This window comes from Athene noctua, unplaced genomic scaffold, assembly GCF_965140245.1.
Source record: "Athene noctua unplaced genomic scaffold, bAthNoc1.hap1.1 HAP1_HAP1_scaffold_44, whole genome shotgun sequence".
NCBI classification, from domain to species: Eukaryota; Metazoa; Chordata; class Aves; order Strigiformes; family Strigidae; genus Athene; species Athene noctua.
The window spans coordinates 314,376-385,763 of record NW_027437540.1 but is presented as its reverse complement, the minus strand read 5'-3'; the positions used below and the strand labels follow the sequence as shown (position 1 = coordinate 385,763).

The following is a 71,388-nucleotide window of genomic DNA, read 5'->3' as shown; positions in this document are numbered from 1 at the left end:
GATTTTAATCTACCCATTTGAACTCTTTTCTTGGTTACTGGATTGTTTTTCAAACATACTTCACATTTTGCAGTTATTAATTTAGCCATGTCTATCATCTTGACAGATATAACTTGTTTTTGTAATGAAGTTACTAAAGCTTCTGCTCTCCAATGACATCCTTGATGTTTGGTTTGCATTATTTCTCTCATTAATAAAGGTGGAACTACTACTCATCCATGAGGAGTTATCCACCATCCCGCTAAATTTTTCTTAGCATTCAAAAATTGACCTAATTTTTCATCTTCTACTGAATATTTTGGCCTTTCCCTCGGAAGAGTTACTGTTTTGGAGGGAATTAATGCCATTTGGAATGCTTGTTCCTTTGCTATTTTCCTTGCTGTTTGGTCAGCTAAATTGTTTCCAATAATTTCTTTTGTATTTCCAATTTGGTGTGATTTACAGTGCATGGTTGCTACCTGATCTGGTTTTTGAACTGCCTGTAATAATTGTAAAATTTCTTTTTGATGTTTAATATTTGATCCCTGAGAGGATAATAATCCCCTTTCTTTCCACAAAGCTCCATGGACATGTACCACCCCAAAAGCATACTTTGAGTCCAAATATTTACTTTTTTCTTTTCACTTAATTCTAAGGCTCGAATCAAGGCAATGAGTTCTGCTTTTTGAGCTGATGTGGTACTCGTCAGTGCCTTTGCTTCTATAACTGTGGTGTCTGTTGTTACCGCATATCCAGCGTATCGAACTCCTTGCTCCATAAAGCTGCTGCCATCTGTATATAATTCCCAGTCAGGTCGCTCCAGTGGTACATCCTTCAAATCTTCTCGACTGGAGTAAACATACTCGATAGTAGCCAAGCAGTCATGTTCCAGTTGTCCTTCTTCCTGTGTAGAGCTTAGAAAGACTGCAGGGTTTACCAGGTTAGTTGTTTTTAAAATCACATCATCCTGTTCTGTTAGTATTACTTGGTACTTCATCATTCGGCTTGGAGATAACCAATGTCCCCCCTTTTGTTCTAAAACAGTTATCACCATGTGTGGGACACAGACTGTTATTGTTCTTCCCAAAGTTAATTTCCAAGCTTCCTGTGTGAGCATCACTGTTGCAGCCACAGCTCGGAGGCAGTTTGGGCACCCTTTACTCACCGTGTCCAGTTGTTTAGAGAAGTATCCGGCAGGTCGTTTCCAGCTTCCCATCTCCTGGGTCAGCACACCCAGTGCCAGGCGTTGTCTTTCGTGAACAAACAGCTGAAAATCTTTGGTTAAATCAGGAAGTCCTAAAGCAGGTGCAGACATTAAGGCGCGCTTTAATTCTATAAAAGCCTTCTGTTGTTGGGGGCCCCATACAAAAGGAGAATTCTTTTGGCCTCATACAATGGTTTAGCTATTAGACCATAATTCATAATCCAAAGACGACACCACCCGGTCATTCCCAAGAATGCTCTGAGCTCATGGATGTTTTTCAGCTCAGGTATATTGCAAATGGTTTCTTTACGATCTTTTCCTAATTGTCGCTGTACTTTTGAAATCTCAAAGCCCAGATAAATCACAGTCTGACATGCTATTTGGGCTTTCTTCCGAGATACTTTGTACCCATTCAGTCCTAAAAAATTCAAAAGATTTATTGTTACCTGTATGCAGGTAAATCTTTCTTCTGTAGCAATTAGTATGTCTTCTACATACTGTAAAAGTAAATGTCCAGGCCTTGGTTGGTTCTGCTTCCAAATTTCAAGTTCTTTTGCTAATTGGTTTCCGAAAATTGTCGGGCTATTTTTAAATCCTTGGGGTAGTCTTGCCCATGTCAGCTGCATCTTTCGTCCTGTCTGTGGATTTTCCCACTCAAAAGCAAACAATTTTCTGCTTTCCTTCTCCAAAGGTATACAAAAGAAAGCATCTTTTAAATCAAGCACGGTAAACCACTGGTAATTTTCCTTTAATGCTGTCAACAATGTATAAGGATTTGCCACCACAGGATATATGTCCTTGACTATTTGATTCACTGCTCTCAAGTCTTGCACTAACCTGTATTCACCTGAGGGTTTTCTGACTGGTAAAATAGGATTATTATATTCAGATTCACATTCCTCTAAAATCTTGTACTTCAGAAATTTATCAATTAGTTTCTTCAATTCCTGTCTAACTTCTGGTTTTATTGGATATTGTTTAATTTTTACTGTCCCTGCACCTTCCTTCAAATCTATTTTCACAGGCTCTGCCAATTTTGATTTACCAGGAATGTCTGTTTCCCATACTGTAGGAATCACTGCAGAATCTACTTCTGGTGGAATTTCTTGCTCCTTTACTTTTTCTTGTATCATCAGGATTTCTCCTGTTTTCGACTCAGGTATTTTCAAGAAGAGTTCCCCTTCCTCAAAAACAATTTGTGCGTTTAGTTTAGATAACAAATCTCTTCCTAACAAGGGTATCTGACATTCTGGTACATACAAAAATTCATGTGTAATTATTTTGTTTCCAAATTTTAAATCCAGAGGTTGCAGGAATGGCCTGTTCTCCTCCTTCCCTGTTTCTCCTATTATGTTTGCTGGTTTTGTTCCAATTTTTCCTTTACAAGTGTTTAACACCGAAAATGTCGCTCCTGTATCTACTAAAAATTTAACTTCTGTTTCTCCCAGCTTAATTACAACCAGAGGCTCAGCTGGGTTCCCCTCCGGTCCCCTTCAGTCATCTAAAACCATCAATTTGGCTATTTCTTGCTGAGCGTTTCTGTTTTTAGGACAATCCTTCTTCCAATGTCCTTCTTGTTTACAATAGGCACACTGATTTGCTCCTAAGGGGGTATTAAAATTCTGACTTCCATAGTTCATAAATCCTCCCCTTCTAGTGATTCCTCGTCCTCTTCCTCTGCCTCTTTCTCTGCCTGCTGTCCCTGTCATTACAGCCAACAATCTATTTTCTCTGGTCTTCCTTTCCTCTTTTTCCCTATTATTATATACTTTCCATGCTGCTTCTAGCATTTTATTCAGACTCCTTGAGTCCTCTCCTTCAAGTTTCTGGAGTTTCTTTCTTATATCTGGTGCTGATTGTCCCATAAAAATCAAAGCCAATTGTATCTGAGCTGCCTCCGTTTCTACTCTCAAATCAGTGTATTTTCTGGCAGCTTCTTTCAACCTCTCCAAAAATGCTGAGGGAGATTCATTCTTATCTTGTCTCACCTCATATAACTTAGACCAATTCAGGGATTTAGGCATGGCATGTCTAACTCCATATAAAATCCATTTTTGATACCTATTCAATCTTTCTCTGTGTTCCACATTATTTGGATCCCACTGCGGATCCCCAGATGGAAAATTCTGCTCTATTGTTCCACCTGTCGTCCCATTCAATACAGCCACCTCTGCCTGTGCTTTGCTAGTCTTTAATACCATTTGCTTTTCTGTATCATCCAACAAATTATCTAGAATTACTTGTAAATCACTCCAATCTGGATTCTGTGTTCTGATTATAGTATCTACTACTCTGCTTACTCTCTCAGGATCCTCTCTATACACTCCTGCTGCCTGCTTCCAAGCCATCAAATCCGTCACTGAAAAAGGCACTTTCACATACACCGGCCCATCATTGCCAACTCCTTGCCTCAGGGGAGCTATTGTTTGTACCTGCTGCCGAGTTCTTCGAGAAACAGGGGTATGAATTACGACCTCAGATGGCCCTTCCTCCACATCCTCTATTCCACTACTCTCAGGTTCCTCTACCTGCTCTCTATGTTCCCGCCTCCGGTGCCGTTCTCTCTGTGGAGGGGATATATCTAATTCAGGCCCTTCATCCTTTTCAGCAGAAGAAATTCTTTTTTTTAAACAATCTTTTCCAAGCTCACATGTTGAACAACACTTTTTCACCGTTCTACCGTCCGTAGTCATAGCCATCACTAAATTATCTCTACTGATTAACTTACATTCCTTCTGCCAATCCTTCCTCTGCCTTAAATAAAAGAATAAATCAACATATGGCACCTCACTCCATTTTCTTCCCTTCTGCAAAACAGCATTAACTGAAAAATGGTATTATAATTTAATGTCCCATTCATGGGCCATTTTCCTGATCATCCAGAGTATACAGAGGTCACCAGTGGTTACAATATTCAATCATCTGACTCTTTCGCAAATCATCATGCAAATCTCCCCAATGTGCTAACAAACATCCTAACGGAGAGGTTTTCGGAACTTTGTCATTTGCAGCAAGATTACCCATACTTTTACTTTTAAACAAATGAGTCAGCTTAGATGCCATGGTTCAGTTACTTTGTAACACAATATACAATCAGTCACTCGCTCAAGTCTATCGCTTCGTCCTTCTCCGGCTGCACCCCTCGCGGGGTAACAGAACTGCGGATCCGAACTCCACACTCGCTGCGTGCTCAATTGCACGTCTCACACTTATAAACACACTCACTTTTTATGATTACTATTACAAACAAAGGTATATAACACAATACAACACAGTTCTTAATTACTATACATATTCAATTGACAAAACAACCAATCCCACAATAGAGTGCATAAAAACTTCTAACTCTCCGTTAGAGGCACTACCTTTGAGAACTCTATAGCATATAGGTTCTCTTGTTTCCAAATCCAAATGTCCAACCCTGCAATAGCTTTCGCTTATGTCTTACGGGCAGACGCCTAGGCTTCCAACAAACGAGGATCCTCTAGCCCAACCCTGCGCAGCTTTCGCCGCGTCTGACAGGCAGGCTTATATAGTGGGACTCTAACCCACTTTTCCAAAACGAATGCAAAACCAATACAAAACCAATGCAAATGCAAAACTAATACAAACCCAATGCAAAGGAGAAGTGTCTTACCAAAATCCAGAGGACGTCGCGAAGAGCCTTACGGATCGGGGATCGATGGGTATCCCCGAGTAATCCTCGGTGCCGACTGGAACCGATCAGGTCCCCGACTCCTCCGGTCTCTCTCAGCGAGGTCCCATCTGGGTCACCAGAAACTGTCACTGAAATCCGGGATAAAATAACTTATCGACACCAATTTGATGTAGATAAGCAGACGCTCCTTTATTGTCGGCTGGACGTGTAGGGGAGTGCTCTCACCAACAACACGTGCCAGGCACCAAGATCATACATCTTATATAGAACTTACTTATGCATATTCATTAAGTACACATACATAATTATACAATTTCTAAGTAACCATTAACATATTCTCCTCCCACTTCCGATTCTGCGTAGTAAAGGTTAGAAATGTCCAGAAATGGGTCTGGGGTGTAATGGGAGGCGGTGGCCCATAAGTCGGTGGTCGCGATCTCCCCCTGCCGGAATTACCTTCTGCTTAAGGACACGGTTTTCTTGGCAGGTACTTGCAAACTGTTACGGTCACTTCCCTCAGTTCCCATTAATCCTGGACCTTGACAACTACTTTCATTCTTCTAGTCCTATGTATGTATTATAAATCAGCTTACAAATCATCTTGTGTTTTGGTTACCTATGTTTTAACTGTTTCTACTAGATAATTGGGGCCAATCCCTTCGGCCTTGGCATGGGGCTGTACAGGGAACATTTAGAGTAGCAGCTGGTTGTTAGGTTCAAAATACAATAAATGTAAAATGATTTTTACTAAAATATCTTTTAGTTCTACACTTATACTAAAATCAAAACACAATCAAACACAATTTGATCAATTAATAGAATCAGTAACAGAATGTCTCACTCCCTTTTCGTGCTGGAGGTCGCTGTGATTCTGGTCACGGGAACTGGCCCAGCAGTCTGCTGCGGGACACAGGGAGTGACTCCCTGGGTAGCTGTGACGGATCTCTGGGGCGGTATGTAGTTGTCTGGAGGCATTGTGAAATGTCAGGAGCAATACACAGAAACCAGGGGTTCAGCCAGGATTTTTACCTGAGTCTTTGAAATCGCAGAGCTTTGAAATCTGACCGCTTGGTTAGAGGCACAGAAGGCAGCAGGGGTGCTTAGTTTTGGGGGTGGCTGCACTGGTACACATCAGTCCTCCAGTAACATAAACGTTTGCACTGTTATTCTCTTTGATTTGTGAAAACTTGTTGGAAATACTGATTAAAAAAAAAAAAAAAAAAAAAAAAAAACCACTTTAAAAATTGAAAACGTTTTCGAGTTCCTTATGCCCCCTCAGGAAGGGAGGCCAGTTCATCCCGGCAGAAGAGTGAAGCTGCTTTAGCACGAGTGTGGCATGGCTCTGGCAAGAACAGAGCGCAGGTGTGGGGATGTGTAGTGCTGGTGGAACAGAGCTCTGAGGGGGTTCCTACATCAGAAACATCTTTTACTGTTGCCGCTGTGGGATTAGTGTTGGAAAAACAGAAAGTAGAACTTGTGTGAACTGTTGGGACAGGGGATGGTGTGCTCTTTGTTTATGGCAAAGCTTTTCCGGGAAAGCAGAGTAAGCCCAGTGTCTGGGCTGCAGTTGTGCAGGAGACTCCTGTCAGCAGGGCGGTTGGGATTTGGTGAGGATGGTGACTGAGCTTTCCATGAAATGTGCTCATCATCCCTTGGGAGCGATGTTGATGGCTCAGGGGCTGGAGGATTCTCTTCTAACCCGCTCAGAGGTTAAAATCACTGCGTGGTTGCCGCACTGGGACACAACCTGGCATGTGAACGTGAAAACTGTAATGCTGTCCGAGCTCACCTGCAGGAAGAAAGCCTGCCGGCCTTGGGGCGGCTCAGGGGACATCTGAGTTCAGCGGGAAGGAATTGCCACTTGGGGAAAGTGAACGGGCTTCCAGAAGATGGGTACAGCGAGTAAAAACTCTGCCTGACGTTGGTTAGATCCGAATCTGTTCCTGTAAAACATGCGATTTACAGCAGGGGAGGCAAGAACAAGGGTTGGAAAGATCTTGCCTAGCTTGTGCCTCAGGTGAAATCAAAATAAGATGAAAACCCTTTCCTTTTCCTCCTAAAGTATCTGCTATTGTGCTTTTCTTTAAAAGTTATTAAGAAAAAAATCAAGTGAAATTGTGGCTTGAAAATTGGTGTGAAGTTACTTGTGTGTTATTTCCACAGAAATAGCCTCCAAAAGGAAGCCGTACGGCTTTCCGCCAGGGAATTGTATTTCCTTGTATTTGGTAATTGTAAAGTTGTTAATTGAAGTGTTTTATTTTAATAACCTTGCTTAAAATACTTTGTGTGTGTGTAACAATTCCAAATTTTATGCAAGGGGCTATATTACATTTTGTCACGTTTTGGCAAAATGGTGAGCATGGATTTCTTTTTTTCACATTTTAGTGTATTTTTAAAGTTTTTCCTATTGGTGAAGGTCAGGTGGTCAGCTTAATGCTAACTCAGCTTAATATGGCCAAGTGGATGAATCTTCTGGGTTTAATCCCCTGACAGGCTTCAGGAAGCTTCTGGAATATTTCCTGCTGCCCTCAAGATATGGTGGGCCACATTCCTCAGATTTCTAAAGTAATCTCTGTGTGGCATTGCAGATGCAGAATAATTTGGGAGTAGCTGAACACTCTCCTGGAAATGATGTCTTCTCCATACCCCTTCCTTACCTCCCGTGTGGTTAAATGCAGGCTGCGGGGTCCCACCTCTCTGGGGCTCGAACGCTTTACGGTGACTGCAGGGTTGGAATAATTTTCTTGCTTTTCAGCCCGGAGAGCAATGGCAGTGAGTTTGCTGTGGGTGTTTCAGCTTTATTGAACTAAAGTGTGACTTAAGAGAGGAATTCAGTGGGAAAGGGGGCTGCTTGTCATCTCTGCTGCACGTGTGAGGCGGTGTGGAGTGAGGGTGGGTGAGAATGGCATTTCTGCTGATCTCTGCTGGCATCTGCTCTCAGTCCCTGCTGAACAGAGCACCTTGGCTCGGGGACTTTTCTCATGCATATTAGGTGATGACTGCTGGGAGATCTGTTCTTTGTTCTTTCATATCAAACTCCTTGTCAACAAAATACCTTTGAGTATTGGAGTATTTTTAAGAAAGAAAGGAATGTGGTAGAATTTTTGTAGCCTTTTTTTTTTTTTTTCTTCAAGCAATTGCAGTAGAAACCCTAAAAACATAGATCTAGAATATAAAAAATAATAAATTGTGTAAAACATGGCAAAAATTGAAAGGCAGTGCATCGAAGAAGTGGTCATAGGGCTTGGAACTGGCCTTGTTTTGGTTCTGTTGTTCTAACTTACCAAAAATACTCTGAAAAAAAGTACTCAAAACAGTAAGTGGAAACATGCATCTACTGATTAAAGATTCTGTAAAAGTGTAGGGAAATTTTATTACAGCTGTGCTCATAGACCAGGAAGAGGAAGATGTATCCTCAGGATATTTTCCTGCAGTTTTGGAGCGTTTTTGCCAGACTTCCAACAGTAATGTGATGAAAGCTGCCAGACATCTCTGTTTGAGAGAGCTCTGTCTTCTGTAATTCTTTCTCCTGCCATCCTCAGCGTGGGCCAAGGGCAGCTGGGGGGGCCCGAAGCTTTGGCAAGAGCATGTTTTGGGTTTTGTTTTTTTTCCCCTGCAACTTTCTCTGTCATATGGCCCTCAAGAAAAATGGCCTTCACTTGTGCTTTAGACCCGGAGCCAGCACGGGATTCATCAAATGCATCTGTTCTCTAAGTGCAGTGAAAGGTGGGGGAGGAGGGAAGAAAACAGGGGAAAAACATGGAGTTTATTTTTTGTGGGTTTTGTGGGGTTTTTGTTTGTTTTGATGGTGGTGTGGATGTGTTTGTTTTGTGGTTTTGGGGTGTTTTTAATAACTATTTCAGTTCTGTGATGTGATTTATTCTATGCCCAGGTAGCACCCATGCCCCCAGGAAAGGGTGAGGGGGGTGAGGCCCCTGGGTGGGAGAGGATATATAGATAACTTATCGCCAGTTTTCTTCTCTGAATGTTTGTGACAGCTCTACTCTGATGTCAGCCCTGGGAATGGCAGTTACGGGTTTATGAAATAGCTGTCTTCAGCTGGCACAAGGCCAGGCAGAATGGGAGATGGGGTTGTGAGGGGGGGGTGTGTATCTTCAGGTTTATTTATTGCAAATTTATCTGCCTGTTGCCTCTTATTTCCTGAAAGCGCCTGAGCTCTTGAAAATAAGGACAGGCCTGGGCTGCAGGACACAGGGAACTGAAAGAAATCTCCTGTCTTGCCTTGGGATATACCTCAGTGCTCAGATTCTGTGTTCTTTTTTCCCATGTATATAAAAGCTCTTTTGCTGAATTGGTTTTCAGTGCAGAAGGAGAAAGTGTGTGGAGTTGTGTGTGTGTGTGTGCATGTGTAGACACACACATCATTTTTTAAGTCTAGCTTCCTGTGTTGGCTATTCTTTTGTTTATAAAAACTGTTGAGGAAAGTTAAACTCCAAGCAAGTGCAGACATGGTATTAGCTTGTAAAAACTCACAGAGAGAACACAACTGCGGCCGCTGTTCCACAAAAGAAATTCTTGAGCTCTGTACCACGCTGCAAGGGTGACATGCACAAGGAAAGAAAAGGGAAGAGTGTTATTCATAACAGCAAATGGACCCGTTATGTATTAGAGGAAATTTCACTCGTTTTGTTTGCAAAACCAAATTGTTTCAGTATCAACAATCCCACCTTAGCTAGTGCCTTCTGTTGTACAGGCGTTTGGGTTTTGATTTTCAGTAAGGCCCTGTTAATCCAGTTACATTATCCTTGATAACAACTAAAGCCCTAAGAATTTATATGCAGGTTTGTGTTTGTTTGCTTTTGTTTTAAATGTGAAACAATCTTGTAATGGCCTTTTTGGCTCTTACGTCCTCTTTCTGTGCAGGATTGCTGACATGTAGTGACCTCTGGGAGCTGGGCAGTTAAAAATAAGTCACAGATGTACTAGAGAGACAAATAATATTGGAGTAAAATTGGAACAGTGTTGAAGGCGATAATGCTGAAATGCTGAGGACAAGTAGTGCTGGGATCTGAATGGTGGAAGTTTAATGGTTTGGGTGGGAGCCACAGGCCACGATGCGATCTGTTGGCTGAAGGGCTGCTCCTTAGAAGTGTATCAGCTGCATGAGGACTTTGTTGGCTCACCAACAATTAAAAATACGTATTTTTCATGTGGTTTTGTGGGTATTTGTCGTATCCTGGGGTAAATTTAATTTCCGTCTAAGTCTAGAACCAACTGGTGTATAGAGACTGTGTCTGTCCTGTGGTCCTTGCCTCCTGCAGTAGGGTCGGGCTCACTCGAGGGGTGGAGTGTGTTCACAGTAAAGATTCACACGTTAGTCCTGTGTGTTTTGATTTATTACATGGTTCCTGATTCAAAGCATTAAAGAAAATGTGTTGTTTTCCTTCAACTGTGAGTGCAGGCTGACAGTCATACTGCTGTGGAGGAGAGAGGCAGGGAGCAGATGAGCACTGATGTTCTGCTCCGATGTAAAGTTGAGGCTTCTCAGCTGCAGGTCCTGTCAGCTCCCAGTTTCAACTTAGATAATTCAGTTTTGTTCTTTGTGTGGAAGATACTGTTTGATATTCTAGGACGTACATCTTTAAGGAGAGCATCTTTTAGGAAAGCTTTGTTTAGAAAGTGTTGAGAGGTGGTCGCAGGCTGGTTGTTTATCAAGGGAGGGTTTGTGCTGGCCTGTGCGTCACAGTTCTCTGAATAAGGATGTATTAGCTTGCGGTATGCACGTGTGATTCTGATAATGGTAATATTCACAAATAATTTCAAGTCCTAAATGTTGCCTCACAGGCGATGAGAAATGCGAAAGGCACCGGCTGTTGCTTTTTCACACTCAGTCGATGGGAAAGCAGCTCCGTGGCTCCATCCACCGGAGTTCCGAACCGACAGCGAGTGCTGCTCCGGCACAGGGGGTGAGGAACCGCTTGGCAGAAGCTGCAAGAAAAACACTGGGCTTTGTTTTCCAGCTGGTGCACTGGTGGAGTAGATTTCTCTGGAGACACTGCTGTAATATTTTGACCATTTAACCTGTTTTAACACTTGCGGGGTTCTTTCTGCCCACACAGTCACTGTCTGGAAGTTGAGCATGTTGTTTCTTTGGACACGATACGGCCATATACAAAATGTAGAGCTTGTTGTGTAATTCCTGCCCTGTACCCTCCTGTATTTTATAGTCATACAACTGCTGTAGGCAAGATAAAGGCCTAACACTGTATAATTGGATGGTTCCTCCAAAGATCTCCTGTGTGGAAAGAGTAAGGCCCAAGTAAAAATAACTTGGCCTCTTTGTTCTCTGGCAATTGAATACATGACTTTAAGTCATTTCTGAGATTAATGTGCATTCTGTAACATCTTGATCCAGACGAGAGTGAAAGGAAACTATTTCCATATGATCAACTTTTGAAATTGCTAACAAGAGGGAAGATGTTTTGTTTGCACTTTGCCTGTTTCTCCTTTGCATTGACGTCAGCACAGGAGCTCAAACTGAGCAGTGGCCAAGCTCCTGAGGAAGAGCAGGTCCTGAAATATTCCACCATTACTCTGGCTGCAGTTAAATGCTTTCAAAATAGTTTACTTACTTTCCTTCAGTATATCAAACTCTGTCTTGTGTGATGCCAGATGAAAAAATGTGCATCCAAAATCCATTCCATAAAACGCAAAATCTGAATGTCTGTCTAATGCAGCATGGAGTAAAGACTTTGGTTTCAGCAATAACTGGACTTTACAATTGGAAAGTGTTACAAAGTGGTGGTTTGTGTATTTGACCAAGATTCAGATATCTGTACAGAATACGGTGTAGACTATTTTTTGACTGTTCCCATGATATGGTAATGATGCAAATTGTATTTTGTCCTAAACAAGGAGCCTGGTGTAATTGAAAGCCTTCTCAGGCTCTCACTTTTCCTTGATCCTTCTTCTTTACTTGACTTCTCGTTAGTATTCTAAAAACCTCACCATTCTAAGATACAAGGGGCTTCTTCTAAGGTCCCAGATTGGCTGTAGGATCAGAGTTATTGTCCAGTTTAAATTGGAAAGGGTTATCTGGACTGGCATAATACCATTGCAGAGGTGTCTGCTGTTCCCTTTTTCCCCTGTTGCGGCTTTTGGGATGATGGCACTAGGGATGAGGATGTTGGATACAGAAAATGAGTGGTGTCATAGAAGAAATGTAGCTGACTTTCACTCTGTAAGGGTCCCTGCTATAAAGTGGTGAGCAGAAATAATTATGTTAAATGTGAAGACTGAAAGGGAACACCTTCTATTTTGCTCATAATAGGACATGTATGGCAGTTTATAACCCCTCCACAATGTGTGAAAAAAATTAGTGAAAGATCTTATTTCATTAATTTCTGAGGGTATTTATATCTTGAAATATGTATTATTTTTTCCTGTGTTGCCAGCAGAATTGTCACTTGAAGTGCTAAACTTTGGCACTTTTACACTGCAAAATGTGCGCATATATATATATATATATATAAAACAAAGAGTTTATGCAAATAATAATCAAAATGTTAATAAAATATGAACAGAATTCAACTTATTCAAACTGTATATGCACATGAACATTCACATATGCGTGTATCCATGGATGTGTCCACGTATGTGTGTGTTTAGGAAACGCCCTCTGAGCTATTGCAGACCTAGAAAGAGCAGTATATTGTAACTGGCTCCTGTTGTATGGCTGGGGATTTCTGCTGCTTGGACAGGAGGAGAAATGTTGACAGTTTATTTGTGCCCTTCCTCCAAGAGGCAAGGAAGGAAGAATGGCTGAATAAATGCCATTTTGTTATCTGAGTTAGAGGCAATGTGTTCTGTTAAAGCTTGTCACCACCTGGAAAGCCAAGGCTGCGTATGTTCACGGTTCAGTTATTAGGAATAATCTCTGTTATTACTTAGACACAGCCTTTGTCTTTCCAGTGGAAGTTACAATATGTGCTTTTTGCTCAGTTTTGTTTTACCTGTGTGATGAAGAATGTATTTAACATTAGAAACTGCCAAGCATAGAAAAGGACCCTTGAAAAAACCCTGCCATGTGCAATGAAACAAATACAGGAAAAGCTTACATGGGCTCAGTAAGGTATGGTTATACGTAGTTTTTCCTGTTGCAAACAGACTGGCTTGACCATTTGGTTTTGCTAAAATAGTATTTAAAAACAGATGTGGATCCATTTTCCGTGCATTTTTAAAAATAGATCTTTTTTGTCGCAGGATTCATCGCTGATATCATTATGGATAGCATTGTGAATATGACATTAATGTATGAGCAGGTTTGATGTCCCATGTATTTCTTAGTATGCCTTTATGTATTTTTATGTGATATGGATTTTTTTGAAAAGCCTTATAGAAAATGTCTGTTCTCTCGCAAAAAGCAGCAGAAGATAAGATTTTCTGTGTTACACTTACTACGCTATTATGTTTTTTTCTTTCCCCATCTCTAAATTTACTCTAATGCCTCAAAATGCAATTTTTCCTCCTCTTTCCTGGTGTGTTCTTGTTTAACAGCAGGAACTGGGACTGGGGTTCGGCCTGCTGGCTGCAGGCTGGGTTTGGAGGGTGCGGGTGCGGAGCTGAGCCAGGGAGGCCAAACAGAAACCCAACCCAATGTGCATCCCTGTCCTGTGCAGTGATAACAAACTGTGACCTGGCCCTACAAAACCTGGACTTGCCTCTGGACACAGGGTAAGGCAGGGCAGGCTGTGGCAGAGGGGACCAAGCGGTAGTTCCTCTAGTGGGTTTTACTGGACAGCAGTTTGGAAACGTCCTAGAATGAGGGAAGAAGGGAAAGGATGGAGCAAGGGTCCCTCTGGATTCTGTGAGGAGCCGTGGGCTTGGCAGTAGCGTGCCGAGTGTGCTGTCCCTGCGCTGAGCAGTGCCGTGGTGGCCCAGGGGACAGTTTTATCTGGGTGAGCAGGGTCTGCTTTCTGCAGAACATGCTCTGTGCCATCGCCTTTCAGCGTAAGCATTTCAAGCAAAGCAGAGTTCCCATTAAGAAAATGTTTGTAGAGGATAGTTCTTTGTAGTGATTGCTGCTTCCTTCTCTGTTTGTGGTTGATCTTGCCGACAGCTTCAGTCCACACCGAGAAGGCAGATTTGTTGAGAAACGACTGAGATCCTCTTCAGAAGGTGCTGCTGGAGGCTGTCGGCTGGTCATAGAACCAAAGGATGGAAATACAGAAGAGCTTAACAGCCTACGGGAGCAGAGAGCAAGCTCATCCTCTTCAAAAAATGAGCAGCGTGGTGAGTTTTATTTCCATATGCCTAAGTGTTTGTTTTTCTGTGATCGGTGTAACTGTAATGAGAAGCAGCCCCTTTACAAGTAATGGATGATAATAAAGGGGGGAAAAAACCCAATGAGCTGTCTCAGGCTCCCAAAATATGATCCAGGCTCAGCTACAGATACGTAAAAGCATTTTTTTCAGGACACGATGTTGTGAAAAGGTTTGCCTATTTTCTGTGAAGAGATTCTTGCCATGTTTTGCTGATTAGCCTGGGAGAGAAATACTGGGAGAGGGAGACTGCAGCAAAATGCGGTGTGACTGTTTCTGAGGTTGAATACAGTGAACTAGTGTGTGGCAACACTTGGTTGTTACTGTGTTAGTTGCTTCATGAACTCGTGTCTGGTCGGAGTGAGATGAGATTTAGATCAGAAATTGGATAGAGAGGAAGTTATGTGGAAGGAGGCTCGTGTGAAAGGTCTGAGTGATCCCTTTTGAAGCTGGTGACGAGTTTGAATGCTTTCACTCTGAGCAGCACAAGCTACGGAGGAGAGGAAAGGATCTCTTGGACCCTTGAGGGTCCCGAGGGCTGGAACAGGTCAGACAGATCAGATAACTGCAGGAGAGTGCTTCTGAAACCTCTTCTAGGGAAGCAATAGTCGAAGGAACTGACTGACCGACAAGTTTGTGTGTTCCTGTAGCCAGTGAGGATAAACATCTCAAGGTGAGTGTAACTTTTACTTACGCATGTGCTCTCCAGTGAGTGAAGTAAAGGAAATACTAAGATTGAACATCTGCAGCAATGGCACCTGCTCCTTAGCTTATGGGAATCACTAAAACAACTTTTATGGACATTATTAGATCAAAATATTTTATTCGTCATGCTGGCTGAAAAAAGGAGGATTCACTTTGTTCTCATACCTGAAAAGAGCTTTTCACATAAAGCAAGAAGCTCCAAGTCTCTTAACCCCTGCCTGGAGTTTCTAAACAGATGTGTAGATAAAGGGGCTTTTCTGTTTCAGTTTACGTAACAGCTGTTACGTTACGATGAGGCAAGACCAAACACATCCCCGAGAGACTCAGATGTGAACACAAGTGCTTTTTTCAAAAGAGAGAAGTTTGTCAGTTTTTCGGATATGTGAAACTGATGGGTTCAAACTGATGTTAGATTTCCAGTTATGTGGGTTTTTGGTGGAGTTTTACAGGCTAATACCAAAACTCAACCACTCACACCATTGCTTAGACAACTTTTATGACTGTGTGCTGCTTGGCTGCCCCTGAGTGTAAAATCTTCTTTCTCAGCCAAGAAGTCAAGGAAGGCTAAAATTGTCTTCCTTTGTGAGATTTGCCCATGCTAGCTCCTGGTTGGTCATTTAAAAACAGCTTCCCAGAGAAGGATCGAATTCAGTGTGAAATGCCCTATGGAACCTGTGGTGGGAAACCGGGGTTTGGAAGTTTCTCAAGAGGATGTGAAGTCTGTGTTTGTCTCGATAGATCTCACCCCTGAGTCTGAATGTGTCATGCCAATGTTCCTTTGTGGCTGGGCTCACAAATGCTGCTGTGGCTGGCGGGAGAGAACGACACCAGCACTGAGCACGTTCTCACTATGTGCGGCGGATGCACGGCAGGTTTTCCAGTGTACCAGTGTCCTGGAGCAGTGCTCGCTAAAAACGCTCACCCAAATGGAGTTCCTTGGTGTCTTTTACAGAAACGCTTGCCCGTACGCTCACTTTGCGTAACCTGGGCAGACTGGATTACCTACACTGCAATGACAGGACTATTCTCCTTTTAGCAGTATCAGATTGTGCAGATTTGTCAGTATTCACTGATGAATTTTATACTCCCTGAGAGGGCAGGAGCCAAATTAATTTTAGGAAGGAAGCCTTTCTGGTTTCTAGATTGTTGCTAACTTGTCAGATAAAGTAGTACACTAATGCAAAATTACTTCAAAAAAAGCCCCTTGATTTTTTAATTTTTTTTTTTTTTTTTAAATCCACTGGATTAATACATCCAGAGATACAGCTTAGAAATAAAGAGGTAGAATTGCTAAATAGTAGAAGAAACCTTTGCACTGTTAAAGCATATAGGTATAGCATGTTTCTCTGTTTCTGCAGGAAGTTCACATCTAAGTATCAGTGAATAATGTTTTTCAAAGCCAGAGAGATAACATCTAAAGATGCTGTTTCATGTGGGCATGCACAGTGATATGCAGATGCAGTTCCCGCCCTAAAAAGCCGGTTAACTGTGGCTCAAGCCTGTAAACCTGATTTGGGTTGTTAGACCCAAGCTGCTAGGCAGATCTCTGTGTTAATTTTAATACTAGGCTAGGCTGATGCCATAGGCCTTCCTTGTGTTCAGCCCTGTATTAAGGATGGGACTAGGAAGGGGACAACACAGCGACAACAGGGAGTCAGCAAGATGTGCATGGGGGTAGGTGGTGATTTGAGTCTCCATGTTTTGTGTATGAAATCCACAGGGTTTTTTCCCGTTCCATTAGCAAGACTGTCCACAAATTGACAAGTGCGTGCTCATGCTTCTTGGTATTACAGTCACAGACCGAGAGCTTTTGCGTCAAGGTAACTGTGCATCCTTATGTGTGAAGGCAAAATAGATCCGAGTACATATGGATATCACCTTCTTAAGTTAAGAAAAAATGCTCGACAAAAGCTTTTTTAGTGAAAAGTGAGATATAACAAGTAGTAAAATAACCAAAACCAACACGACGCTTCCTTCCACACACGCCTTCCACCCCCCCACCCCGCCTCCCCCAACCAGAAAGCAAAAGAATAAGCAGCATTCCCTGGAAGGGAAAGGAATTAAAAATGGAAGAAATGGAATGCTCAGAATAATACATACCTGAACAGTAAAAAGGCCCCTTCAAGATACTTCTCAGGATCAATGTTTAGCACCACAGTAACGGCTTGTTACCAGTGAATGTTCCTAATGAAGAATAAACACTAGGTAAAGAATTGGAGTTACTAAATGGAGTATTATTAAAAACCTTAACCTAGCTTTCTTGTGTACCTATAAAAACGTTAGTCACTGCTCTGGGGCTGCGCGTATTGGTTGTGTTCACTTTGGAAAGGAAAAGAGCCCCGGCATGGAAGGGCTGGCGAGTTGCTGGGAGGGGGCCGCGGCTCCCTGACCAGGGCGGCGCTGCTCTTCAGTTCTGCTCCCGGCACCCGGGGAGGGGCAGGAGCTGTGGGTGCTGCTTTCTGGCATCGCCCAGGCACCGTGTTAGGAGCTTTGTGGTGCAGGAGATACCCTTTCCTCACAAAGTGAAGAAGGTCCTCCAAGACCCTGTTTGCTTTCTTTTTCTTGTTGGCCAGCGGTGTGGGCGGCTTCTGCTGAGGGGCTGGCGGGAGTAAGGAGCCAGAGAACGGAGGGGGGGCGAGCTTTTCACAGGAGGTGGGAAGAAAGAAAAAAAGATAAGCATCTGAGAAACTTCTTCCTCGTAAACAACTTGCTCAGCAGAATATTCTTGCATGATTGGCAGCGATAGATGAAAAGCTTGGGTAGGTGGATCTCCTGAATACTGAGAGTGTCTGTCGAACCTGCAGGGATGGTCGCCACCTGCCCCAAGAGTGGCATAACTCCCTTGAGAGGGGTGGGAAGTCGTGATAGTGTGGACAAGAGCAATGCTACTCATAAATGAGATTTAGGGAAATAAAAAAGTCTTTCAGAGTAACTCTGCAAACATGCCGATTTCGTAGCACTGTAAATAATGAACTGGCACAGACCCTTGAGATGAACTGCTTAGGTGACTAATGATGTGTGGGTTCCATCGGGATGGTTTCCAAGCCATCATTCTTGCAGCGACCGATTTCTGCCACGAGGTGCCACCATTTCCCTAAAAATGGTGTCAGACTGTAGCACTACAGTTAGCACAGCAGGTGAAAACTGGAGTTGTGAGGACAGGTTTTTGGAACAGTTTGATGTTGATTAGCCTATGCAGTATAATAGACACTTTTCAAATGAACATGGTTGATGCAGATGCAGTTTAAAGAGATTTATATTGCTGTAGAAACTCTGGTCATTCAGACGTTCCAACTATGAAGTCATGAGTTACAACTTTAAAAGTTTAGACATAACATACAGTTATCTACGTCTCAGAAGGTTGATAGTGGCTATGGCTGAGCTCTCTGCTCTCCAGCTAGGTGGCTGTTTTTTTCCGATGAATAAGAGAGGCAAAAAGAAAGAAGGAAAACGCAAAGCGGCATGGTAAAAGACCTGAATGACCTGAAATATGCAGCCCTACAAGACCAATGAAAAGAATGTAAATGTGGGTAGATGAAATGTAGGAGAGAATTCGAATAACCACATTGAAAAGATTAGGATCTCACCCAGATCACTGTAAGTTCTGTAAGAGGATTAGGAGATAGAACAGCAGGGAAAAAGGGTTGGTGTGTGAGAGGAGAAATGGAGGTGTGTGTGAGCGACAAATTTATCCATCACTTCTCCCAGTAGTGGCTAATATGGGAAGATGACTATCCGAAATACCACCTTTACCAGTAGTAGAGAGGAAATGTTTAAAAAAAAATAAAAGAAAAAAATGCTATTTTTTTAAAAAAAAGCTGCTGATAGAGATTTTGAGATACTAACAAATTACAGTCATTAAAACCAGGTAGTGGTGAAGGATGATACAGATGGAAGCAGCTGTATGTTACTACAAGTTAATAAAAGGTTCCGAGGATTGTTGGAGCTCCTGGCCCACCCTGCCCAACCTCAGGGCGTGAGCTGCACTGTGCTGGGTGCACACGTGTGTTCTGACTCTGTCCAGAGCTAGGGCTGCACACATGCAGTAGAACGAGATGCCCACGTACATTTGGGTCTCTCAAATGTGTCTTTCTGTCCCTCTGCAGTTGTTTACCCGGAAAATAATTGCCTGTATTTGTGGCTGCTCCCTTGCGCACACCTGGCTGTCAGCACATGTGCCATATAACTAAAAGAAACCTTGTTCTTCTGTTTTTTCCTGTCTCGGTGAACATTACTGCTGTCCTTTGTTCTGCAGGACTGCATTTCTCTGGGCACTCTCTCCAGCACAGGTCTTTCTTCAGTTTCTCATACTTGAATCTTCTCTAAATGTTGCCTGTTTTTAATCTCTTAAATTCGGCTACCAGTTTCCATCTTTGCAGGTAAGAATATTTATGTTTGCCCTCAGTGCTGCATCATCCTCTTCTTTTCCCTGGAGCAGGGCAGCCTTGCCTGCTTGTGTCAGTCCAATTAGAGCTGCACAAATGATTTTTCTGGGTTGTTGCTCTGGCTGTGCCGTTTCTTTCCTTGCTGCAGTTACCACAAAAGTTTCTTCATTTGCTTTCTCAATATTTTTTTTTCTGGCTTGCCTACAAGTAACAACCCAATACTCAACTAAGATAATTTTTCAAGATGCGTCCCGGTACTGTATTAGTGAGGGTTTTTGCTTATCCATCCCATGCTGACACTTGGGCAAAATCTCCTTTTACTCCTGCGTGTGCTATGCTTATTATGTGGGGATGCTCTGAGTATCTAACATCTCAGTAAGTATATGTCCCATATAAATTAATAAAAGTGTATGCAAAACACTGTTGGAATGGAGGGTAGTATTTTGTGGGCTACTGCGGGGTTCAGTATCATGATGGGAGGGGTTGAATATGTCAGTTAAGCATTAAATTTGTAAAATTAGTAATTGACTAGTGTTGAGAGGGTTGTCTGAAACTGGGAAGACATAACAAAGGTAAATGTGTCTCTGGAGGGTGCAGAAAGGCAAAACACAGGTCGCTTTAATGGGAATGTGTTATGGCCCCTGCTTGGAATGTCTGTTTATGATAATCATCTGATAAGCAGCTGGTGTCTAAATTTTACTGAGGTGTCCTGGATATTCTGTGTGAGCAACTCTGCCTGGGTGGTTTGGGGTGACTTTGCAGTTAATAGTGAGGTTTCTAGTGTATTTCAGAAATTGTCCTTGCAATGACGGAACAGTTACCCAAACCCCTGTATTCAAATCTACCCTCGTGTCTGGTATTGTACGTTATGAAGCAGTATCCAAATCTGCAGCTTGTGAAAGTGTGATCAGTGCTTCTCAAAGACAACTTTATTTTTGATGTTTCCTGAGTAATTTTATTGTCAAGCACCAGTTCTAGCCTCGTTGCTACATGATGAAAGAAACAACAGGATCCTGTGCCCCCGTGGGCTTCACTGAATGTAGATGAATAAGGGCTAAAATGGTTTTTTATGTTCCTCTTCTCTGTGCTGAGTAGTATGGTATTTTGCTGGTGTCTGATGAAGCACAGGTCATGGGTAAAACTGGTTTTACCTTCAGCTTCCCTTGATGGGGGGGTAGGAATTCACAAATAAATGCCATGGGGGTGAGTAAGCCCTGACGGTTGTTGCAGCCTGGTTTCAGCTTTGGAAGGGGGGTCGGTAAGTCGTGAGTGCTTCGGAGGTCGGTCAGGGGTACGTGGGCTTCCTGAGAATGTTTTGGCTTCTCAGAGACCCCCTGAAGAATTCTGTGCTTCGGGGTGTACAGCTTAGGTAGTTTTCTGTAGTGTGTTGTAAGAAGGAAATCATACACCTCTCTTTGCCAAAGGAACAATTTGAGATGAACTCTGAAAGATGACCTCTAAGAAATGATCTGGTTTTGCCTTCTGTTTAAGGCTTATTTTAGGATTGTTCAATCTGACCTGAAGTGAGCAGTGCCTGGCCACCTCCTCCTCACACGCCTGATTTCAAAATTCTTCCATGCAACCCTTACTCTAGGGAGCAGCTCTAAAATGGAAGTTTGTCACAGCACCTGCTTGCACCACTCCAGCAGCTTCTGCAAAAGACAACGCATCCATTACACCTGCTGAGGATAACATCGGTATTGCTGGGGCTTGGTGTTGGGTTTTGGGGGTTTTTTTGCCATTTCCATAATGTAACATTTTTAGGGAAGAGACTCTACTTGCAGTTAAGATTTAAAGGGAAGGGTGGTTGCAGTCGAGAATAGTCAGAATGGACTTCAGAGAACAAGCAACAAGTGGTCTGTTGCAGGATGGATGACATACCTGCTGATGGATCTCCAGGTGGAGAGTTATGCACAAACTGATATTACACGGAATCTATGGATATCCATACCATTTCCTTTTTGTCTGCCAGTTTGCTATTTAAAGGGCTGCGGAACCATGCGTTAGCCTGTGAGAAGTTGATTGCCAGTGAAGGTTTCTCGGCTTCCAAGAGCACAGAGGTGAATGGGTAATTTGAGAGCTCCTTGAATCTTGCTCTATGAAAACTTTCTCTTTCACCACAAACAATGGTGAAATTTAAATTCTTTCAGATTTGCACAAAAAAAGAAAAACTGATGTATTCCATTGCCAAGAAGGCCAATGGCATCCTGGCTTGTGTCAGCATGGCGTGGCCAGCAGGGACAGGGAAGGGATCTGAGCCCTGGGCTCGGCACTGGGGAGGCCGCCCCTCGATTCCTGGGTTCAGTTTTGGGCCCCCCCACCCCAAAAAGGCCATTGAATGACTCGAGCGTGGCCAGAGAAGGGCAGCGGAGCTGGGGCAGGGTCTGGAGCACAGGTCTGCTGGGGAGCGGCTGGGGGAACTGGGGGGGTTCAGTCTGGAGAAGAGGAGGCTGAGGGGAGACCTCCTGGCCCTCTGCAACTCCCTGCCAGGAGGGGGCAGAGAGGGGGGATGAGTCTCTGGAGCCAAGGCCCCAGCGCCAGGCCTCGAGGGAATGGCCTCAAGCTGCCCAGGGCAGGGTCAGGCTGGCTCTGAGGAAGGATTTCTGTGCAGAAGGGGCTGTTGGGCGTTGGCATGGGCTGCCCAGGGCAGGGGGGAGTCCCCGGGATCCCTGGGGGGGTTGAAGAGTCGGGTCGACTTAGTGCTGAGGGATCTGGGGGAGTTGGGAAGGGTCAGTGTTGGGTTGATGGTTGGACTGGATGATCTTTAAGGTCTTTTCCAACCCAGATGATTCTGTGATTCCTGCAGGCAGTGTATTGCATACTGGGAAAAAGAGGTTGCAGTTAGTTACGATGAGTGGTATGTTGCTGAGGTCACTTAAGCTGCATTTCTTTTCCAGTGCTTTTCCATGCCCTCTGTTTTCAAGCCTTGCAGCTGGGCTGTCCCTGAGGACACTTGTCTGTCTGCGATGCAGCTGGGAGGCTGGGGCAGAGGGAGCGCTGTGCAGGTGGCAGGGAGCCAGCCTGGCACAGGCACACTGAGCTCTAGATGTCCCTAACTCGGCAGGAGGCTGTTGGGCTGCAGGTGGCTTTGAGACATCTGCCTGAAGGAGCACGTAGGGGAATAAATGGGCAGGTCCAAGCTGCAGGCAGACACGTTACCCAGAGCCTGCGCTGTGGCTGTGTCGTCACCGTGTTACTGTGGCTGCTCTGTCAGCTGGCACCTCTGCCACGCCAAACGCGCCGCGCCTTTGCTCAGAGGTTTGCACATCAGTGCTGTGGCCCTGGCAGGTCTGATTGTCAGTGCTGTGACGTGAAGGGTCAGTGCTGTTATCTGGAGGCTTGTTAGTAGGGAAGAATTTAATACCTGGCATGGAAGGGAGGGAGCACTGCAGGGGAACTAGGACAGGCAGGCTGAGTCCTTCCACCAGCACCCTGCTACCTCTGAGCACTTCGTTGGAGAGGCGAGGCTTGGGGACAGCTTTGAGCCAGCAGATGTTTCTGCGCTCGGCCAGAGGTGCAAGATGTCTTTGGGCGCACCTGCTTTTTCATCTTTCACTTGCTGCTTAGATATAATTTAACACTTTGTCCTATCCTCAAACAGCATGGATATAGACAACTCCAGAGGAAGTGCCCTGTGGTCTCTCGCTCCCCATGCTTGTGAAATAATCTGTTCCTTTGGAGGGACGGAGAAATTATTTAACATCATTAATATTTAGGGTTAACATGATGTTGTCCTAGGGCAGTTCTCCAAACTACCCAAGTGACGCAAGAGCTTAATTTCATTGAGATAGGCTTTGCGAAGTACACCGGTGCCTTCAAAATGTGATTTATTCATATTAATTAGTGTTCTTTTTGGGGGTGGCAGAGGTAAATTGGTGCCCGTGAAGGGCAAAGTGCTGCTCTTCAGGTTTAGAGAGGCAGCAGAGCAACACATGAACATCACCACACATACAAGCAGGGTGAGAGGACCCTCAAGAACACCGATGTCCAATTCTTTGTCCCTTGTCTTGCCCTTGAACTGGCGAGTGTATGGAGCAGGGAGCTGTGCCAGCGAGAGGTCCTCTGCACAGCTGCAGTGACACTCCGGTGGTTTCTGCTGCACTGGGGGTTGTGCAGGGCATGGGGAGAGGGATGCCTGCTGCTCAGCGGGGAGCACATGGGCATTTATACAGCAGAATCAGGATTTTGTACGAATCGAACGTTTTGTCTCGTACTTGATGGAGTGTGGGCCAGCGAAGCCCCAGAGTGGTGCAGCTCAGCGAGAAATGTGTCAGCAGCGCAGTCAGGAGGTGCACGGCGCCTTGAAAACCCCTCAGCAAAGAGGCTTTGGGAAATGGTTCTGTAGAGCTGGCAGTGGCTTGCACGCAGAACACCTGCGTGTTGGTTGTGGAAGGCTTACGAGTGCTGCCTTTGAGCAGCCTCTGCCCCTCTGCTGCTCCCTCACCTGCAGGGAGGGTGGATAACCCCGTGAGCTGGGACGCAGGTACAGACCCCTCTGCCAGGGCTGGGCACTCCTCCTGCTGTGGAGCTGGTTTGAATCTGTTCTTCCCCGGGGTAAGTCTGACTTCAGCAAAGTCACTCCTGATTCAAGGGAGTAAAATTGTGGCTAAGCCCTAAATAAAAGGGCCATGTGAGTTGTTAGTGGCTGAAATGCCATGTGCCATGTAGCGCTTGCTTGGAAAATGAGCAGTTTCCTATTGTCTTGCAGTCATTTGGGAATGGGCCACAGGATTGGACGGTCAGAAAGTAAATAAATAGCTGACATGTCTCTGTTTATTGGCACTTGCCTTAGAAATAAGAAATGCTAATTCTTCTGTTGGGCAACGTTTCCAGTTAGTTACTCCTGCTGCTTCTGACGTACACATTTCTGCGTTAGGGCTTCAGCTGCACGGTGTGGGTGTCCTCCTGCCACCCTGCGTTCAGGTGTCCTTGCGTTATGGTCTGACAGTCTCTGCCTGATTGGAAACCACCGACTGGCAAATAAAGAGACAGGAATACCTACATTTGTGTGTCCTTTGGTCTTATTCATGGATTATCTTAAAGGAAGAAGGAAGCAAGGAACATACAAAAACATAGCACAGCTTATCCTGTTTTGTCCTCTCGCTCTTTTCGCTGTGGCAATACAGTATATTCAAGCAATACAAGTTCAGCCTGTAAGGTTTGCCAAATTCATTCCTGATGCTCAGTGGAGACTGAACTAATGCTCATTGATTAATGTGAAAAATGACAGACCGATGAGTTACTACATTACTGAAATTAAAATTCAGTCGGGCGCTGTTAGATGTTTGGTAGCACGCAGAAGCTATTCCAGGTATAGTTTTAAGATGACTTTTGCAGGGAGGAAAGGGGCAGAGAATCAAGGCAAATGGCCCTGTGTAAAATGAACCTGGAGCCAAGTGACTGATTTCAAAGCCTCCTGTGAATTGGTGGCTGAGGAAGGCAGGAGAAGGGCCACCCCTTCTCATGGGAAGCTGTCTACATCCTCCAGTATCTCCTCTCCTAATGGCCCTTCTTTTCCAGCCTTTATGATATCCTGGTTTCAGCAGGGAGCTTTCCCTGCGGGACTTGCTACGTTACCTCGTGCTACAAGGATCTCTTCTTTGCAGTTGTCTGCTGCAGGGAGTTCAGTGAAGTATTTAGGATTGGTTCCGCAGCAAACCCGACCCCTGCGTGTGCTGTGTACTGGGCAGTGAAGGTTGCTATCGCTGTGACGGCAATTAACGTTAACCTGAGCTTGCAAAGAGCCTGAACTGACACCTCTGAGACACAAGCAGTTCTTTAATTTCATTGGGTGCGAATTCAAATGCCAGTGGTGATACTTTGCAGGCCAGAGCTTGTAACTTACTGCTTCTCGAAGGTGAGTAAGAGCAGAGGAACCATCGTACAGTGACAGGTGTTTTCCTTGAAACTGGGAGAGGAGTTGTAGGAAGGATGAAGTTGTATTTTCATGAAAACCTGTGGACTGAATCTGGTGGGTCTAAACCCAATCTTTAAAGCACGGAAGCGATGCAACCCCTCTCTCACCCAGGCATGTTTATTTAGAAACCTGGTTTGAAACCGTCTCAGGGTTCACAGCTGCAAAGTAAAAGGAGGCTGTAAAGTGGTTCCAGCTGTACCCGCAGACTGTAAGCAGGTGCCCAGCAGAGCTGGCAGTGCAGGGCAGTGCTGCAGTGGAGACCTGCAGCCTCTGTCTCCTCCCGAGGGAGGGTGATTCTGCTTGCAAAAGCTCACAGGACTGTGGGTTCACAGCAGCCTGAACAGGCAGCTCCTGCCTGGCACCCCCCTTCCCTTGGCTTTCCCCCCGTTTGGCCTGAGGCTGCGCTCAGCTTGGTGCAAGGTCCCATTCTGTTTGGAGATGGGTGACTTAGGCAATTGTAAACCAATTTTGAATTACTATATAGAAGCTTAAGGCAGAATACAGTTTAACTTTATTGGTATAAACAATGCTTGTGAAAAGTCAAAATCCTAGAGTACGTATAAATGAGTGCCGTAATGATCCCTTTTGCCTTTGGAGAATTCAGTTTAAATCGGGATTTGACAAATAGACTGTGTGTGTCTGACAAGATTTGACATCATTAGAGGAGTATGTGGTTCAGCTGTGATCATAATTGTCATCCGTAATCAAGAAAAGAGTTACTTCAGTGATCAGTTGGCAGAGATTTTTGTGAGAGTCCAGTTACCTTGTTTTCCATATGGACGAATGTCTAATTGTCCATGGAATAAAGGTGACCATAAATCTTTACCATCAACTCATGTATGTGCGCTAACAAGTTGACTGGTTGAAAGTCATGGACCTTGAGTGTAGGTGCTTTCTATTTAAACCTTAAAGACTATTCTCAAAAGAGTAGAATAGTTTCTGCATCAAGAAAACCAGTACTTCAGCACTGATGCGGTTGGAGCTTTATGGTCTGCCTTCAGAATACCGTGTGGTATAGTAACTTGGGGGAGATGGTTTTCTGTTACTATAAGGTGCATGAAAGTTCTGTGAGCTGCTTGGTTTTTATTACCATAGCATAGCTTGTAAATCATGCTGTTAGCAAGGGCTGACGTTGCAGGGCATGCTAGTTGTCTTGGCATTGTTCCAAATTTGTGAAAAGTTTTCAGCCGGTGCCGCGGGGCACAACTGCTGCGATGTGCATAGAGGCCTTAACTGGCTAACAGATGTGCTTCAGGGTCGTTCTCAGGAACTAAACATGTTTTGTACTCTGGTGGTATTCTCACCTTGGGAAACAGGTAACGGCAGCGTTCAGTGAGTCACCGTGCCCAGCTCTGCCTTTCCTTCAGGGGATTTGAGGAGGATGGAGGCTTTGCTTTCCCGTCTCGCCTGCTGTTCGTAGGCCAGCGGGCAGGAGGGCTTCCAGGCCACTTTCTCAGGTGATGGCACCCAAAACATTAAAACTTCACCGTGACCTGGCAGTTTCAGTTCAGTCTGGGGGATTTTCTCAGCGAACCCTGGCTGGGTAAGGTGTGTTGCAGTAGGTGTGGCTGGGTGTTACTGTCTGCTGTCCAACAGTGTATCTGCGTGTAAAACCTCTCCTGTTCTTACTTCCTGGATAAACACACAGGGTCACGTTTTGGTGTTAATTTGTCAGTCAAGTGCAATAATTCTGAGTCTTTTTAAGCATTAACACTGCTCTGAATTGGTTTGTTATTTTCTATGCTTTAAACACCAACACGGGATAATTTATAACATTCTTTCATCTCTTCTATTTTTCCTGTTCTCTCCCTGCGGTGGCCTTCTGCCCTCGCTTCGCTTGGCACAGGCCGTGCTCTAGAGGGCTTCTGTACCCGCACGGCAGAACTGGCAGGTTTCTCTGTGCTCCTCCATGTATCATGGCAGTATATAGTGTGCCTTTCAACGGTAAAATTACAAATTTTTATTCAGAATAAATTCTCTTTTCCACTCTAATATATACTTAAGTACCACAAATTCAGCACCTCTTGCTGTGTGGAGAGGAATAAGGACACACGAGTGCTGCCCTACTCGGGCATGGCCACGGAAGATAGAGTCTAGTCCAGTTACAGGGACCTGAGTGAACTCAGGTTTAGGCCCCTAATTTATCTTTGAGACTGGCTTTTAGTTTCTGAAGTTGGTGATCCAGAGGCTACATGTGAGTGTGTGCCTAATGATGCAGAAAGCATCCAATAGGACTTAAAAGGCAGAATGCTCCATTTTTAAAAATAGCATAATTTTCTCAGCATCACACATTAGGAACTTGTGTTCCAGTCTGTCTTCAGGCATTTTGTAAAATCTTCTTGTAACACAAGTAAAGGAATCTGCTTTGACTACAACCTATATTGAAAAATTTAGTAAGACCAGGCACATTTCCCAAAGAACTTTATGGCTTCATGAGGAAAGGCCCATCAGCTCAGTGATACAGGTTATTAAAATGTTGATAATTTAAATGCAGTATTACACCTGTATACTTCTTGTGAACATTTGTGTTAATTAAATCTGATCTCTCAAAATGTTCATGAATGCAGGAGGTTCATTTCAAGAGCATGTGAGTATTCATTAGTATTTTTGCATTATTTTTGTAGCTCTTCTTTGGTACACAGTTCAAACAACAGGATCTGTACTTGGAAGACACTAATTAGGGTACTTTGAAGCTGATGGATAAATTACACGCTTTTTTACATGTTGAAGTATAATAGTTTCAGAATAACACTAGACATTCTGATGATGTTTGTAACAGATCTCTAATTTAACAGGTTAGGTTTTTTAGCAGTGGCAGAACACTAAGAAACTGGCCTTCTTGTTTTGTGGCTTGGTGAAGTTTGTTCCAAATATATTTTTTGCTTACAGAAATGTCTGCTACAGATAGTGTCAAAGTGTCAGAGAAATGTGAGAAACTTTCTGATATCTAGAAAAAACTAAATGACTTTGACAGGGAAGCCTGTCCTGCCAACATGATCCTAGCTATAGTAGTCATCAGTTCAGTTCACTTTGTTCAGCTCTTACTTTAGGCTTGATGAGCTATCAATTCTATACCTTGTCCTCCCTGGAACAAACCCCTAGACAAGGATGTTCTAGCTAAGGCACTTTTAACAATTCCATAGGGGACAAAATGCTGAAGGTACTGTTTGGTAGCTCAATGATTCTGTAAACAGCAAGTGAAACAGGTATACAGAAGTGATATTTCCTTTTTTTAAATAGGTTTTGTTTTTCCCTTGAGTAGCCTGTTTTTTCACAAGTCCCATAAAAGCCAGTGGAAATTGCAGGTGGATGTACTTGCAGTTTTGGGTGGTTGGTTTTTGCTTTTACCTTTTCCACAGAAGTAGATTTTAATTCTGTTCTCACTTATTTCTGAATTATTTTCCCCACATGTACTTCCTTGAAATCCAGGAGGCTCAGAGTCTTCTGCTGTCTGGGTTCAATGACAGTACAGTATCTCTTGGTCAGCGACCTTTGTCACTTTTTAGTTCCATACCTTTCTCTGTTAGTAACAGGTTATTTAGAATTTATTTTCCTTTTGTACGGATTTACCATTACTTACATTCTGCAACTCCCCCTTCAGCCATAGAGTCTTTCAGTATTAGTCTTTAATAAAAGAAACTGAAAGCTAAAATTCAGCTAGTGATTGTGAACATGTAAACTCTGATTTGAATTTTTGGTTCTTCTGTAGGTTTGTGAAATCTTGGATCAAATTGCTAAACTTTAGTCAGAGGGTGCTATGCAAGTGGAGCACAAACTAAAGCACTTTGAATTCAGACGATCTTTCTGAGTCTCAATGCCTCACCTGTAAAATAAGGTGAATATTTCTAAACTTTGTAATCAGTTTATACTTTATGGCTTTTAAGCAGGAATTCTTCTAGGAATTTATACTAAACTTATTGTGTCCTCTAAAACCAATTCAAGAATTTTTGATTTGCTGTTTTTCCTTTTTTTAAAATTTTTTTTTTAATGATTATGAATGTAAATCTGCTGACAGGACTTTTAAATGAATTTTTTTATTCGTATTGTAAAATGTAGGTCCTGATTGTTTATCAAGCGTTCAGTACATAGCCATAAACCACAGGCTAGAACTAAAATACTGTATTAGTGTCACTCCTTTTTTTTTACCTTTTGTAAATTCGCAGGGCATTGTGAAGAGAGGTGAAGTTGTGTTTGAGGCTGCCAGAAGCTGCAGAGTCCCAATCCTGATGGTGCCATCTGGAGGTGACCAGAAGAGGACAGCGTGGATTGTTGCCGATTCCCTCCCCAACTTGCCTAACCTGGGCCTTACTGACAAGGAGCTGGCAACCAGCGGAGCTGGAAATCCCAAGGTAGAACAGACGACTGGAGACTCTATTAAAGCCTTAACCGGCTTGTCGCTGCCATGACAATTTACTACAATTTAGGAAGCAACTTCCCGGTTTAGGAGCATGAAGTCTCCATGTCAGTACCAGGGTTAATATAACACATTTCAAAAGGACTCAACTTGCCTGTACAGTACAGAGTAGAGATGACATGCGGTCACAGAGTAATTGGGTCTCATTTCTGAAGCTATCTGGAGCAAAGACAACAAGTCCTTTTAAGGGATTTGAGACATACACTCAAGGGAACTGTCTTTCATCCTGTAGAAAACTCCAGTTGCTTCTTTTATTGTTATGGGTAGTCTGTGATGTTGAAAGAACTACATAGCTGGTACCCAAAGACTGTCCCAGGCCTGTTTCAGATGATGTAGTTCAGACTGCGGTGGGAGAAAGGACTGAACTGCTGGCAATTTTTTTAGATACTGCATTTTATTTATTGCTTTTTTAATTGAGATATTGTTAGAAAATGGGTTCTGTGCAGGCTTCAACTGTCAGTGTAATACTCAGGTTAAGTGCAGTACTCTAAACAAGAGTTCAGATGGTAGGCTTTTAAGCAATAGTCTATTAGAATGAAAGTTCCTTAATTTATATTTTATCCCTGTTGTTGATAGTGACTTAAATCCTGCTTATAAACACCTTGAGAAATAAAATATGAACTGCCTTTGGGTCCATGTGCAAACGAGCCATAAAGGCTTAGCATTAACAGTCTGGTTTTTGCCTCTCTGAAAATGAGGCCTGCATGTAAAAGGCAATAGTTACTATGCATCGTAAATCCCAAAGTAAAGAAACGACAATAAAACAAAACCTAATTTTAGAGTTCTGCGAATTCCTGACGAAAACATTATCTAGAACTATAGGGTATCTTTTATTATTGCCAGCTTGTCACCTATAAAACAGTGAAGAGTAAATTTTGATCTTCTTTTTTTCCCCAGCTAGCGACACAGTTATTTTCAGTGCTGGCTGCGTATGGTTTTTGTGGACTGTGAAGTGACACTTGGGAATTTCTTGTACTTTTACAAATTGTACTGTATAATGGTGTCCTGCGTGCAGCGTAGCCACTTTGGGGAGAACACTCTCTGACAAATCCAGAAGTGGTGAAGTGAGTAATCTTGGATCTAGACTTTGCTCACACTGTGCTGCCGGGAGCTGAAGGAGCTTGCCGAGTTCAGGAAGCTTCCGGGTCTAGGATCTCGGTGCTGCGTGCTATGCCAGTTTTTGAATAATTGAAAACATTCTTTCAAGGAAACTGCAATCCCTTGGTGAAGAAGAAAGTTCACTTGCTGTCTTTGCCCAGTGGAAGATGATCTTCCTTACCCCCCCTGGCTGATTCTGAAATGCAGAGCATATCAGAAGCAAAAATAAAGGGCATGATCCCTAGCGATGCTGTGCCCTGAACTTGCCTTGAATTTAGCATGGGTTGTGTGTTCCACAGCCATTCTAGAGGCAAGCTTGTGAATTGTTCAGTATGTGTCAGCCTTTAGCTTAGAGTTTAAATAGGTGTGATTTTCAGGTTTCTAGTCTTTCCTAGATCCCGACCGTTTTGGTAATCCCTTGGATTTCCCATCCACTGCTCATCTGATTTTTCCTTCTTTATCTTATCCTTTATGCAGGCCACTTTGCATAGCCAGTGACTTTTTACCAAAGATCAGTAGAATTAATTCCTTCTTAAAAGAGACGATGTTTTGGTAAGCTGTATGAAGGATATTTCCTATTACCAGGCCTGATTCTCTCCTAGGCTTACCATGGCGGTGGGAACAGGTTTGTTTTGCGCAGTGCCTCAGTGCAGGCGTGGTACCGACCTGTAGATGATCCTCAGAACAAAGCGAATAACTCCTGCCCTACTTTCCTACAGCCTTCTGAATGTGCAAAAAATGTTGTGTTCTGCACATAGTACTGACTTCCTGAAACTAAATTCAGAATATTGTGGTAAGACAAAGATGCTGTTTTGCTAGAAAAGATTGAATAAGGCCCAGGAAATGATTGGGGTGGGGCTGTGGTTCTGATTTACCAGCCTGGTGCAGTTCTGACCTTCTTCCCAACAGCTTACCTGAGATGAAACTTCTGGTTGTAGATGAATTAAGTACAAAAATTGTGAAAAGACTGCCAGTAATGTTCGGCACATCTTGTGTTACCAGTCCTGCAGTATTCTGTTTTTCCAGTGCAGTGGTCTATGGAGCCATGGCAGACTTGTGTAAATCGTTTCTTCCTTCCTCAGTAACAGCATGGGTAATCAGTTAAACAGTTGGTTGTCAGATGTAAGGCTAGTTACGTATTTCACTAACAAGATCCAAACTCTTGTTTTGCAGTTGAGAGTAGACCGTCCTTTGAGCTTGACTGGAACTGGTTATCTTTATTCTGGAAATGCAGGTTTGATTTGTGGTTTTAAAAAAAATTCAAGGCCAACCTAAAATAATGCATCTTGGCTTTATAGTGTCTTAAGTTTAGTCCTTAGTAGGGTTATAACAGATGGCAGTGCTTTGCAAGAGCACAGAGATGTCTCCTTCCTTTCACTTTTGACACGTAAGGAAGATTGTAATTAATCCTGTTAGCCAAAAGCTTGTCATTTGTTCAGTGTTATTTTTGCCCTTGTATTTGCAGAAGGCGGCCAAACAGGCTTAGGGTCTGTTTAGGTCTATAGCAGAGATGAAACAAGGAAACTGAAAATTTCCTAAACAAAAAGCTGCCGCCCTCTCTCTCCTTTCCTTGCATTGGAGCCACAACCAGCAAGAGCCTCTTTGGGGTTTTTTGTACGCATCAAGTGGAATCTTTCCTGGTGTATGTAAGTATCAGCATATCTATTTGCTTCTTCCATATATTGTGTGCTGGCTTCTGTCTCTTCATTCTTTGCTACTCTTTCCTGTGACAGCCATCCACCAAAGTGTCAGCAGGAGCATTCTGCTTTTTTGTGGTGGTGACCAGCAGTTTTTCTGTGTGGACACTGTTTTCCAGCTGTAGCACAGCTTCCTGCTGACTGATTTTTACTTTATAGAGGCCTTCAGCTCCTTAAAAATTCTCAGCGTAAGGGTTTAGTGGAATTTGGGCTTACTCGTCTTGGTCTGTGGCTGCATTAGAGTTTGGATTATGAGGTTTTCAGAAGTGGATGTGTCAAGACAGGCTCTGCACGTGCACCCGAGGATCTGGGTAAGTGGCAGGTGTACACAGCAACTTCTGTTGACAATTGTTTGTGTTTTATGACAAGCAGCTCAATAGGGTCCCCGATCAGAAAGAGAGGTTTGATTTCAGCCTGAGCAATTCATAAGAGCTTGTTCAAGAATGGAAACAGAATCAGATTTGGATTCCTTTAAAAGTCAAAGCAAGCTGACAAACACCCAAAGTAGATGGGGGTGTTTTGTGGGACCTCCACTAGCATGGACCACCAAAACTAATGTGTCTGATGGTTCTTAAGCTCAAGATACTGATTTTCTTGGCATATTATTGTAAATTAGTTGAGTTAGTCTTTGCCAAGACCCCATCCTGTGATAATCACAGAAGGGTGGATTAATGGAAAGCAGAGGGGAAGGAGTAGCTGCCAGTGGCGTGGTGCAGCTGCTGTAGCCGTTCTCAGTGTGGCGATAGCCCTGCTCTGGCTTAGCAGAGGAGGTGAGGGAAGATGCAGCCCTGCTTGTTGCTCGTGGTCGTAAGCAAGAGGGTGAAGTTCTGAAGCAGGTAAGTGGTTCTAAAGATACTAATTCTTATTTATTTTCTTCTTTCGTAACAGTTAAAGTGGAGCTATTTAACATTGTGAGATTCGGGTGCACTTAAAAAAGAAAAAAAAGTGTTGATTCATACAGATTCTGTAAGAAGAGTTTTAAAAACGGCATCAGAAACAATAGCCACAGCTCAGCTTCTGTCTCGCAGAGATCCTGAGCCCAGGCTGTGGCTTGGGTGTGCTAAAGAGCGTTGTGACGTGCCCGGCTGCCAGAGGCAGCTCCAGCTGCAGCCCCTGAGAGGGGCTGGTTGGTAACTCCTCTGAGCACCAGGCACCCAGTTCTGATCTCCGGGACACCTTGTGTCAGTTCTCAGGCAGCCCTGTGAGATGGCACAATGCACTGCTTATTGCCAGCCATAGCTCCTAATTGACTTTGATAGAATTTCCTAAAATGCTGTGAGAAGGGCTTACGCTACTGGAAGTTGCAAACAGATATATTGATGAAATAACCTTTTCTGGATTAACTATTTCAGCTCCATGGTAACTATTTCAGTTTCTGGATTAATTATTTCAGCATGTTATTGCTGTCTCTGAAATGAATTCTGAGGTTAATTTGCTTGATCTTGGCCACTGTTTCTTAAAGTTGCCTTTTGTTAATTAAAAAACAACCCCCCCCCCCCAAATCCAAACAAACCCCAACAACAACGATAAGAAACCAACACAAAAAAATAAACCCCAGAACTTTTGGGCAACTTTCTATGATCAGTGCTAAATGTATCACAGGAACTATGAGTTTCTTTAAGGATTTTCACTTACGCATGTGATTAAACAATACACTTAAAGCTACTGATACCATGTTAGGATCAGAGAACCAAATTCTACAAACACAAATTAGCTCAAAGAAATATCCTGTGATGAGATCATGAAGCTGGACTAGAGCTTGATATCATACTAACGAACAAAATTGGCAACCAATACGTATTGAAAATCAAAGAATTATTTTAGATGGTAGAAATGAGACTGTATAAAAGCAAAGAAGTCTTGGCCTTTTGGTTTTTTGAGGAGAAGAGCCAAACTTGGGCTTTCATTCTTTCTAGACTGCAGTATCCTCAGCTCTGTAAATGATGCTGCTCTTCTGTCTTTCTGTTACTGTTCCTAGGGGTAAGCATGGTGACACAAAGATGCAGTTTTAAAATGGATGCTGTAGTAAAACACAGCTGTATTTTGATCACTGGAGGGAAAAATGACACAGGATTTGCTTCCCAGGTGATTGCCTTCTGTTTCTCCTTTTATGTTTACTGTCTTTTAAACACATCAAGTAGTAAGACAGCAAAGTATCTTTTCACTGTAACTCAAAATAAATAATAGAAAAAGATCAATAGACCAGTGTATCTCTCAGGCCAACGTTCCATGTGATTTCTTCTATTTACTGCTGGTAGTGTTAGAAAGCTTTAAGAGTTCCCAGTTAAGAGTTACGTTTTTAATGCTATTAGCAAGCTGGAAACACCTGGAGTGTTAGCTCTTCCACTGATCTGTCAAGAGATGCATGTGTTACCCATTCCTGAATTAAGCACAGTTTTTACAAACAAAGCAGTAAAAACTCTGTTGTGACAGAAGAATAAGTACAATGTGCTGTGTCTAGATTAAAAGGCAAGAGAAGTCTTTTGAGTTTTCTCTAGCCTGCATTCATTTACTCTCCAGGGAGTCGGATATTGCAGCGAAACAGGAGTGATAGAGCTGTAGAGGTCCTGTGGTCCATCAAGGTTTCCCACTGTTGTTGTGATTAGATACAAGACTATATGCTGAGAAATTAATTTGAAAACTGCAAAGTCCTCTGTCTGTGACTCTGAATACAACCCTGTATAACTCCTGATGCTCCATCAGCTGTGTCTGCTGCTAGGGACAATTTTCCCTAAACTGTCATAAAAATCCAGACAGTTCCTAAATGTTCTGTAGTCTAGTTTCATTCAGTTAATAACAATTTGAAGCGTGTTTCTATGCTGGTTGACTAGAAAATCTAGTTCCAAGAAAGATAGGCTGTGGAAGAAGCTGGCTAAAGAAAGATGACATTTTTCTGAATGTGCAATTTGCTAGACATAAGACAAGGACGGAAAGCGAAGCTTGATTTAATGCTGTTATAAACTCTCCAGAATTCTTGCTTTCTCCCAGAAGCTGTGTGTCAGTAGCTATTACAGCATGCTGGATGTAGGTCTTGAGGATCCCTGCACGGCCACACGAACAGGACCTGAACATTAATGAAGTTACAGCACATGTCCTGAAGTGCTACACCAGGGGAAAGCTTCTGCTAAATCTTACATGACAGCCAGTGTAAGTCTCACTGCTCCACTCCGTATGCAAAGGATCTTTGTGACTTCGTCACAGAAGCAGGCTGGTTTATCTAGATCAGCTTTTCCTGTATCTGTTTGTGCATGTTATGCCACTTATGGAATTTGAGTTCTGTGATACCTTAAATAATGGTCAGAATGGAACAGCTGTAAGATGAGTCTCCTGCTGTACTGATACATCAGGCCACCTGGCTGGGTATTTAGTGAATTAATCTGTTTGTATAGAGTATTTCTAGACAGCTGTTCTCTTACAGGGCAGCAAGCAGTGTAGCAGTCACTCTGATGCTACAGCTCATGGAATAATGTTGAGTGTAGCAAACATACATTAAGGATGTAATCTCACATGTTAGTGTAAATTGAAAATTGAGAACACTGCAGAATGAAAATAATGATGGTTGCTAACAACTGTTCAAACGCTAACAGTAATTTATGGAATGGTGAGCTGTCTGAACTAGCAATCAAGAGTTTTCTTGGATTTGCAAAAGAAAGGCTAGGTAGCCTCGTTTTCTAGAAATTCTTGGTTTATGGAGGAAGAGGTAGCACAAATAATCATTGTGAGCCTCTTCATTTCAGTGCTGCTTGTTTCACATGTGCAAATTCTTGTTCATTCTGTCTGCTCATGAAAATGTTGTTTGTCCAGACCAAGGGCCTCTGCAAAGCAGGAACGTGAAAGGTGAGAGGTGCCGTATAAATGTGTGGCCTTCCACGCCAGCACACTGGCTGAATTAAAGGGTTTCATGTTGGGAGCTTGGGAAGTCATCCCTCATGAATCAGATAATGCATCTCCTCCAGGAGCTGCTTTTTTTTCTGGTACCTTGTGCATCACATACCTGCAGACTGGAAAGAGGCGGTTTGCTGGGTTAAGTTTTGGAGCTGGCTCTGTTAAGTCGCTGTGAATCACCGAGGTGTCTAAGAGTGAATTCAGCCTCGATAAGGGGTGTTACAGCCATGAGGATACAGGGTAGTCTGGAAGTGTTCCTGGGTCAGTTCCTGTGCAGTGTCAATAGCGGCGTACCCGTGTGTGTGGTATAAAACTTTTATCTGCCACACGTCTCACTGGCTTTCAGCAGCCCCCTCCGTGATGAATATTCACACTGGTTTCTGCTCCCCTTAAATACAAGCTATCCAAATACCCCCTTTCTCTGGAAAATCTGGTATTGTTCTATTAATACTGGAGATGCAAAGAACTTGAAGGAACTTAAAAAAGGAGTAAAACTAGTAGAGTTGTCTAAAGGCGAATGAATGTTGCAGTCCAGGTGTATGAACCCCCGTAAACACCAGTGGTGGGGTCTGTCTCTCGAAGGTCAAGTGGCACATTTTTCACTTCCTAGGAAGCATTTGTGTGCTTTAGTCAGAAAGTATCGATGCGTTTTCCCTGCTGAATGCTGCCAGCAAGCACTATTTCCCTTACAAGCATGTGATAGCTTTATTCATTTCTGCTTTGGTAATTGCAGTGAATGATTTCCTTGTATGCTGAACAGCTTTTCTGTTGTTTTGAGAATCGTTTTAGTGCAAATGCCTTTTGAGGCCTGAGTTTGACTGAAAGACAGCCAGATGGGAAACATATTTTGACTGACAGATGCCTGAGATTTGTAGCCTTAAAGCTTCTGGTCAAAACAGGGGCAGCTCAGAACACACCGACAATTGGAAAAAGGGGATGTCAAGAAGGTATAGCTAATAATTGTCTGTGTATGGAAATCTATAGAGCTTGATCGCTTTTATACAGCGGGAAGGCCTCCTTATGTAAGTGAGGATAAGTGTAAATTGGTTTGTGTTCCTTTTGTTAGGAGAGCATTTGGGTTTGTCTTTAAAACTTGCTATAGGACTGCATCAAAGTCTCCTGTGTCAGACCAGGCAGTAGGTGACTTTTGCTGCTTTGGTTTGCTGGTTTCGTTGCAGGTTCATCTCTAGTTACACCTCTGGGGCCGGTCTGCACATGCAGAGAGTTATTTGTGTTTTGGAACTTGAGCTGGCTCCTCTCTCTGGGGACGTTGCTCACAGCCTGAGCTAGCGCAGCTCCCCAGCTGCTGACGCAACCCGTGCGGTTTAAATAATATTTAGCGCCGTATCTGCTCCCGTTTCAGTGCAGCTAATGCAAGGGAAGTTAACTTGAGTGCAGAAACGGGAGTGAAATCCGTGATGAAAAGAACCTTAAATGGGAGCGTTCAGTCGGTTCTGCGTATGTTCACAAACTGTAAAAAGCCCAGCCAAAGAATAAAATCTGCCCCGCAGCGGGCAGGCCCCGCAGGCCAGCAGGGTGTAATGGTTGAGCTGTAAAAGGCCACCGTGCCGCCCCTGAAGCGGGGCAGAGGGTCCCAGGGGCCCCTTGGCTGCGCCGCGGTGCTGGGCGGGACCCGCCGCCGGCCCGAGCCTGAGGGGAGGCCCCGGGGCAGGGCCCAGGGCGCAGCCGGGCCGCTCCTGGCCAGGGCGGGCCCTCGCGCTTCAGAGGCTCTTTCCCTTCACGCTCTCACCAAAGCGGCTTCGTTTCTTTGTGGGGATCTATTTTCTGGGTAACCAAACGTGGTTTTGGTCCCTCTTTGAGTCAGGGAAATGTGTAATTCTCTTGGCCGCGGTCCTGGCCTAGGCCTCCTGCATTTACCGGGGGATCCCTGCTGCTGGCGAACAGCCTGGGTGGGTGCAGCACGGGCATGAAAACCACCTGTGCCACGGGTGACAAAAACTTACACTGCAGATTAATAATCTTGTTGTTTACAAGCGGTGATTTTTATAAACGTATTCACTCCTGAAGTTGTTGAACGTTGTTTCAAGCACAGTGCCATTATAGAGCACTTTAACGGTTAGGTAGGGGAGTGCCCCCGCCGGGTGTGAGACCGACACGGGTGTTGGGTTAGGCCTCATGACTAAGGCTTTCACCTTGCTGTGGTTGCCTCCAGAGTTATGTCTGCAGGCTGTAGTGTGCCATCACACTGCGTTTACAGCGCCTGCACTCTTTCAAGGGAAGCTGTAGCCTGTTTTATAACTGCTTACAGCAATCCCTTAGATAGCATTGCAGTCCGAAGAAGTAACTCCACAGTCCGAGCTGTTAACATATTTTTATGAAGCAGCTCATTCTGATTATGAGAATATGCAACACATTTTGGTTTTTTCCGTAAAAAGAAAGCTGCAGGGGGTGTGCCCTGTTCTGGTAGCGGGGGCACTGGGATGCTGTGGGGGTCATCCTCTGTCACGGTGGGTGAGGCCGGTCTCGGGGGGCGCGAGGGCGCTGAGAACCGTGGGGGAGGCGGGCGCGAGGGCGCTGGGGACCGTGGAGGGGGGGGCCGCTGTAGGCGTCCGGGTTTCTGCAGCCGATGCTGGCGTTGGGCCCGGCTCTCGGGGTTGCCAGGGTAGCTGCTCTGGTTCTGCGGGTGCGAGGGGCGGCTGCTGCTGTCCAGCCGCTGTCCGGAGGCTGCCGAGGGGCGACTGTGGAGAGAGGAGGCTGCTGAGGCTCTCGGCTGCAGGTGGCACACGGGACTCTCCTCCCCAGCGCGGCCCCCGAGCAGCCATCAAGGAGCAGTGTTTGGGGGGAATCATCGACTCACCATTCCCTCCTGCACCAGCACTTCACCCCGATAGAGCACAGCAGCAGCGCAAGTGGCACAGAAATCCCCAGGGACACTGTGCCAATCATGCAGTGCTTCCGCACGTCCTGGGGGCATACAAAGCCGCTGCTCTGGACAGGGGAAACGCTTGGTGCACTCTCGGTGACCGCACCTGTGGAGCAGTTGGGGCCCTTAGCCTGTTTGGCGCAGCACCAGTAAGCTCGCAGCACCCTCCCGCCCTTCGGGACAGGTTGTCCCTCCAAACAAAACTCCAGCGGCCAGGGGGAGAGCAGGGCGGGGAGCGCAGCTGCCTGGGCAGTCGCTGCTTCGAGAGCCCCCCGCCCCGCAACTCTCCCTGCCCCGGGGCCATCTCCCACCCCCCAGGGGACGCAGTCAGGCCTTCTCAAGGACACTCGAGCCTTGCTCTCCCCTTCGGCCTTTTCCCCAGCACGGGCACCGCCCGCAGCCGCTCCCAGGATTGGGGACGCGTCTGCCCCTTAGGGACCCCAGCAGGAATGCTCAGTACCTGAGTCTGGTTCAAAAACTTCATAGCCCTGGCATGGTGTTCTGGTCTGGGCCTTGAGAGCACTGCCAAAAAGCAGAGGCGACAGGTAAAGCCTCCGCGTGGCTGAGGCACAGGGGCTGCAGGGGGACGGGGAGGTTCCCTCGAAGCCCCTGCCGCCCAGTCTGGAGTCAGGGCATTGCTCTGGACCTCCCACTGACTTACCTCCGGGTCTGGTCTCAGGTCTCTCGCCGCCCGTGTCCGTGTCCGTGTCGCTGGCGGCCCGGGGCGGCCGGAGCCGCGGGGCCGGTGAGTCGGGGACTTGTTGGGACTTGTTTGTTTGTTTGTTTTTTACAAAGCAAGCCTTGCAACTTTTTTCCTTGGGGATCTGATGAAGCATGTCTGTAACGATGTCTGGGGGTTTTTTGAGTTCCTTGGAATCGCTTGGTAACTAGGGATGGAGGCGTGTCTCCTCTCTGGCAGCGTAATGCTGTGCTGCTGCACATGGAGCCTGTTTCTGCCGGAGTTTGGGAATTTGTGTTGAGTAGAGATTTTGCCAGTAGTTTGCCTCACAATAGCTTTGGGCCTTCTACTGGAGAATCAGGTTGAGGTTTTGCTTTTCCTGAGAGCTGATTTCTGAGCTTTTGTGAGACCAGGTTTTCTGGATTATAATTGACTGCTCCGCTTTGCTCCCCTGCTTCTGGGATCAAACCTGCGTAGCCTTTGTAGGGAATTGTTGATTAAGTCCCCTGCCCCTGCAGAAGAAATAGTCAAGAGAAGTTGTGGAAAACCGCTTATTGCTGTGCTTGAAACTGCTTTGTGTTGTCTTAGTAACAGTAAATTTGTGGGGCGACTTAAGCAGCTTCTGCCATGACCAGAAGATACCAACTGCTGTTCAGCGCTCAAAAGCCTGAAAACCCTCCAACAAAAAAAGCGTATTTTCTTTCAGATACTCTTCACTCCTTACTCTTCTCCTTGATCCTTGAGGTGGTTAAAAAAAGGAGCTCAGGTACCGTGGTGGTATTCATCACTTAAAAACTAAACGGAAGTAGAAAATGAAAAATAAATCTTAAGTGTACTTTTCTCTACCTGTGGAAAAATCGGTAGAAATTCTTCTAATATTTGTATATGTAGATGAGCCTTTTATTCAGTTGTGTATTTCAGGAAAAAAAAACCAACCCTAATTTGTTTTCAATTTCTCCTCAGTTTCTCTTCCAGGCTAAGGTTGGCATCTGCCACTGCCTTCCGTGGAGAGGCCTTGTGCAGGAGCCCCCAGTGCAGGAGCCCCCAGTGCAGGAGCCCCCAGTACTGGAGCCCCTTAAGCCCAGCAGACAAGGGGCCAGTTTCTTACGTTGCTGTTGCTCCGCTTTGAAAGCAGCAGAGTATGAATAACCCGGGTCACATCCTGCTTTGCCAGGATGTGTAGATCCTCCTGTTTGGTCTGTGCTGGCAGCATTCAATTCTATCCTGTCATTGTGTGCTAGTTCCTACTGGAGGAATGTGAATGAACTTGCTGGGATGTTTATGCTTCTTAGTTAGGGCTGTTGGTTGGCTGAGAAAGGATGGTTCGGTAGGGGGAGGTTGTGGGGGTAGTGGCTGGGATGGCCTGGCAGGGGCTGAGCTGCTCAGGACGTGCCTGAATTGATTTCAGTTACTGCTTGATCCAGAATTTGCGGCTGGCGTTGCGTGAGTGTGGCAGAGCACCGGCCGTGGCTCGCTCGCCAGAACACTGTGATTGCAGCTGTGGGTGTTCATTGGCTTTAGCTGGATTGTTTTAGATGAGGGCACCATGGCTGGGCTGACGTTGTTTGAGGGTGGTCAGCATTGCTTTTATTTGGGCTCATGACATTTAAAACAAACAGAGAATTAACTCTGGCTCTGTGTAGTGCTTAAGTGTTGGCTAAGGGAGTATAAGGTTTTCACTTGAGTCTGGAGTCTATGTGAATCTGTATTTAAAGGAACGGAAAAAGCAGGGCAGGACGGTTGTCACCTGTTCATGTCCCAAAAGTTTTCTACTGTGGAACTTCCGTCTGCCTTCTTCAAAATAGGGTCAGAATTGCTGTGGAGGGGAAGGACAGAGGCAGGGCAAGAGGATGTTCTGTACTAAGAAGGAGCTTGTAACTCAGTACCCTCAGTGCGAGTTCCTTAATTTGACAGTGTGGTTTTTTTATTTACCTGACCAGAGGCTGCCTGCTGGGCACCCTGAGAGGTTGGAGGCTCTGAGGAAGATGTTTTGAAGGAAATACCACAAAAGAGTTGGAAAGAAAATCCAGTTAGAATAGCATTTGGCAGAATGCTGGGATTAATTTTCTTCTCTATAACTTTAAAGAACTTAGGGTCTATGTGGTTTTGTTGACATCACTTGGATGCACTCCAGAAAAAGAAATGTGATTTTCATCTTGTGTATCAGGTTAGAGGTGCCCTCTTTCCAGGATGCCGAGGAATACTGCTCTGTTGTAACTGTAAATCAGGCGGCTTCAGCTTTTGCAGACAGCAGCTCCTGCACTGTGGTAGCCGAAGCACTGTCAGGGGCCGGACAGTTGAGCTGTTAAGTGTTGTGACCCTTGTTCATGTGCAAGCTTAGGGAGAGTGATTGGTCTGATGAAGAGTGTAAAATTTGCAAGGTCTTTTTAGTTGGGGAAGGGGAGTTTTACTGATCTGTTTGTAGGCCTATTTCAATCTTCTGTTTTCTGTGGAATTTGAAGGCTTCTGGAGATGTACAGATCTTCTTGCTGGTCTCTTAGAACGACAGAATCCATCCCAGGTTGGCAGGGACCTCAGGGATCATCTAGTCCAAGGTTTCTTGGCAAAAGCACCGTCTAGACAAGATGGCCCAGCACCCTGTCCAGCTCATCTTAAAAGTGTCCAATGTGTGGGAATCCACCACTTCCCTGGGGAGATTATTCCAGTGGCTGGTTGTTCACATTGTTAAACACTTTCCTCTTGTGTCTGTTGTAAATGCAGAGGCAGAACCAGAAAATAACTTTTATAAATCTATTGAAATAAGAACAAGCACAATAAAAAGGTTGGGTACGCCGGGGAGCGGGGGGGGTTTCCGCTCCGCACCGACGGACACTACGTGGTGCCGGTCACTCCCGTTATGGTTCTGTCCGAGTCTTCACATGTGCAGCAGGGCCCCTCAGACTTTCCCGGGCTTTCTGGTGTTGCTAGGGTCTTCTGACAGGGGTTCCCCCAGTACTTTTCCACATTCACAATGACAGTCCATATGAGTCTGTGTTTACTGAGGAAAAAACCCCTCCAAACCATTTTAACAATAAACCCACGATAAATCTCTTTTAACTTATGTACATGGCAAAATACCAGTAGCGCCCATGCTCCTCATACTAAAGTCATTCTATTTTTAAGACAAATCACCACCATATTCTTCACATGTCCAGCTGGAATCTCCCCTGGAGTAACTTGCACCCATTGCCCCTCGTTTTTCCATGTGACTCCTTGTGGAGAGGGAGTCTCCATCTGCTTTGCAGCCACCTTTCAAATGCTGGAACTTGGGACTCCTACAGAACTGCTGCTGCTGGTATGTGGCCACGCTGGAAGTTCAGGGCCCTAGCATGATGAGCTGAGCCTGAGCTCAAGTTACAGGGAAAGACCGATGGTTTTTAAGTCAATGCACAGAGTTAAGGCGACTTTAGGTAGCAAGCTTGTCAGAGATCGGAGAAAGTGTCAGCAGACTGAGCAGCGGGCTGCTGGCTTTCTGGTTCTTTGTGCTCCTCTCGGCCCACTCCAGCCTGGCCCCTAAGCATGATTCCTCATCTAGTGGTTTTTAAAAAGGGAATTGTCCGGGGCAGGGAGGGAGGTGGTTGGTCTCAATTTGCTCGTTAAAGTCCAGGCTGCTGTATCGTAAGGAAGGGAAGGTTTCTAGGGAAGGGGAGCAGGCATGGCTCAGAGTGGTATAGCTGTCATTTCCAACTGAGTTTTTATATTTTCTCCTGTCTTGTGGCTGTGGAGACTTAATTATTTTACCAGCACACAGCATTATAGCACTGCCAGCCTCCTCTCCAGAGTGACAGCCAGGCCTGAGAGCTGCCTCAGTCTCTGGGGAGGGCCCACTGTGGCCACCTCATCAGCGAGACCCTCAGTCAACCCCAACCTGCAGTGGGTCATAAGGGCTCATTCCCCTGGGTCAGTCCCTTTGGACAGTCTCAGGAACCCGATGTTGTGCTCGGCAGCTGATGGTTTCTGTGCTGGAGCTCCAGCAAGGCTGCCTGAGCCGTTGCTGTACAGCTGCGGGCCCCCCCACCCCAGCCAGCTCCAGAGCGTGCAGTAAGGAGTCGGGGTCCTGGAGGACAGCATCACTGTGCTGCATGGAGCAAATGACCATGTTGCAAGCCGCCCTCCACTCTGGGACTGCATCAGAGCAGCTCCATGTTGTACTGAGCCCTTGCAGTGCTTGCTGTGGCCTGGGGCAGAGACAAGAGGCGAGCCCGAGACGTCCGAGAGGAAGGGAGAGCCCCATGCCTGGTGCTTGCATCTTTGTGTCACCCTCCTTTGCCAGCTGTGCATGCTCCTGTCATCAGCATTCAGGATGGGAAGAGCTTCATCCCCTCCCGCTTGCTTCTCACAGGCATCCGCCCGTGGGAAACTTGAGACTGAAAGGAGTGTGATTTCCACCGTCCACATCAGCTTGTTTAGCAGCAGACGAAACAGGCAGGGATCACAGAAGCGCAGTGTGTTCCTGATGGGGAAACGTTCTTACTTGGGTAAGGAATGTGAGCTGCAGCCTCCAGGATGAGCACAGGGTGGCTCTGTCCTGTGGCCAGATGACTGCAAGAGGAGAGGGTCCTTGCCTGAGTCAGGATCGGCTCTGCAGGCTGGGGGAGCACAGGCTGGGTCTTCAGCCCAGAGATCACAGCTCAGGCTTCTCAACCCCCCCAGCACCGACAGCACCAAAGAGTTAAATACAGCTGGAATGTCAGCCCGGGTGACGGAAGCGTTTTACCAATTGCTTGGGACCAAAGGCACCAACAGGATATGGGCACACTCTGCGTACTGTGTCTGCAGCCTGTTTCATATTTTTCTGATAGCCGTTTTTTCTAACATAAGTCTCAGGACATTTCAAGGCACTATAGAGCCAGCGCTGGAGGTATCGTGATCAGAGTCTTAAGGGATTTTTCTACTCTCTTCTTCAAGGAACTTATAGCAGTCTTCCTCTACTGTTTGGCTGTTTTGTTACAGACATAACATCTAAAAAATCTGTAGCGGCAATTTATCCCCGTTTAAGTTACCTGGGTTATACAGTGGTAGAAGCGTATGTGATAAAATGCTTTTAGGCAAAGAATCGGAGGAGAAAGTAACTTGGCATTTGTAGTGGCCGTGACATAATAAAGGCATTCTTATACATTTGTATCTCTGATGCAGGAGTATCAAGAGAAAGCTTTCCTACAGCTGACTTTCCCTTAGTGCTAGCCGTTGAAGTGCAGGGTCAGGAGCGTCACAGCAATTTTTTGGACTGCTTACGTGCTGCCCAGTGCCTAGTTTTTCTGTATGCAAGCCCATAGATTTCTGTATGCAAGCCCAAGACCCCCAGATCTCCATCTCCATCATAATCCAGTTATTTAGAACTGTGTAGTTCTCTTTTTAGACTGTTTTAATTTAATGCAAGAAGAGCAAGTGCAGGATTGTTGGAGAATGGCTTGTGGAGCAAGGCCATGGGTCTGTGCAGGAGCTGATTGCAGCCACCTGAGGTAAACAAAGGAAAAAACCCAGGGCAGAGTTATGCAAACAAGGAAAGAGACTCAGGGCACAGTTATGCTAACAAAGGACTGTTATGTTAACAAAGAGAGAAACTGAGGTACACAGCGGCCTTGAGTGTGTGGTAAACAACCTTGGGAAAGGAGGCAGGCCAGAAGAAGGAAGATGTTGTGATATACCTGAAATGCCACAAGGGGCTGGGATATTATAATGGAGCCTTTTACATGTATCCAGTAGATTTGTGAGTAGTATGCATGATTATTGTAGAGCGCTTATATAAGGGGTGATTTCTTTCAATAAAGTTGAAGCTTGCTCTGTCATTCACATTGAATCGGCTGCTTGCTTCCTCCGTCCTCCGCACAGGATTTTTGGTCCTCGGGGACGGAGCGACGCGTCAAGCTCCTCTACGGTGAATCCAGGCACCAGGAATCCCCTGGGGGACCCTGTTGCCCAGATCTGTGGGGTGTCCGTGTGTCCCTGAGGCCTAGGATGCTCCAGCATTGCCAGGTGGCCCTGGGAGGCAGAAGGAGGAATGGAGAAAGAGGAGGTGAAATGGAGAAATCTGGGGTGGTGGGAATGGGGGGGCATAGGGGGGGCCCAAGGGGCAACTGATGGGTCTAAGCGTGAAAGTACAGGACCCTGGGGGCAACTGGGTCAACTTACTGTGAGTGCAGCCCCCAAAGGGACAGTGGGGTTCTGGGGAAAAGGGGTGAAAGTGTCAGGGTCTCAGGGGCAATCTGGGGGAAGCAAGGCAGCCTGGAGTTGTCCTGGGCGCAAGGGAGGGGTCCTGGAATGGGCCAGAGGACAAGGGGAGTCCCAGGGGAAAAGAGGGGTCCTTGTGAGTTTAGGAGTCGTGGCAGTCTGTGCCCCGCCTTGGCCACCTGGGTCCCCTTGCATCTGTAGGGAACGTCGAGGGAGTGAGGGTCCGGGGGGGTTTGGGACTCCCATGCAGGGAGCCCCAGAAGCACGGGGCTTGCAGGGTAAGGTTCACCCGGTCAGGAGGACTCACAGCAGCAGCAGCACGAGCGCCATGAAGCCAAGTGCCAGCCCCAGCCCCAGCGATGCCATGTGGTGCAGGGGAGTCCTGCCTTCGGGCCAGCGCAGCACAGCTCCGAACTGAGCCTGGAGTCCCTGCTCTGCCTCCACGCCTCCTCCTGATACTGTGGGGACCAAGGCACCTCGGGTCATGGGGCACTGCCCCCCAGGGACCAGGTGTGCCTGCAGCACCTGCTCCGGCCACAGAGCCCCCTGCCCCCAGGGGCCCAAGCGTCCAGGGGCCCCTGCGCCACCCCACGTGCCCCACTGTCCCCAGAGGAGCCAGGCGTCAGGGACCAGCGGCTCCACTCCACCTGTGGTGTCCTGGCACCTGCTCACCCCCCGTGCACCCCCCTCCCATGGACGCAGGTGCCTGGGGTCCTGCCCCCCCCCCTCCACTGCTCATCGCCCCCAGGGCACGCAGCTGTCTGGACGCACCGTTGAGGTAGAAGTACTTGCGGACCAAGGGCTCAGAGAGGACCCCCAGGCAACAGGCAACGGTTCCTGGAATGGGCTCCTGCAGGGTCAGACTGAGAGGTCCCTCCACACTCTCCTGCAGCTCGTCAAACACTGCCAGATCCTGTGTGCGCAGCTGGGGACGGGGGAGCACATCAATGCGGCCTGGTGCACCAGGTACACGAGACAGCATACACGTGCACACAAAGGCACCCGTGTGCTGCACGTGCCCATCATGCCCCCTTCATTCTTCCTGTACCCTTCGCTCATGCACACGCGTGCACCTTGTGTCCCACATGTGCTCCTTGGGCCCTGTGTGTGTGCACACAGGGCTGCACAAGCAGAGCACATGGAAAAGTCACTTTCGTCACACCCAAGCGCGCACGAATCTGCAGACAGACAAGTGACCTGCCTCCTGCTTGAGTGCGCCCTTCACACGGGCGGGCACGTGCATCCTGTGCGTGCTTACCCACGCGCTGCTGACAGCACACGTATCTGTGTATGAGCAATACCCGTATCTACTGATAGTCCCCGCACCAAGCGCACAGCCCTGTGCACGCAGGCCTTGTTCCCCACGCCCAGTCCTCTCGTGAATGTCTACGTACACCCTTGCCCACGCCTGTGCAACTCACATCCTTGGCAAACATCCAGGTGACGGGCAGGTCGGAGGGGGTGTCGAAGGGCACGTCGCAGCGCAGTGTGATGGCTTCCCCCGCGCGGGCCCACACGTCCTGCACTGGGAGCATTGAGAGGCACGTGAGCTCCCTCCCACCTGCTCAGTCACTCAGAGAAATGACCGCGCTCCTGAGTGACCGCACGTGCTCCGGGGGGGTGGGCACGCAGCTGGGCACTCAGGGTGGGCCCTGCCCGCGTGCCCATGTGTGCCAAATGAGGGTGGCCCCCGAGCCCGGGAGGCGCCCAGCCCTGGGATGGGGCTGTGGATGCCTGGGCCCCCCCCGGCCCCGTACCTGGGCAGTCCAGGGGCAAGTGGCAGTCCACGAGGCGGCAGGTAGCACACTGGAAGACACGGGCGGCTGGCTGGTACCCTGGGAGGGAGAGAGTGGGTAGTCACAGGGAGAAGGGAGATGTGCTAGGGGACAGGGGGTGGCAAGAGAGCGGGATGGGCACTCACCGCAGGGGGGGACGCAGGCTGGAGCTGGTGGGGAGGAAGCAGCAGTAGACTGGGGATCAGTGGGGATCCACATCCCTGTGAGGAGCTGTCAGGGCTCAGCCCTTGTCCAGCCCAGATGGGGTCCCTGGGGGTTTCTCCAGTCTGGGGGTGCCCAGGGTGAGGGTCCATGGGGTGTAGATGTGCAGGGTGGGGATGTCGGTGACAGTCCCTTGAGTGGGGGTCCCAGGGCTCAGGGGTTCCCCAGGGTGGGAGTCCTGGGTGGGTGTCCCCACTGGTCCCGTACCTTCCTCCAGCTGGCTCAGCTTTGCCCAGATTATGTTGACGGCTTCCTGCAGAGACACCTCAAAAGGCTCTGGGGTGTCCCACGTGTGAGACAGGTGAGACAATGTGCGCTCCTCCCAGTCCCCATAAAGCCTCCCTGGAGCCCGCAGATCCCCTGTGCAACTCCCCTCGACCCCATATATCTATCCTGGAGTCCCATAGATGCCCAAATACCCCCTCAAAAACCCCCAGCAGCTCTATACCTCGAAGGCCATATACCCTCAGATTCCCCAAAGATCCCCTTACAGCCCGCAGACCTCCACAGAGCCTGTACTTCACCAGCCTCCCCATTCAAGGCCTCCACATCCCATCCGCCGTGGCCCATGTCCGGGCCCTACCCCCTCGCATGTCCCACATCCCCTGCTCACTCATGTTCCTCTGCTGCTCCAGAAAATGCAGGGCATCCATGATGATCTCCCGAAGTGCCTCACGCTGCCTCGACCCTGGGACCAGTAAGGACTAGGGGTTTGCAGGGGTTCCTTGGGTCCTGATCAGGGCTTAGGGCTACTGGGAAGGGTCAGGTATCCCTGGGGATTCCTGAGGTCCTAGGCAGGGCCAGAGGGTCCCAGGAAGTCCCCAAGATGTGCCTGCCCAGGGTTGGGTGATTCTCAGAGTCTCAGGCAAGGTTCTGATTCAGAGGCATCCCTGGGGTGCCGGTTGGGAGTGGGGAGACCGTGGCATGGTTGGGAGTCCCTAGGGTGCTTGTCTGGGGTGGGTCCCTCTTTAGGAAAGGGGTCCCCAACTGCCTGGAATCCTGGCTGGCAAGAGTAGGAGGGCCTTGGCTGAAGTGGGGAAGCCCAGAGGGTTCTCAGGGGTCCTGTCCAGGGTGGGAGACTCTTGGGCTGGAGGGTCCTGGTGGGACAGAGGTGCCAGTCAGGATGGGGCTCCTTGGGCAGGGTTCCCATTGGGTTGGGTGTCCCTGGGGTTCCATGACGCACCAACGGTGACGGAGGCAAGTGGCACAGCAGCCTGGACGAGGGCCTCAAGGCACTGTCGATGTCGGGGGTCGCTGACGGGGGCCCCAGTAATGTCCTGGCAGAGCCGTGTCCGCTGAATGGCGGGCCCAAAGCAGAACAGGCAGGTGTGCACACCAGGGAGCCAGGGGGCCAGCACCAGCAGCAGGGCCACCCACCACGCCATGGCTTCAAAGCTCAGCACCCAAATGCCTGGGTTTCCAGGCAACAGCAGGGTTCCTAGGCGGAGCCCGGGCACTGGGTTCCGGGGGACAATGGCGTTCCTAGGCTGGTCCCAGATGCCTAGTTCACCTAAGAGACTTGGGCATGGGTAATTCCAGACAGAGTTATGCTGGGAAACTCTTGTGTTTAAATTTGCAAAGAGAGAGATAAAAGGGGGACAGTGCTCAGTGTTGAAAGGGGGACGCCCCTTGCTGAGGTTTTAGAAGATTAAGGAAAGATACCTTTGGCACTATCACTACAGAAAAGGAAACTGATAATATTGTGCCAAGAGGAATGGCCATTCCTGACAAGAAATAGAAGAGGAGAACCAATGGATGTATGGCCTCCAAAAGGAACAGTTAAACGCCATCAGTAAAAATGTCTAAGAATAATTTTGGAGGATTCTGAGAGCGAGATACTGATTATTGGTGTATTTGGTGTAACAGAGGTCAACAAAAAAAGAAAACCTCTTGAATAAAAACTAAAGGGAGTTTACTTCCTTCAGCTCCTGAAGCTGAAGAAACTGAATTCCCTCTTAGAAGCACTGGCGTGTGCCCAATGCGTTTGGATTCCAGCCCAAGGCCTGGAGCGGGCCCTGGGGCAGGTGCTGCCGGTCTCTCCAGTAACAGTAGTGACGTGACAGGAACCTGGGAAGCAAGGTGCTTTAGGAACTTGGCAAGCAAATACGCCTCGCTTACGAGCTGATGCTGAAAAATGTGCTCGGTTGTTATTGGGAATTGATTACACCCCTAACTGGAATGATATGAAAACTGCATGACGAGAACTATGTCAAGTAGAGAAAAAAGATTTTTCCAAAAAGGTAAGAGAATAACTAATTGGACAAGAGTTTTGGAATGCAAACAAATATCAGATGAGCACCCAAGTGATTATTAGGGCCGACTGAAGGCTACTTTAATTATGGGGGTATGACCCATGACAATTTCCAAGAGCCACCAGCTATTAGTGTTTTTGCAGAAATTCATGCCAGGCTGGCAAGGTAAAACATTAACTAAAATCTTGAGCATTGCTGCTTTTGTTTTTGACGGGAGAGATGAAAGCAAAAGCAGCAAGAGGAAAGCTTAAAACTTGAGCAAAAGCGAGAGCAAAAAGAGAAAGAAAGAGAAATTGGGTTATTTGCTGTAGCAATTACCCAAACCTGTAACCCTAGGGGGACAGGTCGGGCATTTCCCTGAGGTAGAATCAGGGGAAGGGGTGTGCGAGGCAGAATTCCTCCCATCTCTCAATACGCTAATTCTTTAGAGTGCTTCTGCTGTGGGAATTGGGGACACGTGCAGAGAGAGTGCCTGCTGAGACCTGTGTCTGCACAAGGAGGATCTGCACCTGCCAGACCTCCTCGACCTCACTCACAGTGAAGAAAATGATACACATCTTCTCTGGGAGCTGAAAGAGCAATGGGACCCCTTGGAATCGAGGTAGATGAGCACAGTCAGATTTCTGCAAAGGTAAACGGTATCATTTTGGATAAGAAATTAGTTTGGGGTAAATTTGTGACCTCTCCCAATTCCCCTACTTGCCTTTTGGGCTTGTACTGAATTTCGAAGTTCCCCACATTTCAAATGATAGTACGGGGAGTAGTAAGGGAAGAGCTAAAGTATCTACCCCTTTGACGAGACCTTTTGCAGGAGTTTGGTACGTTTATCTCCTTGGCTCCAACAGAGATTCAGTTAATTTTAGTAGGCTCAGAAATAATTGAATTGGGAGGTCAAAACCAAAATGATTTGAATGATATATGATTTGAATTGGCTGCAATTCCCAGAGAGCTTTGAAATAAGTGGGATTGTTAACATCAGCTGAGCCAGTTGTGATAAAAACAAAAGGAGGGACTCCTCCTTCAATTTGACAATATCCAATTATAAATGAGGCCATTCCCAGTATAGAAAAACACATTGTACATTTTTTTTTTTCAGAAAAAAGAATTTTGAAGAAATGTCATAGTCTTATAATACTCCAATTTTATGAGTTAGTAAACATAGAGTAGATAAAGATGAAGATCCTGAATATAGATTTGTTCAAAATCTGCGAGCTGTAAATGAACATGTAATTGCTTCACATCCTGTGGTACCAGATCCTAGTCTTACTTTAACACAGCTTCCAGTCTGGGCACGGTATTTCACAGTGCTTGATCTTACAGGAGCTTTCTTTAGCATTCCAGTTGCGGAAGAAAGCCAATCTTTGCCTTCACGTGGCAAGGGAAGCACTTGGACTAGGTTACCACAAGGATTTACTAGGTCTCCAACAATATTTTCTCAAATTTTTAAAAAATTATTTACAAGATTTGTTTTTTTCAAATAAGTCTGTTTTGATACAATATGTTGATGATTTGTTATTAGCAAGTAAAACTAAGGATGATTGTATTAGAGATACTGAGTATCTGTGTATCCCACTTGTTAAAAAGGGACACTGTGCATCTGTGGCCAAATTACATACAGTTTTGCAAAGAGCAAGTGAAATATCTTGGATTCATATTAAAGCCAGGACTTCCTGATTACTCAAAACCTTTTAAATTGTATTGTGAGGAAAATAAAGGAACTGCAAGAGGGGTGTTAGTACAAACTTTAGGACCACATGAATGACCTGTTACCTATTTTTCTTCTACATTAGACCCAGTGGCTAAAGGAACGCCTTTTTGCATTAGAGCAATAACAGCAGCAGCTGAAATGATAGAAAAAAAACCCGGGACAATTGTCCTAGGACAACCACTAACTGTTTGTGTTGTCTACGCAAAGAAGTAGAAATATGATTAAAACAGTACGTGGAGAAAGCTTTTATCTCCTCAAAGGCTGCACAGATAGCAGATCATTCTATTACTGGCTAATGATTTGAAATTGGAAAGGTGCAATACATTGAACCCTGCCACCCTAATGCCTTTACCTTCTGATGGAGAAAAAGATAATCATGACTGTGTTCAACTATTGAGTGAAACCAGCAGATTGCGAGACGATTTGAAGGATCAACCTTTAGATAACCCCGATTTGAACCTCTTCACGGATGGCTCCTCCTGTTATGAAGAAGGTCGGAGATGTACCGGTTTCGCAGTGACTACGGAAACACAGGTACTATTGGTGGGACCTTTGCCTGCACCTTTAGGTGCACAGGGAGCGAAAATAATTGCTTTTACAGAAGCTGCAAAATATGGACTTTAAATATGCTTTTGGTATCTGCCATGCACCTGGGACTTTATGGAAATTACGGGGTTTCTTCACATCAGCAGGGAAGTCTGGGCCTCATAGAAAGCAGATCAAGGAATTATTCGAGGCAATACAATTACCCTCAGAGGTTTGCCATCTATATAAAAGCTGCATACTCAGAGGCAAGATATGATTTCTAAAGGAAATTCTTTAGCTGGCCAAGCAGCACGACAGGTTGTGTCCATCATGGCATTATCACAACATGAGGCGATATTCCAACTCCCGGATATAAGTAAGTTATATGAAGACCTCCCTGATGAAGAAAAGGAGCGGTGGACCCGACTTGGAGCCCAGCCACAAAAAGAACAATGGATGCTTAATAACAAGACTCTTCTCCCAAAAAGTTATTTCTTACTGATTATGCGATGGCATCACAAAAAAATCTCATGGGGGCGCCTGAGAGCTTAGTGCTCCGGATTCAAAGACTTTGGGCTGCCCCTGGAATTTATGCAGCAGCCAAAAGAATCTGTGAAGGATGTAAACTTTGTAAACAATATGCTTCTGTACGAATTAAGGCACCCAGTTGAAAAAGACCTCCAGCCACCTTTCCTTTTTCAAAAGCTCCAAATCGATTATACTGAAATGCCAAAAAAAAACCCCAAAACCAAAAAAGGGGGGTTACTCTAACATGTTAGTGATAATTGATAGGCTAACAGGATGGGTAAAAGCTTTTCCTACCAAGAAACATGATTCAAAAGCAGTAGTAAAAAAAAAAAAAATATGGAAGGAAATAATTCCTAAATAGGGAGTTCCTGAAGTCATTGATTCGGATCATGGGGGCCATTTCACAGCTGCTATTTTAATTCCAATTTATAATTCCTTAGGAATTTTCAGTCAGTTTCATACTCCCCATCACCCCGAATCATCCGGCCAAGTAGAACAAATGAACAGAACCTTAAAAGAAAAATTACTTAAGGTTTGTAAACAGACTGGCCTAAAGTGGCCCGATGCTTTAAATTTAGTGTCTCATAATGGTCTGTGTGATTGTTTTGTTTGTTCTATTGGTTCCTGTTCTTTTATAATACAGAAGATAGAAAGAGAGATGTGGAATTACAAATAAGAAGGATTGCCGGAGTGCGATGGAAAAACAGAAAGAGGGAATTTGTAAAAGGGATAAGCTTTAGAAATCTCTTTTCTCTTAGGATATTATTAATAGCAGGAATATGAATAAATAGATGTCGCTTTATACAGCACAGGTGCCCTAGGAACCATACTAACATTTAATGCAGTATGCACAGTGCTCTAGGAACAATACTGAAGATAAGGAATTGTGGTGACCCAAGACTGCATCAGTGAGCAGGGGTGTCAGAAGAGGAACCAGAGTGGAACGAGAAGAACTAGTCAGAACTCTGGAATATAATGGACTTTTGAAACTGATGATGAATTGGTATTGTATGGCGTGTTATAAAGAATCATCTAAATATAAGACACTTTTTGTCAGGTGCTGCCCCTCCCTGAGGTGATGGCCCAAATCTGAGTTGTTAATAAAGCAGCCTAGAGATACCCACAGTCTGGTAAAATCCTTTAACACCCAGTAATGTCATGGCAGAGCCGTGCCCGCTGAAGGGCGGGCCCAAAGCAGAACAGTGCTCTGCACGGGATCATCAGTGAGCACTGTCAGAAAGGGACAGCAGAGCACCAGATGGGAAAAAATGGCATTTGCCATGCGTATCATACACAGTCCAAGAAATTTTAAGCCAATTTTATGCAATATATTCTGGTCTTAGTATGTCACCGACACGCTTTTGGTGTATTTTTTTGAATAATAAGCTCAATAGCACTGTGTGAGGGCTGTGGTCTGGCACTGAGCTGTAATAACACGCACCTCCTCCTCCTCATGTCCAGTGTGAGCAACAGCATCAGCTGTGTTTGGAGCAAGGGAGCTGCAGTTTGACGGGAGATGGAGCCACCTTTCGAGGAAGCCTCTTTCAGGGTTTGGCCACCCTCTCGGTAACGAAACGCTTCCTCGTGTCCAGTTCATTCTCGGGAGCAGCACGCAGAGCCTGCTGAAAGCTCAGAGCATCCTCTGGGGACACACACACCACGGCATTTGCCGTGGCACGACCGAGCCCGGTCAGAGAAAGGTCCATGGCCAGATGCTTCAGCCAAGCTCTGAAAAAACCAAAATAAAATGGAGGTGCCTGCACCGGAGACATCCTGGGCTTCCAACCCAGAGGTGTCACCTTGGTGGGCGGCTTCACCTTCTCCCAGCCGTCCAGGGGGTGACACGGGAGCAGCTTGGGATGCTGCCACCGGGCCTCTCACAGAAGAAAATGCCCTCCCATTGCCCTTGCTTTTCCTGATGACTCCTGGGCCCCCATCATACACTGTCTTCTCCCAGAAACGATCTGCGCCAACACCAGCCCGGCTTCAGCCCACCTGTTCCTCCAGAAGCTCTGGAAGACTGTCGACAGCCAGTGCTTCCAGTCACTCTGGCGGGGCGATGATGGAAACTGCATCGTGATCACCAAAAAACTCTTCAGAACAGAAGTGCTGGGGAGGTCGGGACACCAGAAGATCTTCGAAACCGAGTCCTTGAGAGGCTTCATTCTCCAACTCATCCTCCATAGATTCTGCAAAATGGAGAGGGATTCCTTCATTTCTATCTCCATCGAGGAGCTGCAGGCAGTAGCAGCAGCAGGGCCTGCTCTGGGCAAAGTGCGTCAGGTCCTCTGCACACGAGCGAGCACTCAGGACATCTGGGGAGGGGGAGCGGTTCATGTTCAGGTAAAACAAACCTTTACAAGGTAGGGAGCAAGGATGGGGCTGGGAGAAAATTACCTGATTCTGGCTCATGGGTCGTTTTCAGGAATCCTCAGTGCAGGATTGCAGAAGAGCAGAAATGCTGACAAAATGGGATTTTGGTTATTTCTGCTTGCTTTAAGCCATAAAATGCAGAGATCATCCCATCGATTCTGCTTGCTCTGTATCTGGCTTTACCAAACATTTAAATCTTCTTGTGGCATCAGCTTAATGCTGACAAGATACATGGCAGCGTCACATTATTCCCAGTGTGCTGAGTGAGGAGCCTGAAAACTAGCGGTGTTTGGGTCTCTCCCTCAGTTTTTAGGCTTTTGAAAGCCCTACACTTCTCTGCTCCCAAATGGCCAAAACACAAGGGTGGTTAATATTTAACAAAACCCAATCCTAACATTTTATTCACGAAAACTTGGTGTTTAAAATGCCCCGGAGAGCCCTTTTTAATACCCACCCATGTTTGTCTTTTCTGATGCAGATGGTTACCTGTCGGACCTCTGTCTTTCTCTTTCCTGCAGTGATGGCAACTAACTCCTCTCCTTTGCATTGTGTAGCTGCTCTTCTACTACACTGGCTTCTTCAGGAGGGATGACCCCAACCTCCTCAGGATGTGCACCCCGCGTGCCGGTGACAGGAAGAGAGCCCCAGCTGCACCCGCACTGGGCCCCGAGAGGGAGGAAGACCACCAGAGGAGAAGATGCCGTCAGCGGGAGCTGCGGAGCAGGAGAACGACACCCAGACATCGGCAGCCACCAGCTCCACACCCCCCGAGCCGTGGGCCGGTCCCCCCAAAGAAAGGGCCCTGCATCCACAGCCCCGCTGGCACCCAGGAGGCGGCTCCTGCTCCAGCCACGGCTTCGCCACAGCCGGTCACACCTCCTGCCCCTGCAAACAGCCCCTGCACCCCAGCCAGGGGATTCTCTGCTTCTTCCTCGTAAAGCTTTTCGAGCTGCCTTGACCTGTCTCTACAGTCTCACAGTCGCCGCCTCGACACCCGGGGCGGGGGGGTGGTGGTGTGCGTTTGGGGACGAAGGCTTTGGCTCCAGCCCCTTCGGCACTGTGTGCCGGTATGATTGAAACAGAGCTGTCACCAGTGGAGAAAGCTGCTGTACTTCCCCGGAACAGCCGTGTAGAGCACCTGCAGGTCTGCCTGGCCCTTGTCTTATGCAGGCGTCCAGAGACCGCTCCGGGATGAGCCGTTCTGCTCCCGCTGCTGGGGCCGGGAAGGGACTTTGATGATGTCCCAGCGGCGGGCGCGCTGCGATCACTGTGCCAGGGGGAACGTGCAGCCCCTCCGCCAGCGGCTGTGGAACGGCCCCGGGCCGGGGTTGCCCCGGGCGGCTGGGTTGGACGCCCAGGCGCTGGCACTGCCGGGGCTGACAAAGAGGGGCCGGGCCGGGGCCGCCACCGCGGGGCCGGGCGCTATGAAGGGGCCGCCGCGGGGCCATTCTCCGGGGCCGTCACCGACGATGCGAGGCCGAGGCCGGGCCCGGCCCCGCGCCCGCCCCCGCCGGGACGCGCCGAGCCGCGGCGGCTCCAGCGGCGCGGGCCGGGGCCCGAGAGCGGCCGCGGCGCCGCCCGTGCCCGTGTCCGTGTCGCTGGCGGCCCGGGGCGGCCGGAGCCGCGGGGCCGGTGAGTCGGGGCCGGGGCCGCGGCCGAGGCGGGCGGCGGGGCCCGGGCGGCGGCGGCCCCGCGGCGGGAGCGGCCGGGGCGGGCGGCGCGGGGCGGCCCCGCCGCGCTTTGAGCCTTTGGAGCCGGGGGGGGGCGGCCGCCGCGCCAGGCCGCACCGCGGGGCCGGCGGCGCCGGGAGCGGGGCCCGCGGCCCTCCCGCGGGGAGCGGCTCGGGGCTCCTTCGGCCCCGGGGCCGGCGCGTTGGGCCCCGGGCGGGGCCGAGCGGGCCGGCGGGGAAGGGCTCGGCGGCGGCCGCGGTGGGAGCTGGGGCGGTACCGGCGCGGGCTGCAGCTGCCCCCGGTTCGCCGGAGGATGGACCCTCCGGCGCCTCCTGACCCGCCGGGCCTCTCGCTCGAGCGGGCGCGGGGCCGGGCGGGTCCGGCCGGGCCGCCCGGGGATCAGGGGCGGGGAAGGGCACGGCCCCCCCCGGCCCTGCCCTGGGAAGGGGCTGAGCCGCGGCGCCCGACCCCGCTCTCCTGGGCCGCTTTCGGCCCCGGCTCTAGTTCCAGCAGGGTTGAGCCGGGCCTGGGGCTGGGCGCTTTTGTCTTGAAGCGCGGGAACACTTGGAGGGCGCCGTTCAAATCCGCGGCTGTTAAAGGGGGGTGAAGCTCGGAGGGGGGGACCGGTGTGTGACCGGGCTCTGGTAAAACCCGAGACGGGGTGTCAGGGTGTTGTCCTGGAGGTCGCGAGCTTGTTAAGTGCAGGCCGACACGAGTTGAAGCCTGACAAGCTGTTTTGATGGGTCACGCCGAACAGACTTGACTGGGAAGCTATTCTAGTTAGAGGTTTTCCTGTCGGATGACGTTTACAAATGTTTTTTATGAAAAGGAGAGTATTGCCGTAAAGAGAGGTGAATGGATACGTCGGTCCCCTGTCCCAGAGACAGCCCCTCACCCCCTGTCAGCTTTCCCTCCGCAGGAGGCAATAGCAGGTTGGAGTGCAGACAGCGCAGTGACGGCTGGTTTTGAGCTGCGTCTGCTGTTCAGAGAAGAAAGCAGGATGTCCCCTGAAGACAGCCCCTTTTTCCCAGCAATCGGACAAGTCACATATTTCCAGAAGAGCCCACTTCCTTCCTCGTCTGTGTTTTTACGGGAGAAGCCTTGAGAGAGACCAGTGGTAGGTTTTAACTTGGGCGGGTAAGTTCCAGCTGGCGCAGCGTGTCCAAACCTGCCCCTCACCAGCAGAGACGCGGAAAAGGGAGTCGACATACGGCACTAATAATAAATACCTGTACAACGCCGGTCCCACAGTTCCTACTCCGGGAACGTCATTATTACTGCTCCAGTGAAGCTTCTTATTTGTTTATTTATTTAAATCCGATTTGGCTTTTTGGGTTGCGGGTGCGTTTACGATCTTCGCTCCCTAATCTTTGCTGTACTGCTACGTGGTGGGAAAAAATGCTGGGGCATTCATGGGTGGAGCGACAGCAGCAATGCACAGGATGTCAAAGCAGAGTCTGGGAGGCATGGCAGTGTGCGTCGTGTTCCCTGTGCGTGTTTTGAACTAAGGAGGAGAGCGTGACGGTGCAGCACACCAGGCTGCCTAGGCCGGGCTGGGAGGTTACAGGTGCCTTTGGCACTAAAGACAGCGACCCCCGGGAGAGGTTTGCCCGCAGCGCGGCAGCGCTGCCTGGAGCAGTGAGAGAAGAGGCAGCTGAGGTGTTATCGCAGGGGCTGGAGCTTTAGAGACACCTCTGAGTCCGTATCTCAGTTTGTGTCGCTGCTCAGATCTAAACGGCAGAGGTGGAAAACTGGAGTTTAAAAATTAATATTTCACAATTAGGTTTGTTCCTGTTTATTAAACTATTGCTCCAGCTGCCTTAGAGCTTCTCCTAACCCGTCACTTGACAGGATGTTTTCCTCTCTCAGCAGTTACCCCAAGAAACACCCAAAAGCCCTTTCTCCAGTTTCCTAATACCCCTTTGAAAAGTGAGCCTTACACAGAATGGCAAAGCTTTTGACCTGACCCAAGTGTAATCTTTCTAGACTAATTTGCTTATTCGAGTAGGCAGCAAACGCTCTAAAAATGCAGGACTGCCTAATAGCTTAAATGGTTTGTGATCTTTCTGTGCAGTGCTGCATTAGTCTGGCCTTCCCGGGTTGTTAAAGGGCCAGAGCTCTGAAGCAGGGAATCGTTAAGCTTTGGTATCCACATGGTTTACTATAAAGAAGGCTTAAGTTCCAGCTGTTCCCCTGGTTAGACTCAGTCTTGAAAAGCAACCTCTGACATCAGATGTAGTTTCTTCTCTCAGTACTTTAAGGGTGTTACCTAACAACTAGTTTGCTCAAGAGGCTTTGGCATCTTGGGACTTGTTTGTTTGTTTGTTTTTTACAAAGCAAGCCTTGCAACTTTTTTCCTTGGGGATCTGATGAAGCATGTCTGTAACGATGTCTGGGGGTTTTTTGAGTTCCTTGGAATCGCTTGGTAACTAGGGATGGAGGCGTGTCTCCTCTCTGGCAGCGTAATGCTGTGCTGCTGCACATGGAGCCTGTTTCTGCCGGAGTTTGGGAATTTGTGTTGAGTAGAGATTTTGCCAGTAGTTTGCCTCACAATAGCTTTGGGCCTTCTACTGGAGAATCAGGTTGAGGTTTTGCTTTTCCTGAGAGCTGATTTCTGAGCTTTTGTGAGACCAGGTTTTCTGGATTATAATTGACTGCTCCGCTTTGCTCCCCTGCTTCTGGGATCAAACCTGCGTAGCCTTTGTAGGGAATTGTTGATTAAGTCCCCTGCCCCTGCAGAAGAAATAGTCAAGAGAAGTTGTGGAAAACCGCTTATTGCTGTGCTTGAAACTGCTTTGTGTTGTCTTAGTAACAGTAAATTTGTGGGGCGACTTAAGCAGCTTCTGCCATGACCAGAAGATACCAACTGCTGTTCAGCGCTCAAAAGCCTGAAAACCCTCCAACAAAAAAAGCGTATTTTCTTTCAGATACTCTTCACTCCTTACTCTTCTCCTTGATCCTTGAGGTGGTTAAAAAAAGGAGCTCAGGTACCGTGGTGGTATTCATCACTTAAAAACTAAACGGAAGTAGAAAATGAAAAATAAATCTTAAGTGTACTTTTCTCTACCTGTGGAAAAATCGGTAGAAATTCTTCTAATATTTGTATATGTAGATGAGCCTTTTATTCAGTTGTGTATTTCAGGAAAAAAAACCAACCCTAATTTGTTTTCAATTTCTCCTCAGTTTCTCTTCCAGGCTAAGGTTGGCATCTGCCACTGCCTTCCGTGGAGAGGCCTTGTGCAGGAGCCCCCAGTGCAGGAGCCCCCAGTACTGGAGCCCCTTAAGCCCAGCAGACAAGGGGCCAGTTTCTTACGTTGCTGTTGCTCCGCTTTGAAAGCAGCAGAGTATGAATAACCCGGGTCACATCCTGCTTTGCCAGGATGTGTAGATCCTCCTGTTTGGTCTGTGCTGGCAGCACTGATGACAAATAATGCATTCTGTGTGAGAGCTGGTGAAAAATACGGGAATATTTCTAAAATGCAAAGAGCTGATGGATCGTGGATGTGTGCTTCCAGCTCTGGTAGACTGATAGGATTGCTTACCACGTGAGGATGCTTTGCTGTCTACTCCCAAGCTTCGCTTGCCCCTTTTTAGCTGCACTTGGAGCAGGGGCAGCTCTGTGGATTAAGGGGTTGTCTGGGGGGCAGGTTGTGGCCAGTTCTAGTGACTCACCTAATTCTAGTCCAAATGATGAGAGACTCAAGTAATTATGCTTGGTGTAGAGGTGCATTTTGTGGCCTTAAGCCACAGTAAAAGCCTAGAGCTTTTACTCTCGCAAGTAATTCGTAGTCTGTAGAGTTGAGCTGTATGTTTTGACCTTTCCTGCAGGTGAGCTGTGCACATTCAGGTTCCTCGAGGTAGTCCGTTATCCTGTGATATGGCCGTGGGCCGTGGGTGCCACCTTAGCTTGCCGTGTTTGGCCTGTGTACAAGCAGTGAATTAGAAGCAAGCTGCTGGATTTTGCGTTTATCAGGTAGCTTTAGCTGCACTGGTGTCTTGTACGTTGAATTTCATTGTTTGAGTTTTATTTGCCCTTCTGTTGTTTCTCCTTTCATGAAGAAACCACTGGCCTGCCCTGTCACACACTTGCTTCCTTGGAAACACCTCTCTTAATTATTTAAAATTAAGTATTTTGTGTACTTAAACTGAATCTGTTGCTCTCCCAGTTCTTTTAGCCCACAGTGGGGATGTGCAGCCAGACAGCTTTCTGCTTACTTGCAGTTTGGCTGCAGTTTTTCATGGGGCAAAGAGGTTGCTGGTAGTTGGTCATGGGATTTCCTCTCCCACTTTCAAAAAGTTGATCTTTGAGGCACTGTGTGCATTAGCTTTTTCTTCCAGAAAGCAATTTATGAAACAATTTGGATACAGTGCCAAAAAGTCCCACTGGGCAATAACATTGCTTCAAATCCTGTATTAGTGTTGCCAGATTTGTTTGTTTTATTGCAGTGGAGCAAATTTTTGAATAATCCTTAAGTTGTTTGCCTAGTATTTATTTTTTAGCCGCACAGCAGTGGTCTGTCTAAGACCATGAGTCAGACAATTGTAACTATGAAATACCTGTCTCTGCATCAATTTTGTAAGGCCTGATTATTGCTGGGTGATTTCTTGAAGCTGTGGCATGGTAGTTTTATAGTCGGTGAGCTTTACACACAGTGACAGAAAGAGCAAAGACCGTGTGCTTTGAATTCTTAGGGGGGAGAGGGGCAGGGGTGGGCTGTCTGAGCTGTAGGCAAAAGCGAGAATCCCTAAAGTGGATGCAGTCTTAAAAAAATAATAATGAAAAAAGCATCCCCCTGAACAGGACAAGGGAGCGGTTGTTTTGCAGCGTTGTATTGCCAAGCAGGTTTGCCTTTGCACAGGCTTCTCCCTTGAACATCAAGGTCCAGCTGTGTATTTCGATGCAGTTTGGTTTGAAAAGGGTTATCACCGGGGCTTCTGTTGTGCTCTACAGGCACGGCGCCCTGAATTGCCTTCTTGATTTCTGACCTGAGCTTAGCGTTGAAAGAAACTTTCTGCTTTCCGTCTTTTCCTTTTGCTGGTGCCTGGGTTCCTATTACTCTGTTTGGCTTCTAATTTATGCTTCATGTAATTGTTCACTTTTCCAGGTCTTTGGGGTGCTGGTTCTACTAAATAAACTGTCCAGATAGTCAAGGCAGGGAGATTTGCAACGTTGAGGAAATAATAAATAAAAAAAAAAGCCCAAACACCTAATCTGAAAAGAGAGCTTAGGGCAAAAATTACTAGTGTAGTAATTTACTCGTGTCACCAAAGTCTGGGCAAGAGTGTGGGCTGTACTCCTGCACGTGCGTATGTCGAGGTTTCCCTGCTCTCTGCCGCAGCACTGCCATTTCCCAGCCCTGTTTTCCCCTCCCTGCAACCAGTCTACATGACTTCCTCTAATCCACTGGCATTAATATTATGGTGGGGTTGGGCAAAACTGTGTATTTAGAAAACTAAACCAGTTACCTTTTATTAAATAAATTTATTTTTTTAAATAAATAAATTTTATTAAATAAAAGGTGTCACGTCCCGCTCCGACGAGGGGGACAAGTGACTCAGATTCGCAAATCCCCAATTGGAGCGGACAACAAGTCTCCAAGTTCAAGCATTTATTAACTACCTACAATGCACTAATTGAACACATGATAATTGGCCAAGTACAGAGCAAGTTGTGGTGAGCAATATAATATGCTTTGCATTTCTTAATAGAAAAAGGAAAAGAGGGAGATAGAGGGAATGGGGGAATACAGATCACCGGTCTGGGTTCCTGCGCTGATCCCGCCGGCGAGGGTTCCAGGAGGCGGCCGTCTTCTCCGCTGGCATTCGTCTTCTTCGTTTCACTGCTTTCTCCAGACGGTCGGGAGGGCAGGGAGAGGGGCAGAGAGAGAGAGAGAGCGCTTTCTTCCCCCCTTTGATTTATACCCATTTTCCTTGGGTCCGTCCCCTAGGTCGACCCACATAGCTACGTATCCCATGTACAGGGAGGGGTAAGGTGTTTCATGGGATGATGTCATTAGCATGATCATGACAGCCCTCGTTAGCATATTGAGGGGTGTCAACTTTAATATGCATTTTGTGGATAATGAAGCAAAGTTCATTCACCGGACACATGGCCCTTGAAATTTGCCCAGGTGCCCCAGGGCAGAGCCGTCCTGTCTCCACAGGGCTCTCTCCCCCAGCTACATCGGGCAGCGTTATCAGCTTGGGCCTCCACAGCATGCACCCTGTGACTCATAGTTTTGTCTTGCGAGTGTTTGAGGCATTTCTTCAATCAGCCTCAACTTTTGCTTTCCCAGGTTGTTTGTCTTAGTTTCTCACAGGCCTGGTTTCTCGTCTCTCACATCCCACCCCGTGACTCAAACACTCCAAGTTCTTTGACCATTGTGATCTCAAAAGGTATAGGGAAAAAGAAGACAGAAGGTAAGAGAGTATATATCCAACTGCTTCAAGGCATACTATGAAAAGAAAAACTTTGCACAATATTACAATACTAATATGTACAAGCTGTCTTCCCCACCCCGTGAGTCCTGAGGATCCCGGTGATGTTACCCATGACCCAAGGTTCCATACATCAAACCAGTTCATTGGTCAAGAAAGTTCTCTGATCCTGTTGGCAATCTTCTTCATTGTGGCACGGGTCTCCTCTGTAGAGGTGGTGTAGAGGTGCATTGTGGATGGGGATGCAGCATTCTCCCTCAGTCAGACTCAGCACACCGCACAGTCCATGTTCCTTCAGCAATGCTAGCTGGATTCTGTAACGCCATCCTAGATGCTTGGTGGATCTGCACCTTTAATTCCTTAAAGGTATACCTTGTTAGTACATATAAATACTAAGTTACATTTTCTAAAACTATTTGAGGTTACACAATCACATTAGAAGGTCAATAAGGATTTAAATGAGAATACAATTTGTTAATGCTTAATTTGTGGGACCAGACCCCTCTAGCTAGTCTTTGATTATTTTATTTTGCTATTGGTTATATGACATTTGCAAGCACCAGTGTGCAGTCACAGGTGACTTACAGGCTTCCTTAATTTTGGAGGTGATTCCCAATAAGGTAATTTAAGGCACAACTCCAGATTAGATTTCCAATAGGTAGATTCTCTACACTTAGCAGGTATGATTCCACAAATTCTATAATAATGTAAGCAGATTACAAATAATAATTAACTGATAATGCCTATAACTATTGAAAGCACTAAAAGTAACATAGGTCTTCGGTCATCCAGGATCAATATCCTGTAAAACAAATACATGCATAACAAAACAATGATGGTTAGAAAGAAGGGACAATCCACCTGGTATTGATACGGTATTCTTTCCTATGGGCATCAGTAGCCACCCATGAACAGATACTGATGGGAGTTTTTAGGGTTAGGGGTACTTGCCCCACAGTGGGCAAGTCTACTAGAACAGGTTGTCCAGGATAATGGAGCGGGTTTGCAGAGTCTTTAGTCTCCTTTTCACATTAACAGTTTTAGAAGGAGGAAGCACAGGCGCTTGCTGTAAAAGTCTTATGGAGGCAGTTGGGGACCCAAATTTCCATTTTCTTCCTTTTGAATCTACCCAGACTTGTCCCATCAATAGGTCAAGTTCCAGGATATTTGTGGGAAAATTTCCTAGAATCATAATAGTTTCTGTTGCAGTTTCATTCCCAGGTAACCAGCATTTCACCCGAGTAGTCGGCTGTGGCTTAGAGTCTCCGAAAACATCTGTAGCCCAAATCTGCTTTTTGCCAGCAATTATGCCGTTCCGCTTGGCAACATCAGTTTGGAGTGCTGAGACCTGAGCACCCATATCTACTAGAAATGTAACTGGAGTTTTAAGGGAGCTGAGTGGAAAAGTAATCAACAAGTCTCCCTTAGTATTTTCTGTGAGCCTCCTTAAGTGGACTTATCTGCCATCCCCTGGCTCACTTACTGGGGATGGCACATCCAGTTTCCTGACCCTAAATCAATCAAGTCCTCTTCAGGGGCAGTTGGTGTTTGAGAAGCAATTACCACCATCTCGTTAGTTTTCAGATCTGTCCCTCCCTTCGTCAGAAAGGTCTGCTCGGTTGTGTGTGGGGGGGGCAGCTTCCTTCTGCCTTTCCAGGCTCGAATGAGCTTTTCTAAAACTGCAGTAGTCAGACCATCCATTAACTCTCGGGGAATCCCCTGTCTCGTTCCCTCAGTCCACAAGAGATTTCTCTTTGCTCTTAAAACTGGCGGAGGGGAAGGAGACAGATTTTCCTGCTTTTCCATTCTGCATAAGGAGGGCTTAGGTTTACCCGTTCCCCTGGTAAGGCCCATTCTCCGGCCATAATTTATTAAGTCTTGAGCTATCTCTCCCCAAGTCATGGGCTCTCCCGCTCCCCGTCTCCCCCTCCGTGGGGTTAATGCAATCCGCAAACGATCTTGTAATTGTACTGCATATGATTTCAAAGAGTCCGGCAAGCCCCGGATCAGGGGAGTCATTTGATCGGGGTTAGCAATTAATAACATCGGGGAAGGCTGCTGCGTAACCAAACGCCTGTCATGCATTAATTGGAGACAAGCGGCCTTCTGCAGACTTTCAGTCAAATGATTTATGGTTGGGGTCTCAATACATACTGGATCCCCCCTTTCCAATGGGTCCAGACTCCCAGCCCAATAAGCAGCTCGTTGAGTTAACGACCACGGTTCTCTCTGGTCGTCAGTAACTAAGAAAACCCCTGGCCCCCAGTACCCCTGGGCCTCATCTTCTGATAACAAAATTCGGTCTCCACCAGTCAAAGACACCCTCCACACATATTCAGTTTCAGTTTCCTGAGCTCGTCTGGTATATTTCTCCTGAATTTTTGCAAGCTCAGTTGCTGGGTACGGTGTAGTTCGAGTGGTGACCTGCGGAGCTCTTCCACCTTGACCCTCGGTGGTCTCCGTTTTAATTAATGGTCTTAAATTTGCCCCCTCGTTTTCGGGGTAATAAATCTTTCGGCTTATCTCTAAATCCTTCATTGGGTACAAGGGTCTGGCTGCTGATTTTGCCAGACTTGTAAATCCCTGTTCACTATCCGGAACAGAGCTAAGATCTGTCTGGTTACAAGTTTCTTGTTCATTCCCCTCCTTTTCAGACCGTGAGATTTTTTCTCGGTCCAGGGCATCTATTAGAGCCATGTGAAGTCGCTGAGTGATGTTACGCTCATCAGCTAATTGACTTTTCAAAGCTTCATTTTGCTCTTGCCAGAGTTTAGCTTTTTGTTCAGTAACTTTACGTTCCTCAACCAATTGATCCTGGAGAGCTTTTACCAGATCTTGTAGGGATTCGATCATTTCCCTTTCTAATTGTTTCTTAACATGTTTATCTTTTTGGGCTGCAGTCAGTGCTGCCCCTAATACAGCACACACAACAGCTTTTCCTTTGCATGGTCGCGACCCTTTCACCCCTACAAGCACACTGATATAGCTCGCCACTGCTTCTGGATTTTGCCAATTATCGTGGGCCCAAACCTCTACTAAAGGAGGAGGACAAGCCTTATACTCCTTCAGCTTCTCAAAAATAGGGGAGCAGTCAAGCACCGACATTTCCTGGCCAGTCATGGCTTGCAACTGCTCGAACCTCTCCCGGCTTAAAGCTGAGAGGTCACTTCCCGATTCCCCCTGTCCTTATCGGATAGAGAATCGGTATCCCTCCGACCCTCTCCCAGCTTAGAGCTGAGGGGCCAATTCCCAGTTCTCCCTGTCCGAGTTTGTCGGATAGAGAAGCACTATTTCACAAGACTTTCCGACACCAAAGGGGATCCTGCCGACTACGCCAATTTAATGTCACGTCCCGCTCCGACGAGGGGGACAAGTGACTCAGATTCGCAAATCCCCAATTGGAGCGGACAACAAGTCTCCAAGTTCAAGCATTTATTAACTACCTACAATGCACTAATTGAACACATGATAATTGGCCAAGTACAGAGCAAGTTGTGGTGAGCAATATAATATGCTTTGCATTTCTTAATAGAAAAAGGAAAAGAGGGAGATAGAGGGAATGGGGGAATACAGATCACCGGTCTGGGTTCCTGCGCTGATCCCGCCGGCGAGGGTTCCAGGAGGCGGCCGTCTTCTCCGCTGGCATTCGTCTTCTTCGTTTCACTGCTTTCTCCAGACGGTCGGGGGGGCAGGGAGAGGGGCAGAGAGAGAGAGAGAGCCCTTTCTTCCCCCCTTTGATTTATACCCATTTTCCTTGGGTCCGTCCCCTAGGTCGACCCACATAGCTACGTATCCCATGTACAGGGAGGGGTAAGGTGTTTCATGGGATGATGTCATTAGCATGATCATGACAGCCCTCGTTAGCATATTGAGGGGTGTCAACTTTAATATGCATTTTGTGGATAATGAAGCAAAGTTCATTCACCGGACACATGGCCCTTGAAATTTGCCCAGGTGCCCCAGGGCAGAGCCGTCCTGTCTCCACAGGGCTCTCTCCCCCAGCTACATCGGGCAGCGTTATCAGCTTGGGCCTCCACAGCATGCACCCTGGGACTCCGAGATTTGTCTTGCGAGTGTTTGAGGCATTTCTTCAATCAGCCTCAACTTTTGCTTTCCCAGGTTGTTTGTCTTAGTTTCTCACAGGCCTGGTTTCTCGTCTCTCACAAAAGGTAACACTGTTCTTTGCCTTCCAGTCTGCAGAAGCATGGACGTTGGCAACAGTGTGACCCGGCTGAACATGCTTGAGAACTGCTCTGTGACTGGGGGCCACTGGCAAATGTTGCTGATGTTTAAAACCAAGCCTGAAGATTTCCGTGCGCTCAGCTTCCCTAAACTGACTGTGATCACAGAGTGCTTGCTTCTTTTTCACGTGTATGGCCTGGAGAGTTTAAAGGGGCTTTCCCCAACCTCACTGTGGTTCGAGGAACTCACCAGGTTTTTAAGCCCACGCTGGTCATTTTTGAGATGGTTCAGCTGCAGGAGATGGGCCTCTGTAACCCGATGGACGTTACTCGAGGCGCTGTGCGCGCTGAGAAGAACAGTGAATGATGTGACTTGTCCACGGTCGACGGGTCGAGGACTTTAGATTCTGGGAAGGAGCAACCGTCCACTACTGTGATAAATGGCGTTTTCACTGAACGCTGCTGGAGCCGCAGTCGCTGTCGGAGAGGTGAGTCTGGGCAGTGGTGTATGTCAGCTGTGGTGTTGCTGTCAGTTTTTAACCTGTCAGACCTATTGGAGGGCTAATAGGTGCCTATTAACCTGCTAGGTTTAAGCACAGCTTCCTAAAAGCAAGGCTCTAAATTAACGTTAGTCAGGTGAAGAGAGGACCTGTGGGAGGGGGCTGTTTCAGCAATTCTTTCACCTTTGTGAATAGTTGTGTCCGAGAATGTTGTCTTTGGTTTCTTTGCCAAGCTAGGGCCTGCCTAAAGCTCCAAGTTTAACTGACTCTGAGCGTGTCTGGTATCTTGTGTAGTACTGAAAGTGGTTCTTGGTATCTCTGGTGGGGTTTGGGTAGGGGATTAAAAGTCCAGATTGCCTGAAAGGCTGCAGCAGGCAGCAGCAGAGCCGGGGGAAAGTCTGATGGAATAAACCCAAGTCTGTAAAGGTGCAATTACATTTTTACTGAAATATTGCTGCTGTAAGATGTGGATGAGTGAGCAACATTTGCACAGAGCAAGAAGCTGGAAGCCAAGTCAGACCTGTACCGCTGATTAAGGATACCAATTAAACTCAGACACCAGAGTGAAAAGAGCAGGTGTATTTTACTAGTGATAACAGTGTAATACAGAAAACATGCAGAATACAGAAAAAGCAGAACAGTGCACTTAAAGCAGCAAACAGCAAAAAGCAGGGTAACGCATTAAATCATTCCTACACGGGAGAGAGAATGGAGATTAAGAAAAATACATCACCACTTGCATATATCATCATCACCCAGATCCGCAGTGGCTGGGCAGCCCCGATCACAGCGAGGATTTGCGGAGCCTGTCCCGGCAAGGGGGAAATCCTACGCGGTGCCTCCACCCGGAGGTGAGGCTGCCGAAGTCGCCGCAAATGGGCCCGGCCTTATATACCAGAGATGGACAGGCCAGAACAGCTGGCACCTCTGTGCTGAGCGGGAAATTTCTGGATTCTTTCTCCTGTTGGATTCCACATTGTCCATCACAGCTTCCCCTGAAGGCCCGACTCATCAGACTTGATGTTTTTCTCACAGGTTTTCCAGGAGATTTTACTATTCCGGCTATGGCCATCCCAAGTGTTCCCTCCAACGTGTCTCTCAGCTTATCAAATGGAGGAATTCCAGGCAAACAGCATTTTCCATCGTACTGCCATTTCAAGTTAACTTAAGCTGTATGTGATGGCTAGGGAAGGGGATGCAGAGAAACCCTTTCTGGGCCTCAGTTCCCTGTAATGAGCAACTCTCCACGGTTCTCTGGAAGCGAGAACTGTGTTTCGGCCATAACCGGGGCATTTTCTGTGCAAACTGTGCCTCTGCTTTCGAGCTTCCTAACGTGGATTGCTGACGGCTTCTTCTCATCTGCCGTGCTTCAGCTAGGTCTTCTCTAGACCTCTTGTGCTGGCAGGGCAACAGGTACAAGCCATAGAAGAGTGGCTCGTTTCTAAGTCCAGGGAATAGGGGAACGATTGCATTTTCCATCTGTACGAGTGCCAGGGCCAGCCACGCCCCGACACGGGCAAGCGCCATGGAGACAGGCGGCCCACTGCCGCGTCATAGAGCGGTGGTCTGTGACATCAGCGAGCGAGGGTCTGTGACCTCACGTCCCTCCCTGCTTGTATTCGGGCACCGACAGAGCCCGGCCCAGTGTGGCTCGTGCCTGGACTCCTGCCGAGCGTGTCTGCGAGGTGTGGAGGGTCGAGCGAGGCTGCTCCGGGTGCTGGGGGGTGCTTTGGGGGCTGCCGTCGGCAGCTCTCGGTGCCCGTCCCGGAGCCATCCCCTGTGTTTCCCCGGCCCTGCCTGGGTCAGGCAGCCGGGCACCGTCGGGAGCGCTCGCGGCAGCAGAGGTGAGCTGTGCGGGGGAGCGTCCCCCCGGGGTGGGTGAAGGGGCTTGGGGAGCCGGAGGGTGTCCTTCGCCAGGGGCCTGGGCATTTCTTCCTCCCCTCGCCGGGACAGGGAGTGACCGGGGCCTTTCTCCATTGTGCAGCGGGTGACGCCAGCGATGGGGAGCAGCTCCTCGTCCTCAGCTCTCCCCAGCCTGCCACAACGAGCCCACATGGCTGAAGACAGCGAGTGGAGTTGCCCCATCTGCGGCGAGACCCAAGATGGCGCCGCTTATGCGTTCCCCTGTCTCCACCAGTTCTGCCTGGGCTGCATTGTGCGGTGGGTCAAGAGGAAAGCGTCGTGCCCCCTTTGCAGGCGAACTGTCCAGTCCGTCATCTACTCTGTGCGGGCAGAGGAAGATTTTGAAGAGGTGATTCTCCGGCAGCGCTCCTCCCGTCCATCAGTTGCCCGCCACCAGTACAACCAGCGGGCTGCAGACCCAGTGCCCGTGCGTGGCTTTCGGCCCCCTGTCTGGGTGGGAGTTCTCCAGCAGTGCAGGGAGATGCTGCGGCAGTGTCTCCTGGACTTGGTCAGCGAGTGGTGCTGGGTGATAGATGTGTTATAGGCCACCATCATCGCCCATCGGTGCCTCGACGAGCCGGACAGGGAGGCCTTGGTGCGGGATCTGCAGCCCTTCCTGCAGCACCGGGCAGTGGAGTTTGTGCACCGGCTGGTCGACATGGTCACGGAGAGGTGCAGGGAGCGCTTCATGCAGCAGCTGGAGCCCCGGGACTCCCAGGCTGCCGAGGAGCAGGAGCACAGACCCACGGCCACCCCTGGACCCGCCGCCGCCCCGGGGGACACTCCTGCCCCCGACCCCAGAGCGCAGGAGCAGCCCCGTGAGGAGCTGGGGCAGGCGGTGGCAGGTCCCTCCAGTGCTGGCCAGGGCAGGGACTGCTCACCCGGGGGGCCCCGGCGCCGCGGCAAGAGGAAGGCCGGCTGCTCCCAGGACTCTTCCGCCCACAAGCGACCACGCCGCCGGCAACGCTAGGGTGGCCAGAAGCCGGCGAAACCAGGGCCGGGCCAGCAGCTGGGCTGCACGCCAGCCCCAAGGGGACTTGGAGGCGCTTGTTAGTAGCCTCATCGTGAAAGAAGGAAAATAAAACGATGAAAACCGCACCAGAAGTCTCAGCCTCTCCTTACACGCAGTGCGGCTGGCATTGCTGTCATCGCCCCACGTGATGCTTTCTCCTCCTCCTCCTGGTGCTGGGCTGACCTTCCCCCTCGTGAGTCTGCTGCAACTTCCACGCTGTCTACCACAGCTTGTCCCGAAGCCCTGATTTATCCGTCAGAGAGTGTATTTCTCGGAGGCTCTTCCAGAGATGAGACTGGTTGATCTGTTGCCATCTCCAGACATCCCGTGAGCGTAGAGACTCAG

At 47.3% G+C, this 71,388-nt stretch overlaps 1 pseudogene; it reads right to left on the bottom strand.

Annotated features, from left to right (window-relative positions):
• Nucleotides 1-38,486: 38,486 nt before the first annotated feature.
• LOC141954955 (uncharacterized) lies at nucleotides 38,487-49,339 on the bottom strand (annotated as a pseudogene).
• Between the last annotated feature and the right edge of the window lie 22,049 nt (nucleotides 49,340-71,388).